At 45.5% G+C, this 69,698-nt stretch overlaps 3 protein-coding genes across 3 annotated transcripts; 1 reads left to right on the top strand and 2 right to left on the bottom strand.

Moving 5' to 3' along the window:
• The first annotated feature begins 10,168 nt into the window (after positions 1 to 10,168).
• On the top strand, positions 10,169 to 25,046 carry TMPRSS9 (transmembrane serine protease 9). The gene is made up of 17 exons (XM_066205402.1): positions 10,169 to 10,292; positions 12,001 to 12,128; positions 12,403 to 12,470; positions 12,899 to 13,077; positions 14,219 to 14,260; positions 15,231 to 15,402; positions 15,619 to 15,893; positions 16,070 to 16,206; positions 17,419 to 17,734; positions 18,448 to 18,619; positions 20,055 to 20,326; positions 21,031 to 21,167; positions 21,664 to 21,978; positions 22,804 to 23,048; positions 23,360 to 23,625; positions 24,137 to 24,273; positions 24,743 to 25,046. The coding sequence occupies exons 1-17, from the start codon at positions 10,169 to 10,171 to the stop codon at positions 24,902 to 24,904; spliced, it is 3,147 nt and encodes a 1,048-aa protein (XP_066061499.1). The 3' UTR covers positions 24,905 to 25,046.
• A 2,059-nt stretch (positions 25,047 to 27,105) lies between these two features.
• TIMM13 (translocase of inner mitochondrial membrane 13) lies at positions 27,106 to 27,820 on the bottom strand. The gene is made up of 3 exons (XM_066205789.1): positions 27,624 to 27,820; positions 27,416 to 27,484; positions 27,106 to 27,340 (listed from the first exon to the last, which is right to left on the bottom strand). Exons 1-3 carry the CDS (start codon positions 27,747 to 27,749, stop codon positions 27,242 to 27,244), a joined length of 294 nt encoding a protein of 97 aa, XP_066061886.1. The 5' UTR covers positions 27,750 to 27,820; the 3' UTR covers positions 27,106 to 27,241.
• A 1,354-nt stretch (positions 27,821 to 29,174) lies between these two features.
• On the bottom strand, positions 29,175 to 66,070 carry LMNB2 (lamin B2). The gene is made up of 12 exons (XM_066205788.1): positions 65,825 to 66,070; positions 56,872 to 57,008; positions 46,480 to 46,636; positions 45,656 to 45,781; positions 43,115 to 43,285; positions 39,849 to 39,974; positions 39,430 to 39,650; positions 38,569 to 38,857; positions 37,976 to 38,083; positions 37,055 to 37,174; positions 35,541 to 35,642; positions 29,175 to 34,430 (listed from the first exon to the last, which is right to left on the bottom strand). Exons 1-12 carry the CDS (start codon positions 66,023 to 66,025, stop codon positions 34,389 to 34,391), a joined length of 1,800 nt encoding a protein of 599 aa, XP_066061885.1. The 5' UTR covers positions 66,026 to 66,070; the 3' UTR covers positions 29,175 to 34,388.
• Between the last annotated feature and the right edge of the window lie 3,628 nt (positions 66,071 to 69,698).

Below are 69,698 nucleotides of genomic sequence, written 5' to 3'. Positions count from 1 at the left end.
TGTTCCTAATTTCTTACTAATTTGACCACTGATAGATTGTGTTGGTTTTATTGCAATCCTGTTGCAGTCCTCCTGCCCTTATTACTTTTGGGCTTTGATTATGCAGTTTTGCGTCTTCATGCACACAAAGATAGGTGCAGATCCTCTTTATCTGATGAACCATTAGAAGGATGTCAATTCCTCGCTCAGCTCTTTCACAGTTTGTCTGAAAGAACAGGAACTGCTTGTGGTGTTCACTGACACAGCCAAACATTCAGGTTCAGAGATTGCAGCATTTTTCTAGTTTTTAGCTTGGTGCTAACAAGATCAAAGTTCTGGATTTGATCCTTAACTTAAGAGTTGGACTCGATGATCCTTCTGGGTCCCTTCCAACTCAGACCAGTGTGTGATTCTGTAACCAGCCAAGTCTTCATTACTGATGCTCAGCAGGAGACCTAAAACAGGTTTCAGTCATTGTTACTCAATCTGGAGATATCCATGGCCCAGCAGATGTTAGGAATTAAAGGATACACTCTAAACAAAATCAGCTTAAGAGAAATCTCTATGATAATTTTATAATTTTAGAATCCTATGCTCTTCCATTGCTTTGCCATCAAACACATGAACTGCCGAAGCTTGGTGTTAATGTTGAAGCTACTTAGGGACAGAAGTGGTGGTTGGATGAGAAATGACTGTGTCAAGCAGCAGACCAAAATTCAGACTAAAGTGAAACTAATTCTCAGGTTTTAATGTATTTTTTGTCCTTTCAAGATGGCAAAAGGGTCGCTTGTGGGCTTAAATAAGAACTTCAGCCCAAGGAACTCTGTCCAGCTTTGGCCTCTGCTGTGGGTGTGTTGGATAATCCCTGCCTGTTCCTGTGCAGCAGTTAGGATGTTCTAACACAGAGATTGTCAGGATGATAAACACAGTATGAACTGGAAGGGCCGTGGATGTCTGACTGAGGAAATTAGTAGGATTTTTTTGGGAATACTGCTCCCTTTACGGTTTCTGTGTGCATGGGCCAGTGCTGGTTAACAGATCATTCCCGTGGCTTCAGTGTGGTGGCTGCCAGGTTCTGGTGACGGGGGGAAATTCAGTGTTGTGGGTATGAACTTACCCCACTTCAGGGAGCTATTTTTCTCTATGTCCTGCTGCTGGAGGGATAGCGAACTGCAGGAAAGTCTCATGACTGGGGAGAGCAGGAGCTGGGGCATCACTGGTCCAGTTCCCAACGCAGGCAGCTGGGGAGTGGCCCGGGGGGGCGGGGGGGGGGGGGGCTGGGGTTGAAAAGTTCTTAATTCCAAAGTTCGGTGAAATCAACAAACCAGCTCTTCAGGCTGAACAGTTCCTGTCTCTCGGTCTGTGCCTTTAAGCTCCGCCGAGAACTCCCCCAGTGCCTCCCACCGCCCCCGCCGGCGCCCCGCGGGCCCGGGCGGGTGAGCTGCTGGGGAAGGCACCTGGCGGCAACGGGAAAAGCAAAGCAGGTGAGTCCCTGCTCCTTCTTAGGAGCCCTTTTTACTTCCTTCAGGGTGTCGGGCTTTCTTGGCTCGGATGGAAGAAGAAAACCCTGCACCTTTCCCGACAGCTGCACCCACCCCTGGACGCTCCCTCGCGTCCCACCGTCCAGCCCGATCCCTCCTTCCGCGCTGGGGCTCGGGCAGCCCTCCTCCTCCTCCTCCTCCTCCTCCTCCTCCTGCTCTTTTTTCACCTCCTCCTCTTTCTTCACCATCTCATTCTGTTCTTCCTCCTTGCTTCTCCATCAGGGTCAGACAGGTTTGCTGCCTGCACCCGCAGATTTACAGACGAACAGGAGTTTGAAACTGCTTCTCCACGCTGGATTTTCCCCCATGCTTGGGGAAATTCCTCGTGCTTTGCTGGCTCTGAGGAAACGGCCTGTTTCTGAATATATTGCCTGTGGGGAAAACAGCTCAACTCACCTTTTATTGAAAGTAATAGATGAAAAAAACTTCCGTGCTTCCTTTCGGTCACTGATTGTTAAGTCGTTTTCCTTATGTAATGCTGGATTGCTTTTTAGTGCTTTTCAATTCCATGTAACTAAAATGATTCAGGGGCGTTTGGGAGCACTTTGCATAAACGGGTGGGATGGTGCTGTAGGGGATCCGTTCTGGACCAAAGGAACCCACTGGCTACAGAAATGGGCTCCCCACCGAATGCCTGTGGATATTTGACCCTTCTGCCAGTTGTGCCCTGCACTTGTATTTCTGTTGCACATTTCATCTTTTGCCTGATAACTAATGCATGTTCAGCCTCAACATGTGTGACATAATAGATGAGCCTTGATTAAAAGTGACCTCTAGACCCTCTTCTCTGAAAGTACTGGTTAAGAGAAACATCTTAGTTTCTTAAACAATTTGGAAAACAAATGCAGAGAATAGTCTATATTATTTGAAAGCTATAATAAATTAGGAAATGTTCTAGAAAGAAAACCCAAGGTACTTAATGGAAAACAAAAAGTTTTAAAACAAAAAATAACAGACAGTAATGCAGACCTAAATGCTGAAAAAAGCAATTTTATCAATGTAGGAAATACAAGAGTGAAACAGCCGTGGCAGTGAGCAGCTTCGACCTAGGCACGGGACAAACTCTTATAAACAACCTCTATGGGCTTAAAATACCACCATCATTTGAGCTTAAATAAATGTTTCTGTAGCTGGATGGTTCTTTATTCCCATGGTTGAAGGGGAGGGCTTGAGAATCACACTGCTTCACACCCACTTGTCCTCCAGCCCTGAGGCTGCTCTGCCAAGAGCTCCGGCACAGACCCTTACCCTGCTTAAGGGAGGTCCCTCTAAGGAGATGTCAAACAAGGCAAAACCGCCCAATGCAGGACTTGAGCAGGTCGTGTGTGCCAGCATCCTGGGGCTTCTGCTCAGGGAGAGTCTCCTCAGGCAGGAGGGATGGCCATAGTTTTGCATGGTCACACAGCTTCAGTGCTGGAGTTTAGCATGTGGCACTACCCAGTATCGATACACGTAGAGTTTCACTTTGTGGCCTCTTATTGACTCTGCTGCTGTGAGTTCACTGCTTGACTGATATCTTTCATCAGTGGCTGGTTTCTCTGTGTGAATTTTTCCTTTGAGGGAGCATGCATTTCCGGGTAGCTTGGGGGTTTTGTATCTATGGACACTAAGGCCTACCTGACAATCTGTAACAGCTGAAGCTAGGTAAAAATGTAATTTACACGTTGCTTCTAATGTATGTAAGCTGGTAAGAAAGAATAAAATGTGATTATTTGCAAAATGAAGACCTCTACTTTAGCCCCTGTTCCTCCAAGAACCTCTGGTCCCAGTATGTCCATCAGCTTCGCTGAGACCAAGATTTCTCCCACAAACTCTGCACTGGGCCAGGCAATGTTCAAGGGAAGTGAGTGAATGTCAGTGAAGGAAATGCCATTAATTAACCATGTGAGTTTTTCTTGGCCATTCATGACCTGAAAAGTATCAAATTATATAGTGCTTCTATTGTAGAAAGTAACCAGAAAAACATGGACTTCCTGGCTTACTGGATACTCCCTATGTGCATTCAGTATTTACTATCTGTACTGAGTTTTCAAGCCAGCACAGTTGGGGGGGCAAGGGGGGGCAAGTCTGCCTTTATTTTATTGTGTAATCCATGGCTACAAGTTTAAGAAGTAATTGCAGGTACAAATCTGCCCAGTACTTTGTTACCAGAGAACGAGCTTGGGGCTGAGTGTCTCCAAGGTGGAAGTGATGTTAGAGCCTTTGTTACCTGTGATAATGCGAGCACTGGGGAGCTCAGCTTGTCTGTCATGCCCCAGCTGAGACTGCTGAGCTGGCAGGCAGGGTGAGGATCTTCTTACTTGTAAATTGAGAGACATTTGTAGACCAAGAGGGACAATAAACAAGGCCGACACAGTGTCATTTGGCTTGCTGGGAGCAGGACTACAGCTGAACCAGATGCATCTCCATGATGAATGCTGCAGGTGAGCAGGGACTTGGGATCCTCATTGATCTGAGTGGCAGGGGTTTTCAGATTTTCACTTGAAGGTCTGGGAGCTTGCAGTGTCAGGGCTTTTCACTCACCTTAATAACAAGAGGTGTCCAGCTCAATCTGCATTCTCTTAGGTGGCAAGAGTTTCTTCCTGCTTGAAAGTAGGGTTTAGCCTTTTAAGTGCAGCACAACCGCTTCTAAATGTTAACGTACAGAGAGATGGGGACATGGACTCGCTCTATACATCCATTACAGAAGCTGGAGATGGGTTAAAGCAAAAGGATTAGAGAAATACAGTGTTGGCTGGTCCAGGGAACCAGTGTTGTGGTAGGCGAAGGTCATGTCACACAAAAGACCATGTAGCCAAACCCGAGTCTGCTGGTCATAGGAAGATTTGCCTTTGATGTTGAGAGCTCTGTTCTCTATCTGTTCGACAAGCTGCTGCTGTCTCTCTAGGCTTTTTTTTTCCTGACATAAAATCATCTCATCAGAAGGTTTAAGGGGAAACATATGGGCTCACCAGGAAGCAACAGTGTTGGGATAAATTCCAACACTCCCTTCTCTGGAGCCCCCATTCAGAGGGAGTGAGCCATAAGGAGGAACTGGCACATAGTTCTTGGCCACTCCAGACTGACATGTCCTCACACTGCAACACTACCTAATAGATACAACTGGTTATAAATCCACTCCCCTATGAAAGTATTCTACCCTTCTCAGTAGCTGCTGCCACAACTTCTGAGCTTCATTTCAATACAACTAAATTCCCAACTGGAAGGAGAAATCACTAGGCTTGACCCCATTTTAACAGAGATATTTGAGGTTGGCTATTTCCACCACATTGCTCTGCCAGCAGATCTGTTTGCACACCCACATCTCTTATCTCCTGTGGTCATGCTTCTCATTTCACCTACAGCACATAAGTGTCTTCTCTCTCCTGCTCAGGCTCATGGTTTTGTGACAGATATATCACCAAAGGTTTGCAGTTTTGGTGGCTGTGATTTTGAATAGTGAACCTACCAAATAAGGCATATTGGAGTCTACTTTCTGATTTTGGGCTACCTCCCTCTGGAGAAATATTCTGCTTCTGCTGTACTCCCCCTCTGAAGTGCAACAAGTCTTATCTTGGTGAAAAAATCAATAGTCCTTCACTTGCCTTTGGCCACAGGCTCATTACTCATTACTCAGCTGCAGGCAGATCTGCTGCTGAGTTTGTGGTCTGGCTTGAGCAAGTGGCATGTTTTTCATACCTGTGCCATCATTTTGCAAAGGCTCTGTCTGGGTGAGGATTTACAGGTCACAATGAGACAGTTTTACAACGCCTGTGTCTGACGACTCAGTAGACACCGTATTGCTGTGCTAAGAGCCACACTACCCCACTATGGGATGAAGCAAATATTCTATTAACACTCGGTTATTCAAATGGTTGCAGCATACTGACTGCCCTTTATCATCACAGTGTGGGAGAAACCAAGCATGCTAGAATACAGAAATGCAGCACAAAGACCCCAGAGCAGCCCAGACTCACAATCAGGGGAGTCGTGTGGGGGTGCGGGAATGGTTTCTTGCACTGTCCCTTGGGAGAGATCAGAGTTTCCTCATATTTGTTATCTGTAAATGAAGTTGGCTTTTGAAAACATGGATACCAGTGTTTCTTTCCTGTCTTTCTTTCCTCTGGCCAACAGTTCAGAGCAGGGTATGTCAGCTTACATGCCCTTGGTAGAGAGCTGCTGGTAGGGGCTGAAAGGCTGGGAGTGGGAGAAGCTGGAGAAGAGCAGGAGGAAGCCTGGGGCAGTGCAGTGCAAGGCAGGAGTGTAAACACTCCTGTTCTCAAGGGAGAGAGACTGGAGAAGACTAGGAAGGCAGAAAAAAAAGGCCTCAGGAGGTGGAAACATGAAAACCTCATGGTGAGGTGAAGGAAGAGAAGTACCAAGCAGTGGAAGAAAGAAGGCCAGGGTATGTGAAGGTGAATGAAGAAAACCAGCCCTTTTGCTGGGCAGCCACCAGCACAGTACTGGGCGGTCACCATTGTGCTTCAGATTCAGGAGCTGTGGCATTTAGCAAGAACACAGTTTCTACCTGAAAACAGGAACCAGCAGAATTTGTGCCAATCCTGCAGGTGTGTATGTCATGGGATCACCTAAGCTGGAGAGACACCTGCCACGGTGAGGCTGGGTCTGTGGCAGGTGCACGGACAGACAACCAGGGTTCCTCTCTCAGGGCCCTGCCTTGTCCCTCTGTTGGTCCTGCAGGTGATATACCCCCAGCATGCTGCACATGCATCTTCTCACACACAAATCTGTGGGCATACACACACGTGAGATCACACACGAGATCACACACGTGAGATCACACACACACACATGAGATCACACACGAGATCACACATACACACACGTGAGATTACACACGTGAGATCACACACATGTGAGATCATACACACACACTTGTGACGTCACACACACACTAGATCACACACACACATGCCACTTGTCCTCTTTGACAAGAAGAGTGGGTGTGAGTGACAGTTTGGCTAACTGGGTAAAGGAATATTTTTACTATATCACTTTATAGTTTACAATTTCTCTATTTGAACCAGCTGAGAAATAAAATCCATCCTCCAAGGAAATCCTGTGGAATGACTCAAAGCTGCCCTAGAGCAAAATTCGGATTTCTGTGGAGAAAACAAACCCTGAGCTGCCAAGCAGCAGCAGAGCAGGGGTGTGGCCACCTCCCAGCACGATGGCAGATCCCCAGGGACAACCAGATATGATGATAGTCTGCAGGATAGCTCTTGCCGACTCTGTACTGCGCATCAGACATGCCTTCTCTACTAAAATGTAACAGTGAAAAGACACCCCACTGGTGTGGGGACTCTCTTAGATTCAGAGTTCCCTACACCCTGCTGTCAGAGGCATCATATTTTATAACCACTTACAATTATAAGCTGACAAAAAACCATAAATGTGCTTTTACTTATCAATATTCCCATTGGAAACTCCTGACTGGTAATACTCTCCTAATTTCTGCCCCGCTAACAAAATTTACTTTTCACTCATCTGATTTTATGCCACAATATTTTTGACTGTGTAGAGATTCTTGCCACCAATCTCCCCTATGCATTTATAGATTATCCTTATTCTCTTTCAGCAAAAAAAAAATTGCAGTCTCTATTTTGGTCTTGCAAAATGGGCTTTCCATTTACATGTCCTTTTAATTCTTTATTAACTCACACAACTGACGCCAAAAGAAAACATGCTTTCCTTAAAAGGGACAGCAAAGATGAGTTTTGATTGTTTTGGAAAGTAGAAAGGTTTTTTCTCTCTCTAAATAGTCTGGTTTTTTCCAGTTAAAATGCCTCTGCAATCACTAATACAAACTTCTTTCTAGAGTTCCAAGTACCTTTTACTGTTGTATGACTTTTACATGCAACTAAGATTGTATTGTCAAAAAAACAAAAAGTCAGAGCCAATTTTGTCTGCAATGGTTTTTGGTTTTGTGGGTTGGGTTTTTTTGTTGTTATTGTGGGGTTTTTTTGTGGTTTGTTTTGTTTTGTTTTGTTTTTTTCTCTCAGATGCATTTGTCCAACCTTTGAGGTCCATTGAAGTCCAATGTTGCACTGGTCAGCACACCTGAACTAGATTTCTGAGTGCCCACATTCAACACACTGAAAGAGGGACAGTAACTCCAAAACCTACCAAAAGAGGGAAAGAGAGATTCCTCATCTGTATGTATTCAGGCCACAAGGACCACTGGAAAACAGGTTCCCTACTTGTCTCCCCTTAGCCAGAGCTGAATTGTCAAACAGAGATATTGTTAGCAGAACCCAGAGGCCACAGTGCTGATCTGTGCCAAGCTCAGTTACAGCTGAAAAAGAATATTTGGATGTCTGCTAGAAAAAAGAGGCAACTTGAACAGACTCTCCCTTCCTCTCCCCTTTCTCTCTGTCTGTTGCCTCACAAAGAAGTGACCTTCTAAAATCTCTTATCTAGAAGCTTCGGTTTAAAGAGCTGCTGACGCCTCTTGGAAAACACTGAAAAGCTCTTCTGAAACAGGGAGCTGCTTCTCCCTGTGTCCCTTTCCTCCTCTCTTCCTTTCATTGCTGGATGCATTTACATTAGAAAAGGCTGTTCCTCTGCAGCTTCTCTGAAGTCACAGTCTGATTTACAGCAGTAGGGAATCGGTGCTGTGGCACCCCAACCTTTCACAGCACCGTCTGAGTGGATAGGAAATGACCAGGTTAGATGTGCCTCGGCAGGACAGACTTTGGAACTGAGGAAGGAAGAGATGTCTGGGTTTTATACTCTTGACACTGTCAATATCAAGCAGAGTATGTTTGAGGGGTGACTGTGCCTTGCCAAGGCTGTTCTGGTGTCTCCTGTAAATCTGAGTTTCCCAACAGCTAGAGGCTGAGTCCTCAAAAATCTCACTCTGAAGCTGAGGAGCCTTTGAACTTTAGCCAAAAAGGTTGGACATCTGTGGATTTCCACTCTGACCACACAAATTGTCTGAGACAAATTCAGCCTGCTAGTTTGAACAGGACTGTGTGTCTTCTTCCTGCCTATGAGGGAGAAATGTTAATACAGTAATTTAATACATTTTAGGGCCACAGGAAATCAGTGTCCCTTGTTGTTCATCAGGCTTGTTGCAGATACTAACTTGTCTGAATGATGTAATAACTGGATATAACAGGCTGGTTTTCATCCTAGTGATACCCAGTTGTTAATGATGTGCAAATAAAGGCCAAATACAGTCTGGCTTGTACTAGCAAGACTGCAGAGGAAAAACAAACAAACAAAAAACAACCAACCCCAAGACAGATATTCCTTCTATTTCTGGCATTTTTGAATCAACACTCGGAGCACTATATCCCATCTGGGCATCCTCAGTGCCTGAAAAGCCCTGACACACTGAAACCAGTCTAGCAAAGGCCAGGAAAAGGTGGAGGCAGGAAAGGTGACATGAAGGGGCTCTGCTTCTGGTGCAGGACCACTTGCGGTAAAATACTGGAGGCACCAGTGCCAATGCTAGCCACAGGGAAGGAGAATCTGCTCATCAGGGTAGCTGTAATCAAAGCTCTAATCAAAGGGCATATTAATTGCTCTCCATTACTAGGCATTGGGAGCTCTCAGCTAAATGCCGTAGTGGGCTTTGCCACCCACTGTGATTTTATAATTCCTCCAGAATTCCTGCAAAAAATGTAGAATAGTATTGGGCTATATGAAACCTCATCCTGAAATCTGCCTCATAAACAACTACAGGATGAGGTTTATTACTTATGGAATTTTAATCCATATAACATGCACCTTGGGGATGTAAGTAACCTAATGCCATGACTTCCATAGCCAGGTCAGAATGGTCCAGCCGGAGCAAACAATGATTTCTGAAGAATTCAGTGCCAATTAGCTCTGGTCCATTCATGAGCCAGAGTCCCAGGCAGGTCTCTCTCCACAGCTGTCTATTCAGACTGCAGTTTCATGTTTAAGGATGTGACTACAGTATCGTCATGTTTGCAGACCTATAAGATTACTCTGAGATAAATGTTGAATTTTACAGCTCAACTGTTCTACCTGTTACTGCAGCTCCATGACTCCTGAGCAGCACCAAAGCATCCCCTAGTGACACTAGCTGCGTTTAGGATCTTTATAAGGGATGATGTCTAAGACAGAAGGAACAAGCCAAGATGTCAAGCCCCTTGCTAAGAGCTGAGGTACCTGTTCACCCTGGCAGTGTGGGCAGTAGGACCTTGAAATCCTGCTGCTAAGCTGGCCTGGGGTACTGCCTGCTGAAGAGCAGGTACAGGGTGCTGCCGAGCAGGTTCTGTGCTGCTGGGACACTGGCTCAACATTCATCCAAAGCCTGCACAGAACATGGAGATGGAGGCATCAGGCTGGTTCATGCTCACACTGGCCATGGCCATTGAGAGCACAAACACAACAGCCACCACCAGTCAGTGGTGGCCTCCTAGGAAGACAGAGAAGGGGAACCAGGCAGGGAGGAGCCACTATGGTTGATGAATTCAGGTCCTACAACTTGCATCTCCTGTCTGCAGCCTGAGGCACATTCAGGGGACACATCTGCCCTTTTACTTCTTGTGGCAATGCAATGTTTGGAGCTCCTGGGGTAACCTTGGCTGGCATGACAGATTTCATCCCAGTCTTGTCATTTTCCTTCTCTTCTTTTTAATCACAGAGCCCATCTGTAGAGCTGCTCAGAAAGCATGGACCAGATTAAGCCAGGGCAAGGCACCGAGAGAAGGAGACAGGGGGCCTGCTGCTGGAAGGTAACCGCTGCTGCTGCTGTGGTGGGCAGCGCAACAGCCCTCTGCCTGGGGATCCTGCTGGGTGAGTGTGCAGCCAGGTATATTCTTTCAGTTTTTCAGCTCCAAAAGAGAAGTGGCCTACACTGCTTATAGCAAAAATCCTCAAAATCCTCCTGCAGAGGACAAAATGCAGACAGCTTTCTCCATGATGCACAAAAACTACAAGGGCTGTAGTCAGCTCATGTTCTCAATATATGACTTCGGAGCACTCTATCTTCAGTGTTTCATGATACATATGCTCTATTCCTTTCCTGCTTGACAAACCAGATGTCCTTCTATGACAAGATGACCTGCCTAATGGATGAGGGAAAGGGTCTGAATCTGGTCTACCTCAGATTCAGTAAAGCCTTTGACTCCGTTTCCCATTAACATTTTCTTGGAGAAGCTGGCTGCTAATGGCTTGGATGAGTGTGCTCTTCAATGGGTAAAAACTAGTTGGATGACCAGGCCCAGAGAGTGGTGGTGAATGGAGTCACATCCAGCTGGAGACTGTTCCTCAGGGTCACTTTGGGGGCAGCCATGTTTAATATCTTTATCAATGGTCTGGATGAGGAGATCGGGGGCACCCTCGGTCAGTTCACAGACAACCCAAGCTGGGTGGGATGTTGATCTGCTATGGTAATAGTGTGGCCACCAGGATAAGGGCAGTGACTGTCCCCCTGTGCTGGGCCCTGTGAAGTATCACCTCAAATCCAGGGTTCAATTTTTTCATGACAAGAAAGACATTGAGGGGCTGGAGCATGTCCAGAGAAGGGAACAGAGTTAGGGAAGGGGCTGAAGCACCAGAGGCAACTGAGGGAGCTGGGAGGGCTCAACCTGGAGAAAAGGAGGCTCAGGGGGGACCTTCTGGCTCTCCACAACTCCCTGAGGAGGGGGCAGCCAGGTGGGAGTTGGGCTCTGCTCCCAGGGCACAGAGCACAGAGACAGGAAAGACGAAAAGGCCTCAAGGTGATCCAGGGGAGTTTAAGATTGGATATTGGGAAGATTTCTTCACTGAAAGGGCTCTCTAGCCCTGACACAGATTGCCCAGAGCAGTGGTAGAATCCCCATCCCATCAGCAATTTAAGAAACATGTAGCTGCGGCATTAACCCTACATCATGGGTTAGTGGTGGCCTTGGCAGCACTGGTGGAATGATTGGACTCAATGATTTCAGAGGTCTTTTCCAACCTAAACAATTCCACAATTCTATGATTCTGTCCTGTAATCTCTCTCTGTGACTTTGAAATTTCTTGTCACTTTACTTTGCTGCCTCTGCCATTTCCTATTATAATCACTTGCAGCCACTGAGCACTACCTGTTTTACTGTCCCACTCCAGAGCATGTCCTTCCTCTTCCACCTCCCTCCTGCTGCTTCTGCTGCCCCATGGCCAGATGCCACCTCAGACCAGCACACCGGTGAGGACCCCAGCATGACATGACTGACAGATCCCACCTGTACAGACACAGTTTCTGAGCTGGCTTCAGTACCCAGCAGAACTTTCCTGAGGCTGTTCCTGCAAGGATTGACAAAAATCCAGTATTTTCAAGTTCAAACAAGTTCAGTGCAAAACACTGTTACTGCACATGTGCAGGGTATCCCAGTCCTGTTATGGGGCACCCTTGGGGCAGCTGGGATGGTCAGGGACAGTCAAATTGCTAAGAACAGGGTGTTTGAAGGACATGATGATATCCATTGTTGCAAAGCCGTGAGGAAAGCTGCCTCTGACAGACACCTTCCCTTTCTGGCAGCCTGCCATTCCATGGGAGAGGCCAGCTTTGAGCACACAGTGGAGCTGCAAGGAATCACGTTCAACAGCAGCTTACAGATGGAGAACTCGGACTACTATAGGGTGCTGACACCTGCTCTTGAGAGGCTGGTGAGTTGATCTGTCAGGACCCTGAGAGACATTCATGGGATGGGAAATGTGTGTTCAGGCCTATTCCTTGCAAACAAGATAAGGATGTACTACCTCATACCTTAAAAGCCAGTGTGGGGAAAAGGTTGCATATGAGCTGGACATGGATGCTTCTGCTTACAGAGACAAAAGACCATGCATCACCAGCTCCACATTCCAGCAAAAGCCCAGACATCATCTATTCCCACCTCCTTGGAGTCCAGTAAGTGTGTGACCATCACTCTTTGCTTTGCAGTTTCTGTCCAGTCTCCAGGACTCCCAGCTGAACTGGAGTTGCACTGGTTGCACCATCCTGGGCTACAGGTGAGTGTAGGCAGCTATCTCTGCAGACTTTGCAGCTCATGTTTCAGGGCATTCTGACAAGCCTCACCAAGAAGGTGAACTCACACCTGTGCTCTTGTTCAAAGCTAGTACAAAGAAAAAATGGCTTTTGGTCAAGGCTGGATTTTCATCTGGGATTGCAACAATATTCTGTATTCTTACATTTTGAAACGCAGTCAGAAAGGCAGAGGAAAACTATTTTGTTCAAACACAGCTTTGAGCCAAAGGGAAAAAAATTCAAATGACCACTTCAACCCAGAGCACATCTCCAGAGAAACCTTACATTATTAAGAATCAAAATATTAAGAATAAGATTTGTTTCCTTTGAGTTCCCTGTAGACAGCTAGCACAGGAACCTTCCCATGTACTGATCATGAAGCCAAGGTCCCCATTAATTCTCTGTTTCCCAGTAGGAATGGGAACTCCAGTGTGATCGTCCATTTCCGCCTCCTCTTCACCCCCCAGGATTCCCAGCCCCTGAGCTCTACCTTGGAGGAGGAAGCTCTCAGGCATGGGCTGGCAGCTGCCCTCCACAAGCAAGGTTTCTCCCTGGCTGCCTATGGAACCATCTCCTCAGCTTCTCTCACAGGTATGGCCCTCCTGCCACTGCCAAGCAGGCAGAGCAGGGTGCCCTGTGCTGGGGCTGCTGGCACCCAAGGTCACACAGCTGAGTCACCATTAGTCTCAGCCAAACTGCTGCAGGGCTTTAGCTCTGGATGTCCAGTCAAGGCTTTGTTCCCAGCAGCAGTGCTAGAAATGGGGGTGCTGCCAGGCACCCAGCAAATCAATAAAATGATCTGCCTGGCTCCCAGCGGCTCCATCTTCACCTGACAGCAGCAGAGACCAGGCTGTATCTTGGCTGCTGCTTAACAGACATTTGTGGGGTTCCCAAATATCCATCCAACACTAATGCTGACCTGCTGCTCTGCACTGCAAGAGCAGCCTGAGGGGCCCACAGCAACGACAGAACCTAAAGCATAAATTGTAATTGCTTTGGCTTTCTTGCAGCCATTCTTCCTGGAATCAGTCTGAGGGACAGGGAATGAAGCTCCAGGAGGTTAATGGCTGGGTTGTCTGTACCTTACCTGTGCACAGCAGCCCTTAGGCAGACTTCAGAGTTGTAGCAATAACTACAGCTCAGGTTACTGTTTCTCATACTTGAGTTACTCTCTGAAACCACCTGACAAGAAATTCTCTTTTCCTTCTGTGACTGGAGTTGTGTGTGACTGTCCAACTCCAGGTCCAGCCAATTTAAAAAATAACATGAGCCTGGGAAACGAGAAGGTATGGGCTCCTCTGCAGCTTCCTCTGCACCCTCTGCCACAATGGGCAGGATCCCTAGATCTTTGGGAGCCTTGTGCCGCCAAAATGGAAGGTGCTGAGAGTCCCCTTGGCTTTAGGCAAACAGCTTTGCATAGCTTCAGCCCCAGTCTGCTCCTGAGAGGCAGCTCACTCTCACAGCTTTTGGAATTTCTCTCTGCATGTGCAGTCAACCCAAAACCTGCAGGGCAGTAGGGAGCTGCTCCTCCCCTGCCCTGTGGCAGAGGAGGGGTCTACAGCAGGGACCTGGGCTCTGCCTCACACTTGCCACGGGTGGGCAAAGAGATCACCAGGCAGGAGACGAAGATGCAGCAAAGCCTGTGGCAGCCCCAACCCACTAACGCAGCCCCAGGAACCGAGGCTGGGCTGCCCTGCCCTTGTTGATCCTGATTCCTTCCTCTTTTGCCCAGGTCCCAACAAGGTTTCTTCCCATGGACCAGGACTGAAATCAGGTAAGAGCCAGGCAGCAGGAAGAACCACCTGCACTCTGCAGCCTCTTCCTCCTCTTCCTCACCAGCAGCCTGGATACAGATACAAAAGGTGCTTGGGCTCTCCTTGTTCATAGCCTGGTGGCCCAGGGGCCTGCAAGCTCAAAACAGCTCTGGTCCCAGCACCATCCTGCAGGGACTCTGGGGTAGCCAGGGAGCAGAGGGTCAAGGATACAGTGGTGTTTCCCCCTGGGGAAGCCGGGGGAGAGTTGCTGTGTGGACTGCAGAAGACATGAGTGACTCAAGCCTTGCTGTCCCCAGGAGGCTACCCTTGAGATATAGGCAGTCGCTTCCTCCAACATCCAGTATGTGAAAAGAAAGCCCTGAATGTGACAGCCAAACAGGCTGTGCTGATGCTTCTGATGGAAGGGGCAGTGCTGAGTCTCCCACAGCAGGTCTCCTGCACATAGAGGCCAGCCACAACCACTGCTGGCAGACCTTGAGAGGTGGGACACCACTGGCTCTCAGGCACTGAAAAGTGCCAAGGATATGACATGACTTTTCAAGGCAATAGTAAATGGCTGCATCACAATGAGGGAAACTGTGTCTTGGAAACACCTTGGTCCCATCAACTGTGATGGGTTGTGACAAAGTCCACCTTCCTTGGCACAATGGACAAGAGCCACATGCCTGTGAGCTGCTGGAAGCAGATCACGAGGCAGTAGCTGAGCTTGCCAAACTAGTCAGGATGCTGTTCTACAGTTTCTTGCTCTAGAAGAGTTTCAGGGATGGTGCTCTAACGGCCCAGTGCTTTGCAGAGCTCTTCCCAAACCTGCAGGTTAAAGGCTGCCCTGTGACATCCCAAGTACCATCCTGCTGCCTGAGCCTATGCCAGCAGCACACATGAAGCTGAAGCAGCTTTTCCCGCTTGCCCCCAAGAGCGTGTTGCTGGGTGCAGTGGCACTGATGCACTGGCCTGATGCCTCCCTTTCAGACTGTGGGAGTCGCCCTGCCATGCAGACTGCCAGCAGGATAGTCGGAGGCTCAGATGCATCCAGAGGAGAGTTCCCGTGGCAAGTCAGCCTTCGAGAGAACAATGAGCACTTCTGCGGCGCTGCAATCCTCACAGAGAAGTGGCTGGTGTCTGCCGCTCACTGCTTTACTGAGTAAGTTTTAGTCACACCACCTTCCACCCTCCATCCCTGTTCCAAAAGCTGCCGTATCTGCTCAAGCTCCCACTGCACCACTCTGCCCCATCACGGGGAGAATGAGGAGTTTCCATCACTCCTGGAGTGCATGGCAGGATGGGCAGGAGACAGCTTGGGTTTGCAGGACAATGTTGTGGCTGCAGACTCCCATGGCCCCCACTGTCTCTCCTCTAGGTTTCAGGACCCAGCCATGTGGGCAGCCTACACAGGGACCACCTCTCTCAGGGGGTCTGATGGCAGTGCAGTGAAAATGGACATTTCACAGATCATCCCACACCCCTCTTACAATGCTGACACAGCTGACTATGATGTGGCCGTGCTGGAGCTGAAGAGACCTGTGACTTTCACTAAGTACATCCAGCCCGTATGCCTGCCAGATGCTGGCCATCACTTCCCCACCAGCAAGAAGTGCCTTATCTCTGGCTGGGGCTACCTCAAGGAGGATTTCTGTAAGCAAAGCATGGCAGGCAGCAGAGAAGACATGGTGGGGTGTGAGCAGGGCAGACGGCATCGGGGAAGGGAACTTGGACCTTGCTCTGGCCAGCTGTGGTGGGCTGTACCCAGAGCTGTTGATCCTGTGCAGGGCTCCCTGCACTGAGCTCACAATTGTGTCTTTCTCATTCAGTGGTGAAACCCGAGTTCCTGCAGAAAGCAACAGTGGAACTCCTAGACCAGAACCTATGTTCTAGTCTCTACAGCCATGTCCTCACAGATAGGATGATGTGTGCTGGCTACCTGGAGGGGAAAGTTGACTCCTGCCAGGTAAGCTTTGCCCAGAGAAGACGGCACACCTGCCCGCATAAGGCTTTTCCCTCCCAGTATGCACCAAGTGACACTTCAAGAAGCAGAACTGACACTATGGTCACTGTTTCCCATTGAGGTTTGAGGCCCTGCCTTGGACCCAAGCACAGATCAGTAAATACAGAAGACACAAATGAGAATATGTTCTCTACTGTTTAGAGAGGGCACTGTTGTTTAGGGGCTTTTTCAGCTGATTTGTCTTCTTTCTGAGCCGTCATCAGGGCTGGGCCTACCAATATTCCACACAGGTCTTCAGATCAAAATCCAGATAGGCAAAGGGCAGCAGTGGAAACTAAAACATACACAACAGTTTTTTGGTGAACAGAGTGGTTTTTTAGTTAGCCTTTATCCATCCTTCCTGGGACTGCAAGTGGTCAGCTGGAGACAGGCCTGCCTTTCATAGTATGGAGACAGGAGAACTGTGATATGGGAGTAGGACTGTGATTTCCAGGTCTATCTCTGTAGTTTGGCAGGACCATTCAAACCAACAGAAACCAGTTAAACAAATGTGCACTTTTCTGGTGGAAGCGCTTTGTATTTCTGCACCAAATACAGCACAAACACCAGAGAAGGGGCCAAGAATTGAAGATCCAAGTTCGGGTGATGAATGTGACCCATCTGTTTTTTCATTACTGATCTAGGGCAATCTCATCCTCAGAAGGAATTACCAGCTTTATCGACACCACATGTCCATCAGTGATAGTCACAGGGCCCCACAATAACCAAGAACTGACCAGGGAACCATAGACCAAATCAAGAAAATCTGTTGCAAACATAAACGTGGTCTCCCTGGGTTGTGTATCAGGCAATGAACACCCATCATCTGGCTGTGTATGGGCTGCTAGGATTAACCATTATGAGGTTTAACAAATTATGAAAGCTGAAGAAATGCTTAGAAATGCTAAATCCTAAATTTTACAGATGGTGTCCTTTGTTCTTCTGTCAAGTAAAGGGCACAAGGCTTCTGTGTAATAGCAGGACAGTGTGCCCACACAGAGGTACACCCAAAGGCCAGCACAGAGACGCTCCACTCATCACTAGGTTGGAGCAATTATGAAATGAGTTAGGACACACATGGACAGAGAGACCCCAGATAGTAGAGGGATGCCGAGGGTGGCCAGGACAAGCTCAGTGCATACCCAGGGAGAGCTCACCATCTGGCTTCTCTTGCAGGGTGACTCTGGTGGGCCCCTGGTTTGCCAAGAACCATCTGGCAGGTTCTTCCTGGCAGGAATTGTGAGTTGGGGTATTGGATGTGCTGAAGCCAGACGGCCTGGGGTTTACACACGTGTTACGAAACTCAGAGACTGGATCTTGGATGCTATTTCTGCCTTCCCTACCTCCGTAGTCCATACTGTTCCTCCAGTACACTTCAGGACTAACAGTAACATGGTCAGCACTGAAGAGGTCAACACCACCACCAGAGCAACCTCTACCACCTCACCAGCCCCAACTGCCAGCAGGCCAGTGACTGCAGCAAGACCACAAGGTATAAGCACCCACAGCAGGTGCAACTTGGCAGGCAGAGTGGCAGGTACAGGTCCAAACAGGCCCTGGCTCAGTCCAGAGCAGCCTGGCAAAGTCACTCAGTACCTCAGCAGTTCCATGCACTCCTTTGCTTCTGTGTAATCTTGCTGTGTAACTAGTCTGCTCTGGCAGGCCCAGAACAGGTCATTAAGGCACAGCAGCATCTGACAGTGGTTGATCACCTACTTTTGCTTGCCACCTAAGGAGCTCCCAGCAGTTCAAAACTGACGGCTGCCCCTTCACAGCAGACATGAATCTCTCCCTGAAGGGAAGGAGGGCAGGTGTCTACAGGATGACCTGTCCACTCCAAGGAGCTCTCCAAGCAGTTTTGCAAGGAGATACAGATGAAGGGTATTTTTCTAAATCTAGAATAAACTTTTTATCTGGAATGGCAAAGCTAAAAGGCACAGAGCTGTTGATTACTCTGCCTTCAAGAAAGGCCCAGGAGTCACGACTTGCCAAGAACAAGATGCAGAACAGCAGTTTGTGTGAAAGTCCAGCTGTATATGGCCACCATCAGGCAGTGCCGCTATCAGCTGGCAGGGCATGGGTAGATGTCTCACACCTCAGCCCTAACCTGTCCCTGTTAAGGCTTATTGATTAGAGAGAGCAAAGTCTCTCCTTGCTTGTCTTCTGCTAGGAGTACTCACAAGTCATGCTTTGACTTTTGTTCAGAGTGTGGAGGACGGCCCGGACTCTCTAAACCCAGCAAGATTGTGGGAGGAACAGATGCTTCCAGAGGAGAGATCCCTTGGCAAGTTAGCCTGAAAGAAGACTCAAGACATTTCTGTGGAGCCACCATCATTGGGGACCGCTGGCTGCTGTCAGCAGCTCACTGCTTCAATGAGTAAGAGCCCATCCCTTCCCCTGCTCCAGCTCACCTGCCCACCAGCACAGAGCTGCACAGCCAAACCCACAGTGTGGCACTGGAGTCAAGAAATGGAAATCAAGAATACACATTGGTCATCATTTTCTGCTATAATTACACATTTATAGTAAAAAGGAGTTGGTGGGGAGGTTGGAATGAGGCAGAGAAAGGTTAAAGCAGCCTGAGCAGGGAGCAAGGACAACACACCTAAGAGGAGTGGAAGAAGGTGCCACAAGAGAGTTTCTTTAATAAACTTAACCTTAAAAATTGTCCGTAATATATGAAATAGAGACGCATGGTCAGCTGGTAAAGGGAAAACGGTCAATTCAATCCTGCATAGTTCTATTAAACTACAAAAACCCAAGCCCGTATTTATAAGTAGCCTAGGTAAAGAAATGAGTAGCAAGAAGATAATGCTTCTCAAGAATAAATTCCTGAAGGCAGAAAAGGTGGGTTACTAACTCTGAAGAATTTTAAGACAATCGCATGCATTGAACAGCTGGGCAATAAAGGAGCAAGTGAAATGCAAGGTAAGCAAGTGTGAAATGCGAGCACACATCAAAACCGGCAATGCTGTCTGTCTGTGAATGAGGATGTGTCTCCATCAGCTCTTGCAATTCAAAACAAGAGGTCAGAAACATGTGGATATTGCCCTGAGAGCAGCAGTCCTGTGGCAGGGGCAGTTAACGAGCACAGGAATGCAGTAAGAAAACAAGGGAGATGAGCGGGATGTTGCTGGTAATGCACAGCACACCGACTGCTCCAACATCACAGGGAGAGCAGGAGTAACACTGTGTGAATGTGTACACAAGGCTCAGGGATGAGCTGGGTGTGGAATACATAACAAGCACAACAAAACAGACCCGACTAGACCTGGGGAAAAAAAAAAAACAACTAATGGGAAGGCAGTGTTTGATAGGACTGTACAATAATGAAGGATACAAAGTGTTTAGGGACTGCCTTTTGACTGTCTTTTTAAGATACCAAATAATCACCAAGAGGAGGTGGAAAACAATAAAAAGGAAGCAATTTTTAAAATAATTGCATTAAACTGAATATTAAAAATTCACCTGGGCTTAAAAAAAAAAAGAATAAAACTCAACTTCAGAAAAATCCAAATAAAACCCAAAAAATCCAGCAAGACCTACTGAATACAGAGACACAATCTGTGTGCCAGAAAACTCCTGAAATCACAAATTTCTGGAGGTGAAGAGAGGATTATTATTATAACATGTTTATTTGCTCTTCAGGTAATATCCAACAGGTGCCACTGCTGGAAACAGTTCTTTGGGCCTGACTTAGCTGGGCTGCCCTGCTGCATGCTGATCATGTAAAGTTGTCTGCAATCTCAATGTCAGAATTCATGCCAGGCATAAGTGTGTGAGTATGCACATTTAGGTTTATGTATTTGCAGGACAATGACAGAAGAGATCGAAGCCTATGTGGGAACAATATCACTAAATGGAACAGATGAGAATGCAGTGAAAGTCAATGTAACAAGAGTGATCCCACATCCCCTCTTCAACCCCATGATTCTGGACTTTGATGTGGCCGTTCTTGAACTGGCGAGACCTCTGGTCTTCAACAAATACATACAGCCTGTGTGCCTCCCACTTGCCATGCAGAAGTTTCCTGTTGGCAAGAAATGCCTCATTTCTGGATGGGGTGACCTCTGGGAAGGGAACGGTAAGCATTAATGAATTACCTGCTGATTTGCCTTAGAGCAGTGATACCCTGAGCAGCAAAGCTTGTGCCACTGTGACCCACAGTCCTGGGAACGTATAGGACAGGGGTCAGTAACAGGGACAGTCAGGAACTGACAAAAACACAAGAATAAGCAAGAATTAAGGTACACAGAGCACTACCTTAAGCCAGTTACCTAGGAGTCACCAGCAAAGAAGAAAATGGAGAGAGCAGCTTGGGTGGGAACCAGGAGAAACCTGCTGGACTACCTCAAATAGCTCCACCATGCTAAGCAAGTGTCAGGTACTTGCCTCAGGGCCTCCTGCAGTTCTGGCAGGATGGTACGTCAGCCACAGCAGCCACTCTCAGTCACAGAGGTGTTCCAAGCAATGAGCACAAGCAAAGATCCCACTATAAGGAGAAGGTCTGACAGTGGCACATGTGCTACCAAAGAAGTCCAACTGACAAGAAGCCCACAAACTCTCAGGGGCATGGGACACAAACTGTGTGCAGAATCCTTAGCACAGACATGAAACTGCACCCTGGGGTGAGACACAAGGTTCAGGGCGGCAGAGAAAACAGGTTATATAGGACTTAATTCCCATGTGAGATTAGAGCCTGTTTTCCCAAAAGATGTGTTGAATCAGTATAAAAGCCATAAGTTCCTTCCCTCTGTTGCACTTACTAATTCTGTGATTTTCATGCAGACACTAAGCCTGAGATCCTGCAGAAAGCATCTGTGGGCATCATAGAACAGAACACGTGCAACTTCCTCTACAACTTCTCTCTCACTGACCAAATGATCTGTGCTGGCTTCATGGAAGGGATGGTTGATTCATGCCAGGTATAAGTGTGGGATTTCTCTACTGTGTGGATTGTTCTAGAAAGCTGGGCTAACTCTGCCTTCAGCAGATCCTTGTGAAATATTTACTGAGCTGCTGTAATCCAGCTGTGTAATTCACATGTACTTGAGCACAAAAAACCCCAGCCCACTACTTTGGAGATTTAGAAAAGTAAAGCTCCACCAAGTTGAGAATGACTTAAATCAACATCCCACCACTCTGTCTGGCCAGACAAATCCTGGATGAAGCAGGTGTCCTCCTGTGGTAGTGAGTCAGTGGCAGTTGGTGGCAGCTGTGGAAAGGCACTGACAGAAGTCAGGTTGAGCTACTGACCCTAGCTTCAACTTCTGCACACTCATGCCCTGCATACACACTGCATGAAAGCAGACAGACCTGCAAGGCTGGAGAAAGAAGAGTTGGAGGTGGTTAAGTCCTTCTGGTATGTCTGAGGGGTAGACCTGATTGGACTAAGCAGCTGTTGCCTTGTTTCTTCCACAGGGAGATTCAGGTGGGCCCTTGGCCTGTGAGGTGACCCCAGGAGTGTTTTACCTTGCTGGCGTCGTGAGCTGGGGATTTGGTTGTGCCCAGGCTATGAGACCTGGTGTGTACTCCAGAATTACCAAACTCACAGACTGGATCCGGGACACCATCTCCCAGTTGCCCAGTGGTGGCACAAGCATCCCTTCCAGTTCAGTCATTCCTAGAACTTCTACCACAGCCATTTTTATCCAGCCCAGCACAATGGCTGCAAATCCAGCCAGCAGAACCACCCTGGGGACAAAGATGAGCACAAACATGAGTGAGACCTCCACAGCTCTAAGAATGACCAAGACTGCCAAGCCTACCCAAACCCCAGGTAAAACTGATAACTGATTCATTGACGTGTTGGCAGGAGGCCTCCAGCATAGAGGGCACTGAGCAAGCCATGGGTTATTGCCTTCCAGTGGTGCCTTGTACCAGCCTCACTTTCAAGTGTTCCAGCAAGGTGTGTATCGGAAAAGAAAATCCTGAATGTGATGGTGTTGTGGACTGCAGCAATGGCTTTGATGAGCACAACTGTGGTGAGTTCTCCTCTGTAGCCCATGGCTGCTGCCAGCTGTACTCTACATGACCTGGACTCCACAGTGGCACCCACCATATACACACTGGCTGTCTTGGGCCCAGACACTGGGGGCCTAGGCCAGCCCACTGTGGTACAGATTGTACTTGCTCTGCCAGAGCCTAAAACAAGATAAAGCTGGATGAGCCAGATCCAAATTTACTGCCAGAAAGTGCGGCCTCGTCTACTCTGCTAGATGTTAGGTTTCCCAGCACACAGGACTTTTGCCCAGTCAGTCTGGTAGCACACAGTGGCAAGACAGCTGTGCACAACACAGCAGCCCAGAAAGTGTCTTGTCATCCCTGGGACTGCACTTTGGGCTGCACATTCCTTGCTGTGTGATAGCCCAGACAGTCCATCCAAATATCCGCTTCACGCATACCACATCCCTGGAAGGTGTTTACTTGATTTACTTGACCTGTGATAACAAGTCTGCAAAATATACCTGTCTGTCAAGCCTTGCCTCAGCTGGGTGAACTGAATTCATCACATCCTACTGCTCTGTACACACCCCCCCAGAAGGCTGTCCCACAGCACAGGTTATGGAAGGCAGGCAGTCATTCCTTTCATTTATGGCTACTCAAAATCACAGTGCTTCTTCCTCTGTTCCAGACTGTGGCTTAACAACTGCTCTGGGCTTCAGCAAGATCGTGGGTGGCAGCAGTGCAGCTCGAGGAGAATGGCCCTGGCAAGTCAGTCTCTGGCTTCAGCGGAAGGAGCACAAGTGTGGGGCTGTCCTCATTGCTGACCAGTGGCTGCTCTCTGCAGCTCACTGCTTTGACATGTAAGTCTGAGATGAACTAGTTAAGTCAGCTGGCTCTTGCCTCAGTTCCATCAGCTGACCTGCCCTTCCCCTCCCTTGTGGTCCAGCACCCTGGCTGGGATGCTGTGCCCCACAGGAAGCACACACCCCTATCAGAGAAATGCCCCTACAGGTAAGTGTGAAGAGGAATGGGTGGAGCAAAGCCTGAGTACACCCACTGTTCTGGAGACAGGGGTCCTGACCTCCAAAGGTGTGGCCAGCCCCACAAGTGGAGGGATGGCCCTCCTTGTGAGGCTTCGCTCCTAACAGCCAGGTTTACTGTCTTTCTGCAGTTACAGTGACCCCAAAATGTGGGTGGCCTTTCTAGGAACACCATTCCTGAGTGGCATCGATGGCAAAATGGAAAAAATATTCCGTATCTACAAACACCCTTTTTACAACGTCTACAGCCTAGACTACGATGTGGCACTACTGGAACTGAGCACACCTGTCATGTTCAGCAGGACCATCAGACCTATATGTCTCCCAGACAATTCTCACATCTTCCATGAAGGGGCCAGATGCTTCATCACAGGCTGGGGCTCCACAAAGGAAGGAGGTACTGAGTGGGCCCTCCCATACTCATGATGGCTAAGCTCAGTGCCATCTACACTGCAACCCCAAACATCTACAATTCCCACACCACCACCCCAAGCACTCCCATCCCAGGCCATACACTGCAGAGGATACTGGTGTCACCATCATCTCCTCCACCGCTACCATGCACACTACTCCTCCATTTTATCACACCTCTGCCCTCTTGGAGCCTTCCCAAGCTTTCTACCTGCCAGCCACTGTGTTCTCCACCCCCACAGCAGCTCCTCCAGCTGTGCTCCTGCAGTACAAGGACAACCCCAATACCATTTGTGTCTGGTCAGCCAAGCTGCCTGACAAACTACACACGCAAGGGACCTTCCTGTGTTTGCTCTGCTGAACCAGGCGTGACTCACTTTCCCAGAGCAGGTCTCTCCCTCTGGCAAGCAAGTAAGGCTGCACAGACCCCACTTCTTCACATTCTGCTGCTTCTCATGTGCTCTTCACCCCGCTAACAGCAATACTTATCTCCTCAGGTCTCATGTCAAAGCATTTGCAAAAAGCTGCAGTGAACATGATTGGAGACCAGGCCTGCAAAAAGTTCTACCCCGTCCAGATCAGCAGCAGGATGCTGTGTGCTGGTTTCCCACAGGGCACCGTCGACAGCTGTTCAGTGAGTGCAAGAGCAGCGAATGCTGTGGCTGGGACAGAGCACGCTCGTGCCAAGTCCCTAAACCATATTCTCTCAGAAGGGCCCTGCCCTGCCTCCCCTAGCTCAGCTATCTGTCCATCCATCAACTGGCTGCTGCTTTTATCCATGTCCATCCTACACATGCTGCTTGCCCCACTGACCTGTGACAGGCCAGGGAAATACAGAGAGGTAATGCTAAGCAAGAGACCACATGGAGCTTATTCCATGACCCTACTGTAATTCCAAACACACTCTTCTATGTTCCAGAACCCCAGCCTCAGATTGTTCATGCAGGTACATCACTGAGCAGTCCTCCAGCTTGGAATGGGCCTCCTGGGGAAGTGGGGAACAGGACAGCAAATGCCCATGCCCCAGAGACAAAGAACATTTCATAGCTGAGGGAGCTGCACTGCCTATGGCTTGATACTGGATCCTTTTCCTCTCTCTGCAGGGTGATGCAGGTGGACCCCTGGCATGTAAAGAACCTTCAGGGAAGTGGTTTCTAGCAGGAATCACAAGCTGGGGCTATGGCTGTGCCAGGCCATACTTCCCTGGTGTCTACACCAAAGTCACAGCTGTCCAGGGCTGGATTGTGCAGAACCTCAAGCTCTGAAACTGCATTTCGCCACTCAGGGAAGGCAACCAACCCGAGGAACAACTGCCAGAGGATACACTAACCCCTCAGCTACTGTACATTTTTCTGATGTTGCAAAGGGGTGAAGATGGCCTTGCAGGTATTAAGCAAATGCCACTGTTGGGTGCTGGTTGTTACACCAAGGCATTTGATAACTCCTTTGCATAGAAAAGTACAAATTCTAGACCTTTTCTACAATAAATGAAGCCTGTCCCATCTTAAGACCTGGCCAAATATACTGCCCATTAAAACATGACCTTTCTAGTTGGATTGGTGTCGGAAACATCTGCCAAAGATTCATGGAGTTTGGCTGACCTCTGCCTACGAGCTGTCATCCCAAAGCCAAGCCAGCAGATCTTTGTGACCTTTGCCCCAGCCCAAAGTTACGCCCTTGCAGAAGCTTTAGACCTCACTGACTTGATGGAGCTGTTGGGCTGTGCAGTAGCTTTTGGGAAGGATGTGATGCTGTTTCCAATTAGCGTGTGCTACTAGAGAGCTCAGTGATGACCTCCTGGCGCACCATTTGATCCCAAGAGAATTCAGGACTAGAACACTTGTGAGTTCAGACTGCACAGGCTCTCAGCTATAGCAGAGTATTAGGAGGGGCTTCTCACACACCCCCCTGCAGCTCCTTTTGCATTAGGTAACAGGTGATTAAACCAGCAAAGATTAAGGCATGGCCACACAGACCACTGTCTGGCTAAGCTAGGTAGGAAAAATTTAAAGTGCTGAGATAGTGATGCAAAGTATACTTGTCAGGTCCTACCAGCCAGCATAAGACACATAGACAACTTTGTTCACAAGCAAAGAACTGCAGCAGAGCTCATGTGCCGAGTCTTGCGCAGAGCAGACTTAGACATGTCCCCATTGATTCAGCCACCAAAACTGAACTGCTGCTCGTACCTCAAACCCCTTCCTCATTTTTGGTGCTTTAAGCTCTGCATCTGGGCACAGAAAGAGGTTTCTTCCATCCCAACCCAGCTGGCAGCAAGATCCACAACTTTCCCAGACAGAGCACCAGCTAGGTAGGAGATCTGGCTTCCAGGCATGGCTCAGCTCCAGATGCGTTCAGATTCATGGCTGGAACACCTGTGGGATCCTCCCATGAACAAAATGGGACTGCTGCAGAGCCAGTGCCACAAAATTCATACAGCCATAAAGAAAAGTAAAAAGCTCCCTAAGCAAATATGTCTGAAAATACTTTATTTTCAAATAGTCATTCTGACAGTCTGGAAACTCCAGTTTTATTAAGTCCAAATACCCAAATAACTCCTCATAGTTTACCTTGTGTGAGAACACTTCAGGTGCTATCACATCCCTCTGAATGTCCTAGCAGGTATGGAGATGCCATTCTTCCAGTCTGTCTCTGTGTCCAGCAAACCAAGAAATCTTTTATAAAATACAGAAGAGCTTCAAAAGAAAGGATTTAAAAAACTCATTGCACGGGCACTGTTAATCTCTGATACTCCTCTTCCAGCTGTTGTATCCACTGCTGACGACACAGCATGAACCCACCATTCCAGGAGCATTGTGTAAGCAGAAAACAACAGAGTTGTGCCCCAAAGCAGACCCACATCCCCTGCTGCAGACATGCTCCTCCATCAAAAAATTATGCTTAGGATGTAGGCCCCAAGATGGAACATCTGTGCCAGAGCCAAATCAGAAACTAGTTTATCGCACCCACATAATACACTTTATTCTATAAAGAACCTAAGTACTTCCCAATCTGTTCATTCCTAGCTGTGCTCATACAACTATTTGAGAGGCTGTCCTGCTCCCCAACACTGCTTGAGCTGAGTCAAAGCCTACAAGCCCAAAGAGCCCCACATAGCACTATACAGATATAAGGGATGAAAGAGCCAAGGTGGCATGTGGACAATCTTCAGGCAGCTTTTCCACTAATGAAAAGGGACTGGGTAACTACCTTATGGATGGGTCCACACTGGAATCCCAAGCAAAGGTACTGTGTTGCTGGCTTGGCTTGGCCGATTTTCATTGCCTGTCGCAGCCCCTTCAGCAGGGATTTATCCATTGATAAATTGTCCAGACTGCCTTGGGCCAGTCTGGACAATTGGGAAGGGCAAGAAGTAAACCAAACAGCTCATGGCAAAAAAAAAAAAAAAAAAAAAAAAAAAAAAAATCACTCTCTCCTGGCGCTGGTGCTAATAAAAGCCAATGGATGCAAAAGGTTCAGCGAGGCTTTATTGCTCTGCCATGACAGGGGCTGAGAAGGCAGCAGGATTCACCCCTAACCACCTGGACTGGCCGCTCGTCCCTTCCCCACATGGTCCCCCTCGGCCCGGAGGCCGGCAGGCGTCACATGTTGGCTCTCTCCCGCTGCAGCCGAGAATTGTAGGCTCGCGAAACTGTATTCCAGGAGTCCATGTACCGGTCCATGCACATGGCGATGCACTTCTGCGGGACACAGAGCCTCAGCGGCAGCCCCGAACTACAGGACCGCGGGTCCCCACTTCTCCCGCCCGTCCTCACCTGCTCGGAGTTGTCCAGGGCGCCGCCGGGCTTCCCAATGCACTTCCGAAAGCACTTGTCTGTCATCCGCTGCGGAGAGAGCCCGTGAGCAGGACCGCGGCCCGCAGGCGCCGCCCCTGCTGCAAAGGGAGCGGGGCGGCCTGGCCGTCCCCTGCGACCCGCACCGGGACCGAGCCAGCCCCCACCCGGCCCTGCCGCCCCTTCTGACCTGCAAGAGCTCCTGTGCGTTGGCCACGGCAATCTGCACCTTCACCTGCTCCATGATGAGCCCCGGGTCCAGCTTCCCCCCGCCGCCTCCTCCGGAGCCGAAGTCGGAGCCGAAGCCGCTCTCCATGCCGAGAGTCACCGCTGCCGGGGCCGCTGCGCTGCCGGACGAGAAATGGCGGCGCCCGGGACTGCGGTTCCCGGCGGCCCCTGCGCCGCCTCCGCCTCCGCGCCGGGCGGGACTGAGCGCTCCGCTCCGCTCCGCTCCGCTCCGGGGGCCGTCGGGGCCGCCTCGGCGGGGCTGCTCCGCAATCCGCCCCGCCTGGGGACGCCAGTCCCGCCGTGGCCCGTGGCCCTGAGCCGGCCGCGGAGGAGGCGGCACCGAGCGAGCTCCCAAGGGACTCCCCGGGGCCGAGCCAGGCCCGGGTCAGACGGCAGCGTTCGAGTACCAGGGTTCAGCGCAGCCCCACCAACTGAGGCAACGGGAAGGGGCTTTAAACCGGCACCACTAGAGACACTCACGCTGCCCAGCTGCACTCCATGGTGAAACACCATCTCTGCTGGGATCCCCGCAGAAACTCCCCTTTGGGATCGCTCTTGAGTTCATCCTTCTGTTCTTCGAGGCTTCCCTCTGCCTTACGTGACTCGGGTGAGAGGCCTATGCCCTTAAACTCTGCCTCAACTCCATTACATTTCCCCCCAGTAGGAATGCTGTGGGACGAGGTAGAAGCAAATGGGAGAGGACAAGGCTACGGAGCTCTTTTCCAAGGATGTGCAGGTAGGAGATGGCATGAGAGGAGGGGACTGAGTATGACAGCAGAGCTAAAGCCAAAACTGTGCTCATCTTCACTAGCCTGAGCCCACAGAGTATTGAAAACCCTATCATCCCATCTTTGGATCTGCCCACTTCAAAAAGAAGCCATTCCTACAACCCCGCAGAAGCATCATCAGCTAGTGCTAACGATGGGGCAGCTGCGTAAGGGACAATTTTAAAAAGACTACGGACTCAAAAGCGGGCTACAAGCTGAGCCAGGCTGGCAAATGCATCAGCTCATGGCAATGCTTCTGTCCATCCCTAGGAATCCATCCCTGCCAGGGATACGTATCTGCTCTTAGTGTCAAGTAGGTTAAATTGAAAAACCCTTTCAGTGCAGCGGTGATGAGAAAGCATGGGCAGGGTTATCTGCTCCAGCTCCTGATACTCTCCCCCCTGCTTCTGTTGGTACTGAGCAGAGAGGACAGCACGTTCCACCAGCACTTGGTCACGTTTAATGAAAGTGTTCATTTGCTTCTGGAGTGCATCCCACAATCCCTGCTGGAACACGATCCCTGCTGGAAGACGTCCTGCAATCCCTACTGGAACACACCTCACTATCCCTGTTGGAATACATCCCGCGATCCCTGCTGGGACACCCTGTGATTCAGCTGATCACTGTTAGAAGCACAGACAGCAGCACTTTGTGTCCTCTCTCTACACTTAAAAGACTTCCTTGGATGAATCATCTTTAACAGCCCACATGACCTGTGTGTTGGGTAATAGACAGAAGGAAACCAATAAAATGCAAAACATTTATTTGAGTGTGTTGTACAAAAAGTTTCCAGTCATAAAATGTATATTACAAATCATTGAAAAAGACAAGACATTTGGCATGCATATTCTAAAAAGAAAAAAAAAACCAAACCACTTTGAAATGATAAAGTCTAGATCATGATGTAGATTTTTTAAGTTTCAAGTGAATATTTTAATTGTTTTGTCTTTGTGTTCCTGTTAACAACCTTTTTCATAATTCCCTATTTAAAAAACCTGAACCTTCCAAAAACTCATCTGCAACAGCTGACTGGAGGTGGTTACTGCAGTGCCCTCAAGCCAGACCTATCTAAATCAAAATTTTGTTAAAAAAATTTTTAAAAAATCACAATTCAAGTCACAAGGCATCACTGCTATGAACATGAGAAATCAACTGCATTTTGTGTCCAAATGGAAAGCATTTTGGCTTAAACTTGCTCAAAATAGATTATTGCTTGTCATTTTAGTGTAATGATCTGGGTAGCTGAATATACAGTAACATCTGCCTTACCAAGATGGACACGTGACTTCAGTAATAGCGAACTAGAAAATCTGGAAGTTCAATATACAACATCTTATTTTCTGGAACTCCAAGTCAATTTACCACTTGTGCTATTCTGAATGGAGGCTTTTGCATGTTTTTCACTCTAGACCTTAGCATTTCAAAAAAGGCATTATTTTTACAAATAATAATTGCATGTAAATATGGTCTTGTATAAAAAAGACAACAGACACCTTTAAATAATTTTAAACTGGTTTAAAGCTAAGCATATTGAAGGGCAAATAAAAATTCTGTTTCCCAGGCCATTTTAAATGAGTAAACAATCTCTCCAATATAATTTGTCCTGACATTCAGCTAAAACAGTGCTTTGAAAAATGCAATCATTATCTCACCTTCCGCTCACTGGTTTACAAGGCCTTGCTCACACAGAGTTTGGACCCAACAGTATCAATAAAATGCAGGATCAAATATGGATATGCCTTTGTTTAGAGATAAGACTTTCAAAAGAAGATACAGAAAGAAGAGATAGAATGGTTTAACAATGAAGACATGAGTGAAGTGGCTACAAGAGATCTAGAACATACAGCATGCATGTTTTCCTGAAGCATCAAAACCTTTCTGATGTGCATAAAACTAACAGATTCTCCAAGGACCTGGGGTGTAGAGAGGATTTTTACAGGTCTCTTCTAATCTGCAACCTCTGTTGAGGTTGCAGTTAAAGGGCCTTTATACAGGATGAGCATTAAAAAAGAAAAAAAAAAATCCAGTAAGATCCCTGAACCGAAGTGTCCCATTGCTCGAGGCCAGACACCACACATTAGTGATCTTTCATGCTGCAGTCTGCTTCACACTGCAGTACAACTCCCACACTACTGCCAGCTTGCACACCTGGTCAGCTGGCCTTTACATCACAGGAAGAAGATATTTATATTCTTCCTGAGACTTTTGGTTCCTGCTACAAACACATGGAACCAACTGCCCATCTAATGGCAACACAGAGCTGAAGACAACATGTGAGCGACATGCCAGTGATGGGTTCTGTAAGAGCCAAGCTAGAGCTCAGTGTAGGTATAAGGAGACCTGCTGGGAAACAGAGCTATGAAGCAACAAGGGGAACAGGAAATACAGCTGTGCGGCAGCAAAGGAATTACAGGAAATACGGATGTGCAGGAACAAAGGAGTCCCAGCCACTCCACTCCTTAGAGTATGTCATTGCAATGCAACAGTTAAAGGAACAAATGCAGAAGCAATGGAGAAAAAAGTGGCATGAAATGCCAGGGACTCTGAGGCCACACCTCACTCCAGAAGGCACCACATTTCTCAAAGGTCTGCAGATGGATGGATTTGTTCTGAGACACACATTTTCACATGGCATGAGCTTAGGAGGAGGCAGGGATGTGTTAATTGTATTTTATGTAATATTCTGTTTTGAGATACACACAGGGAAAACTATTTACTATTTCATCCAGAATGAGGTTGTATTTCTGGAATAAGAACATCCATATGGATAGTTATGCTCAAGTAACTACTCTGATAAAAGCTTCATTTCCCTCATCAGAGATACCTTAAAATCATTTTTCTCCAGATAAGTCAAATGTATTTCTTCTTCAAGCTTTATGCCAGGTACCAGCACTGGAGCAGAACTGCTGTCCATGGTCTAATTTCATCAAGATTGGTTCATATACAGGATCAAAGAGAAAAAGTGGGCAAGCAGACACTGGATTTTATTTGAACAAAAAGATTTAAATACCCTGAAAATGGAAAGAAATCTTGGAAGGAGAAAAAAACAAAAACAAAAACAAAACAAAAAAAAAAACCCACAAAAACAAACAAACAAACCAAAACCAAAACCACCCCAAACCCAATGCTTTTTGGGCTGGTAAAGCCAGTCTGGCTGGAACAGTGCCATTAGACTGAAGCTCAGCATCAAAAGCATGAGGGCAAGATGGTGGCTGGAAAAGGTGACACAAAAAAGAAAGTACACGGAATACAGTAGTTCTTCTGTGTCTTGTAATTTACAGCCAGGAGTTATTTATCATATTTCCAGTAGCCTATTAAAAAGCACTGTGGTAACAGAATCATCCACTTTCAGACTTGGCTTTTCCCACAGTGTCAGTCACAGGTTTATTTGACCTGTGTACACCTAAACATGGTCCAGAAGAATCAAATAAACTGTTTCCAAAGTAAAAGGACACAGTTCCAATTCTAAGGACAAATTCTGCAGACTGTTACTCAAGGACACAGTGCTCATCACAAGAGATCTGCAAGCACCAGTTCTTAAGGCTACAAGAAGACACATTACCCATACAGTAGCTGTTTAGAAAACTATGGCTCAGGTAGCAAGAGGTTTTTCTTCATTTGAGCTGCCTTTCTGAGGCCATTCTTTACAAGAAATAAACAAACCAAAAACCACAGAAAAAAAATGTAAATTAACTACAAATTCATTGCTTTAGTATTTAAGATCACAAAATAATCTTAAATTTGCAGGACAATCTTAAAGGAATAAGCAGTCTGAAAACTAGCCTATGTAAAAAAAATAAATAGAGATCTTTAGGAAAAAAGCAAAAAGCCTTCGAACACTATGTCTGTGTATTATAGAAGCTGTGGGTCAGAAAGGGAAATGGTGTCCAGTGGTTGGAAGGTGTGTTGCAAAAATAACTTTACATTGATTGCATTCATTTGCAAAACAACAAATTTAGAAAAGGTAATTGTAACAGTATGTCTGAGAAACATAATTTCACTAGATACATCTTAAAGAGAGACATGATTAACTACATATTTAACCTTCTACTCAAGCAGAGTGGGAAAATTACATTAGAAAGATGGCCAAGTACATCAATGCAGTTATCCATCAGCCCAAACAGCCAAATCTTCAACCTGTTTTTTTGTAATGGTCTTCTGATAATGGATTAAAACATAATTTTAAATGTCTATTATCTGAACTTCAGCAACTCAGTCATCCCACTCAAAAAGAGAAAAGTAGCATCTTTGATTTATTTTTAAACGGCAAAATAAATTGTGAAGCTTAAAGCCCCTTTCGTTCCCACCCTGCTTGCATAACAAAGCCATCAGTCAGAGCCACTAAACCGACTTTCTAGGTCACACCTGTCAGTCACGATACTGTTCAGAGAACATAATGTCCAAAAGCCACCGAAAACATCCAAACCTTGTCACTTGTCTGATGAATCTTAAGTATTTGAACGACAAGATCAGAGTTCAAGAGTGCAGGTAAAAACAGGATTCTATGCTGGAATCAAATGGTATCCAAATTTTGTATCCAAACTACTAAGTTTGTTTTTCAACAAGTAGTTGAAAAAACATTTGCATTCTTTGAATCAGTCAAGTATTTTCCCTCGTGCTTAAAGATGAACACTAACCCTTATGGGACTCAGAGTTATTTCCAGAGAAATGCAGCAGCAGAAACCTTAAGCTAAATGGACACTGTCAGATAAAAAATGCATCCTATTAAAATAAAAATCACCTGCTACCCATACAATACATTTTTTATAAAAAACATTATTCTCCTTTCACTCCTTGTTAGACTTTGCCTTGAGCACTTGAATGCCGCATCACTTGCGTCCTTAACAGAAGCAGTTCCTTTGAACTGTTTAAAAGTCAAACTATTTCTGCTCTATTTTGCAAATATTGCTCCTTCGGATACCTCACAATGCCCCGTTGAACCTAAGAGAAGTATGAACAAGCTATATCTAGCTCTGACTAAAAAGGTCAACATTTACATGGGAAAACCTTTAAACCCCCCAATATTTATCACTGCCAAAAGTAAAAATATGTTTTACTTCTAAAATCTTAATCAAATATTTTTAAAGCTGAGTATGTCAAAAGGATTAAATCATAAATACTGAATATCACAATTTGTGTCCATGATTTAACTTGTGACAATAGCAAAATCCCCTAAAAATCAAACAGTTTGAACTCTGGGTTTGACACTTCCAACTTAGGATGGTATATATATTCAGGAAGCAGAACCCACCATTCTCCATCTTTTGAATTGATGACACGGAGCTCAGGTGTGACAGACACAGATGTTTTACCATTAGGCTGCCAACCTTGGAGAAAGACACAATGTCAAGGTCCTGAGTCAAAAATGCCTAAAATGGAAGCTTCCCTGTGTCATTGCAATTGTGGAGCAGCACTTGGAATGAATCTGTGGTCTAATTTTCCTAAGCTGGGAATTGCTGAGGATACCAAGCAAAATATTAGCATTTCTACAACTGTGGAGGAAACACTCTGTGAATCTCTCCCAGGGCCCTGTAGATGAACACACTTCATAAAACTTTTTTTTTTTTTTTTTCTGGGGAATATTATACTGGTTATATATGTAATTATAGATTTACCATACACTCAAGGAGTCTCATCTCATTTTAGCTAAAAATCTCTTTTCTGCTTTAGGTTTCTATGCAAGACTTTAAATTCTGTATGGGGAAAAATATTGTATTCCAATATTATGTTTCAACAAAGAGGGAAAAATAAAGAAATCTATTAAAAATCTTGTCAGTTTTGTTCAGTAAAGTTTTTTTAAAATTTTTTTTTTATAAAAATGTACCAAGGAGTAAACTTCAAAGAAATCAGGCGATGCATATAAAAATAGTTTTCAGTGGCTCTGGAAGGAAAAAATAGCAAAAATAAAAGGAAATAAATGAAGGGGGAAAAGCACAAATAATAGTTTCTTTCTTCTTTTTTCACATCACTGAGCATCCTCTAGAGGTTGTTCTGGGATCCCCCTAAAATAAGATAGACAGAGTTGAATTCAGTTCTTACCAGCTATTCAGACTGCAAGCCTAGACTCTGGTTCTCATCTCAGTTGACAAAAGCACTTTTTTAGTAGTTACGTTACATTAAGGGAACATCACTGCATAAGAGGAAGTAGAGCACATGCCCCTGTCTGCTGCCAGGACTGACACACTGCTCCTCTGGTTGTGGTTTCCTGTGATGGGTTGACTGGTTCATCTCCATATTTCCAACAGCGATAGAGATGACAAATCAAAATTGTGATGTCATTAGCTTGAGACAGCAAGTTCCTTTATTTCAAATGCTGATTCCATATGAGAGATCTCTCTGCTGTACAGTTGCTTTTTTGGGTAAGAAAAAGCAGTTGTTTTATACTACAAATACACTGCTCAATCTTTGGGCCCAAAAAAGCTTTGAGAACTAACCTGCAAACCTGCACAGAATGGGCTACTTGTGAAAAGAGCTACCAACGGCCATTGATCAGAAGAACAAATCCCTTGAGTTTCAAATTTAAAATATTTTCTGGTATCACCTATATATCTTTCTCCTTTTTTTGCTCTGTCAACTGCTGGTCGCTTATTTTACGTTATTAAGCTAAAGGTTATCAAAACGTACAGGTGGTATTATTGAGAAAAAACAAGTTATTTCAGGTGTAGAAGGTATATTGTATCAGAAAATAAACCAATAAGCTGAAGCTTGCAGGAAGAGAACCACCCTCATTCCTGGTTTTCAGTGGTTATCTGGTAATATTCTGCTTCCAGCAAGAATGCCCCAGCTCTGTTGCACAGAGCAGTAGGTACTTGGAGGAACACTGTCTGCTAATGCTGCAAATGTGTGATCTGAAGCACAGATACCCTGGGCTGGCATCAGCCACTGCCTGAGCTGTACCAGGATGCATCCCAGCAGTAATTCCTGGCAGCACCGCTCACACTGTCCTCTCTTGGTGCACTGCAATGTTGCAAGAAACCATTGGAAGAAAGGAAGAAAGGACCAGGAAGCTCAGAGCTGACAAAAGTTGAAGGGGGAACCCTCCCCTAAATCTTATTCCCTGACTGATCCAACTAATGAGGCACAAGTTAAACATCTCGTCTGCATCTGATTACCTGTTGGTTGAAAAGGTCTTCCTCTCCATATTCTGCTTCATCTTCTTCCTCTTCATTTTCTCGCATGACTATTGATTTAGTAACACTTCTCACTGCAACTTCCTACACAAAATGACAGATAAGGAGATGGCCAGGAGTATTTACCTATCTGTTAAGTTTTTGCTATACCATCCTTAATAATACCCTTATTAAATTTTGGAGAGTTTAAAGCTGCTTGGCCTAGATTTAACACTAGCTATGCAAGCAAATACTGGCATTATCCTGCAAATCACAACATCATTCCTATTTCTGTGAACTAAAAGGCATGGTAGTGTAATTCAGCCACTTGAATTTTCTTTGGTTACCCTGGGATTTAAGAGGAAGCAGACATGTTTCAGGTGATAGGTAGTCAATTTTACACAAGGTCACAGCAGACACAGGTAGGAGCTGTCTGAGATACAGGGTCATGTGAGAAACTAAACTTTCTCAGTATCATTACCCAATGTAAAGAATATTCCCAATTTCTAATAAATATTCAGTGTCAATTGCATATGTTGGTTATCAGCGTGGTTTTACCAACCAGGCACTAAAGAAAATTCTAAAACCCAAGGAAGCTTTCTATATTACTAAATTATTTTTAACACTTCTAAATAGTAAGAAATTCTTCTGCCTACTTGAACCATGGAAATCACAGGTGAAAATCTCTAGTTGTGGCAAAAGTTGCCCTTAACATACACTCCTAAGCAGGGATACTAAAGGTAACCATAGTGAAAACAAACATGGATTTGAAATTTTTTCAGATACTAGTTTGACCGCTCAGTTTGATTACTGAGAGTGTTAGTTTTCTATTTGTACAAATTACCCCCCTCCTACCTCATCTTGCCCACAAAGTTCTTCCAGAAAACTGACAGCAAGAAAGGCAACACAAAAACTGATACAACTGCGGTCTGTTTCCTTTTCCTACTGCTATCAGATTGCTGGGATAATGGCATGCTTATGAGTAACAGTCAAGGCACAATTCTCCCTTGCAAAAGTCATCTGCAGGGATAGTTTTAAAAAAATTAACTGCAGGCAGATGTAGGACAATGCAGAATACTCAGGAACCTCTGCCAAATGAGAACTTATCATATGCGTCTAAAATGGAAAGGACAGCTATCTTCCTACTGGAATATTTACATTGCACTTCAGAACATCATAGGAACTATATAATGGAATTATGAATTGCCAGAAATGCTTCTTTTCTTTGTCTCTTCTAAAAGTACATACTCAAATTCCAAACAAATTCTCTACTAGCAGGGTATTCTTCTAAAATAGGAAAAAAGTGTCTATGGGCATAATCATGATGATCGCAGTTTTCAAAAGTATCCCCAAAACGTCAGAGATGTGTACAGACACCTTATTATTTCAGTGTTACAAACTGCCATTTTAGAAGACAACAGCGGAGATCTGACAATCAGGATTTTGTTATTGTGTCACGTCACCCCACCCTCAAATTAAGAGTTTGGGAGATAACCCAGCCCATGGACACAGCTTACCTCTCCTTCAGAGTTTACAAGGCAAGTGCGGATATTTCCACCAGTTCCCCAGCTGCCTTGATTCTTCCACACGAGAACAGAAGGAGGACTGTGAGATATGCCCGCATCGGCACCCCAGATCTAGAGAGAAGAACAATCTGTAATTAGCCGTTTATCCAATTTTCTCTTTTAAATACACATATCCCCCTAATTCTCCTCCTTCTCTCTACATACTAGGTTTCTTTTCTGAATTCCAGCAGCAGTTTTACCCTTCTTTTAACTACACTATTACTTGTGGTAAGGTATTAAAAAAATCTAATATTGCAGTCATTAATTCTTTTCTGAACAAGTTTCTCCCCCACTTTCTCAATAACCACACTGTATGGAGCCAAGGGAAAAAGCAGCATGTAGTGCATCAGTCTTTTATATGTATCTGACCAATTGATACTTAAGTAGAAATAGGTGCAAGTGATAATTTGTTTCTTCCTAAAAAAATCTGTTGCAGACTGAAAATAAAATGCATAATTGTTGCCAAGCAACTGTTCTACTACCATTAATACTGAGAATGTCCAGTCTTAACTACAGTCTACTAGTCTGGATGAATGCTCTGAACTGTTCCCAATTCTTTAAGAGGTTGAGCAGGATTAGGGTTCTAAACCTGGGCAAAGGTGTTTGGAAACAAATAGTCCATGACTAATGCCCCAAAATACCTTTCCCTTCAACTTTCTCTGTGCCCAAAATAATGGTCTTAAATACTGAAGTACTAATATGGAAATTCACTTTTTGTTTTGCATTTTTATAACTGAAATCCTGCTCCTCTAGAGTGAGATCCATGACCCCAAATGTTATACACCAAATCAGGCTGTACCAGACGTCAAGATTTCCAATTGCCACGGCATCGACAGGAGAATATGTTGTTAACATACTGTAAAAACAACTTACTGTAACAGTCTGCCCAGCTCTGAGGACATACTTAGGAGTAAATTTGTAAGCAATTTCATCTCCATCTCCAATTTGTCTTTTCAGTCTCCAGTTACCCAAAGACTGATCCTAATGGAGAGAGTCAGAAAGTTATTCAGAGTGGACAAAACAGAACAAACAGGCATCAGTCTAGGTCTTTGTTATTAAAATAATGGGAATATAAATTTATATGGTTGTTAGACATTTGCATTCTACCTTGAAAGTATTTGCGTATATCCAGTCAGAGTCTAAAGTGTAAATCACAAAAGGTCATTCAGCAAAATTTTAAAAGACATTCATTTGACACAACAAAGTTCTGCTGGACAGCAGGGTGTTTCTGTGAGCAATGTCCCAGCACACATTTACACATTTGGGACAAAAATTGTACTCTCTTCCTGCAGCATGTTAGCCCACCATTATGTTCAACTTTTCAAAGCCCCCATTAATTCCTGCAGGATGCTGCACCTTGAGATACTCTCCTGCTCTCCACACGGCCGCACCTACTCATGCTGCAAAGGGCTGTGTATCATCTCAATTTAGCTTCTTTGTTTTCTATGAGTTCTGCTGATGCTCACCTTCTCAGAGTTGTTCTTAAGCTGAACATATTTGCCCTCCAGGTCTATCTCTTCTATGCTGATACTTCCTGTAGCTGAAGCCTGCTGGGACATTTGAAAGCTACTGCTACTGCTGCTGCCACTGATACTTCCAGTGCCGATCCCACTTGTTCCACTGCCAGAAAGCTCCTCTGCCTCAATACGTTTTCTCTTGCCTCGGGAAGAACGAACAAGTGAAGCGCTGCTGCTGCTGCTGGAGGTAGCCCGAGAGACTGTGACACGGGAGGAGGGACTTGGAGAGAGCTTCAACCTTAACACAACCAAGAAAGCATTTTAATTAACTTGCTCAGAGAACCACTGACAAAGCCACAATATCCTCAAGTAACCAGACTGTAATGTGCTTGGAGGCTGACAGCAACCTCACTCTGTATGTCAAGAGGACTGCACACATGGGGAGGAGGGGGCTACCCATCCCTGAGGAATGTTCTGGCAGTATGACCATGTGACATGGAAAGCAGTGCTATTGTGAGCAACACAGATCTCTTAACCCCTCCCTCCAGTACAGCTACTACTAAGCATACTATTCTTGGGCCCCATGATTTAAAACCACAGAAGTACAAGCACTTAAGTAAAAAGATGACAGGAAGACCAAGCACAGAATTATGTATTTCACTGTACTCCAAGACCATTACAAAAATCCAAAATAAGGACAGAGTTCAGTTGAGAACAAGTGTTCCATGCAACAACATTGTGGTATGAGGCCAATATAACTTCAGTGAAATGAAACCTGGTCATTCCTACTCAAGTGGTAAAAAAACTAAGCGTAAGAAATGAAAATAACACTTGTGAGTCCTTAGAAAAGAAAGTGGAATCTTTACGCACCTTTCCTCTTCTCCTTCCAGAAGTTTTCGGTAAGCGCTAATCTCCATGTCCAGTGCTAATTTAACATCAAGCAGTTCTTGGTACTCCGTAAGCTGAAGCTGCATCTGATCCCTCATGTCTGTCATTTCCCTCTCCTTTGCATCCAGCATTTTCCTAAACTTCTCCCGCTCACCAGCCATCATTTCCTCCAGTTCTCGAATGCGATCTTCTGCTGCACTGGCCTAGGCACACAGCACAAGAAAAAGCCCACCTGGCATCCATGCAGGTCCACTCAAAAAGTTAACACCCTCCTCCCTCCCAAATGAACGTAATAAAGATTTCTCTGTGTAAAATTCAGAAAACATGAAAGCTCAGAAATGTTAATATATTCACACAAAACAGCTATGTGTTTGAGATGAAAGCCAATTTAGTCCCTTTACCTGTTTCTGAAGACCAGAAAGCTGGTAGCTGAGAGCTTCTATCCTCATGCGAGCCTCCTTCAGCTCCTCTCGAGCTGCGCCAGCAGCTTTGTCATTTTGGTCAGAGGACAATTTGGCATTCTCCAGCTGGAAAGAAAGTTTTATACAGCTCACTTGTACTGAGTTAGAAATCCTGCAATATCCTTTTGGTAAAAAAATAGCAACTATTTATTTTAAAAAAATTTAAATGGTCTGGTAAGTTTAGGATAAGAACTGCATAACATTAAGGAATGCCCTAAGGACTGAAGGAAAATTTATTTCAGATCTGTTCCTATAAGATTTGCTTATGCTGTTAAAAAAATACTCTATTAGCCCTTCCATTACACAAGCAACCTCAGTTTCCAAAAAACTGACCATGTGCTCTGCTTGTTTGTCCTAAGGCAAATCACACTGGGCGGCAGCAAAGGCTGCCTACCTAATTCATGTCCTGGTCCAACCGATCCCTGGATGCCCAGAGACTAATTCAATAAAATATTCCACGGGTATTATGTCTCTGTTGGCTATTTGCAACTCAGAGGCTTCCTCAGTCAGAGACAATATTTTGCTGCTTACTATCTCTCAGTGGATTTCTCAGCAGGAATTTGTCTCTGCTTTCTGAATTTTTGGGGCAATGAGTTTAGCTCTATATTAAAGAATAATACTTTTTGTTTCTTCTCAATCTGGACATTTCTCACTGGACATTCACTGTCCCTGCTCCTACTGAAAAAATAATAAACAATCACTCCTCATTCACCTTCCCCCATGCTATTTATCCTTTTACAGGCATCCACTGTATCTTTCACTTCTCTTAATCCATCTCTTTTCCAGGTGAAGTTTTATTTAAAATTTTCTCACGCACGACTTGTTTCCCACCCTAAATTGTTTCTGTCAGTCTGCTCTGTATTACTCTGTAGTACCTTTACAAGAAGCAATAAAACTACCAGCGGCAGTCCAGATGGCAGCCTGTCCCAGAGACAAAACAATGGGTTTGGTTTTATTCTCTTTCCCTAATAGTTGCCAATATATGATTTGTTTTTAATTTTTTGTTAAATTTACCTAGTGAACAAGCTTAATTTCTAGTGGTTAATTTTAACCAAAACAGAGAGAGCAAAACCAGAACTCTTACATGGTAAGTTTCATGAAAGCAGCGAGCTAGAAAAAGCATCCTTTGCATGCCTTAGAGCTGGACTTCAATGATTTTGCCACATCATGGAATCCACTCAAAAACTAAACCGATCCAATTCTAAGAACAGTTACAAGCAGAAGACATTTAGCCCTTTAAAAAAAAGGTTTATAAAATCTATAGAAGAGCTAATCTTCATTAGCTCTGCTGTTCATTAGGTTCTGAGCAGCACATACAGAGACATCTTTATGCTACAGATTTTGAAGGAATTTCAACTACATACTCCATTACCTCTTGTAAAGTTTAAAATTCAAAAGTATTTGAAGTCTGACAACCACTCACTATGTTACAGTCATGCAAGCATAGTGCCAAATACTCAGAATTTCTATTGCGTATTATCACAGATCATATTGATCTTTCTTAGAAGCCTTTTTAAGTATTCAAAAGTCACAATAAAGTCTCCCTGGAGAATTCTCTTGCCCAGCCAGAACACCCCAGCTCTCTCCCATAAGAGGTGCTCCAGACCTCAGATCACTTTTATGGCCTCCTCTGGACTTTCTCCAGCTGCTCCACATCTGTCCCACGCAAGAAATGAGCTTTTACCCAAAATCATCTCATCCTGGAGCTGCTCAGTAGCTAAACCTAATGATTTGCTTTGACATCGTATTCCTCCACAGATTCGGCTCTCTAACAGGACACATTTTGCTCAGAAATCATAGAATGAAGTTCACAGTTAAACCACTTTCCCTCCATATTCCAATCCATAGCAACCACCTTTATGCAGGGGAAAAGCGGTTTAATTTGTTCATTCCTCTGTTCAAAGCATGTCACTTTTTCATTCTCTAAGTCTGTATATTGCATCCTTCTTTAATTTTTTTTTCTACTAAGCATCTTCTATCCTGGATCCCCTGCAGACTGTGACAAGTTGATCCAAATAGATCCTTGTATAAAGTATTACATCTCCACAGCTTTGTGAATAATTCCAACACTGCCAACCATGTTGGGGGTTTTAATTTTAATTTTGGGGTTTTAGAATCTATTATTTATAGTGTTGCTGCCATAAGTAATAGTTAAATATTTGTAGACCAGCATTTCTCAAACCAAATCATCAACCCAAAGAATTCAAAGGGAGTCTCAGTGAAGGGTTGGGGAGAACAATGTTATCAGTACCATCATTCTTTCAGCACGAGAGAACAAGAAGTGGCTGTAACTTTGACAAGTATTTTCAACAGCCAGAATTGCCAGGATGGGGCTCTGAGCAACCTGGTAGAGTTTAAAGATGTTCCTGTTCAAGGCAAGGGACTGGACTAGATGGCTTTTAAAGGTCCCTTCCAGCCCAAACCATTCTACGATTCTATGATTTCCAAATTATGGACCATGGTTTTCATCACTGAAGCTGGTCAGGAAAGGTCTGATATCTTGCCTGAAGTTTCCCTGTCACCAAAGAAATCACAGCTGCATCTAGTAATTTTCCAGTCAAGAACTAACTTAGATCATTGAAATGTGGCCAGGCTTAGACATATTTAAAAGCGTATTGGAATGATTAAGAACACTGCAAAGACCACAGTAAGAGCAAAGGGACGATGCACCCTTAGATAAGAAGCCACTTCCAGTGTATCTGTATTAGTTTGCAAGCTCACTGCATTCAAGCAAAAGCCCATACTGAGACATACCCACTTCCAAGCTCTCCAATCCCCCCCTCCAGCTTCTTATGCACAACGCATTGCACATATTGCAAGTCTTCCCTACCCCCTCCATTTGTGAAGAAAAACTGGATCTACTGATGTAAGAAAAGAACCCTTAGAGCAGAAGACATTGTCTAATCGGCCACTGCATGACACCAACTATTCCCTCTGTGTCTTCTGAAGAGACCAACAACAGCTCCACATGTTTTCTCACTAACTGACCTCGCTTGGCTTAAGCTATTTCTTGCTATTACCTCTGGCTATAACCTCCCTGGAAATGCACCTGCACACAAGTCCCAGGGAAGGCATTTGAACATTGGGACAAAACTTCCTCGAATTATAGTTACTCATCTCCTTAAAAGCAGTAGAGCTGATAGAAGTGGTTTTTATCTCACAAACTGGGCTTCCAGTCTGGCAGTGCTGGGGACAGCAGTTGTTACCTTAGCCTGATAGGTCTGCTCCAGCTCCATCTTATACAGTTTGACTTGTTCATCATGTTGATTTCGCAGATCCTCCAGAGCTTGAGTCATTTTGGATTCATACTCCTGTTGGCGGCTTGTGTCCACCTCAATCAAACGATGTTCATGTCGTTTTCTTGTTTCCCTTATTTCCTTCACACACACAAAAGAAGAGGACAAATTCCCACACTAAGGTAAACAGTACAAGCAGTTACATTCAAACAACAATTACCTACTGCATCACTAACTATTTAGCATAATGGAGCTACAGTACCACAGGCATTTAAGCCTAAGAATTGCTGCATGCATTAACAGATTCAAGTCACTGTTCTCATTTGTCAGGATGTAATTCTTAAAAGTGATCCAACTTAAAACCAGCTTCAAAAATAGCCATATACTGTCTAAGTAAAGAGTAGTTTTATGGTACAGAAGTCAAAATGGGGGGAAGGGAGTGAAAAAACCATCAATTTTTACATAGCAAAGAGATTCCATATGCTGCACTGGAAACAGTCCAGACCCTGTCCTTCTCAATATACATCCTGACATTATAATAGCAGTCTACAAGGAATCAGATGAAAATGAAGACCTTGTGTGAACATTATACATATTAAAAAAATCGTTATAGAGAAAAACTGCATCTTCAAATTTCACTCTTATGCACATGCGGATCTCATCTATGTTCTATATACTTGATGACCCCTTCTCACTAGATTTTGAATAGAGTATTAATAAAGCAGTAAGCCAAGCAATCCTGAAGACATAATTTTTTATGATCAGAGTTTGTAATACAAAATTTTCATTTTTAGAAATGTACGAGTTTTCTGCGCTTAGGAACACTGGTTACAAACTAGTAAGATAAGGCTTATTCATGCACTTATTCATGCAGAGGCCTGGCCAGGTTTGAATGTGTGGTATGAGAAAAACAATTTCTTCCTTCAGGGGAGAACAAACAACCAAGGAGTGGTTTTGAGTACTGGGAAGAGGCCTGAAGCTGGCAGCAGGGCCATGAGGAACATAGCAAGTGAAGTAAGGCTCAATTTTGCTAGACTGGAGTCATAGCAGGCTAACACATATTCAAAGCAACTTTACTAGTTGTTTTGCAGAAATGCTCTACATCTAAAAATAGATCCCCAGAAACATGTCCTTTTACTAGCAGCAATGTGCCCAGAAGTGATATGGAAGAAGCTTTTCTTTCTCTGGTTAATTTTTACACTAAAAACTAGCAAGCAGCAGTCTCTTAGTAACTGTAGGCAATGACAGCTCAGAAGCTGAAGGAATGTTGTGGGGAACTACAAAGGATCAGGTGAAGGGCTGAGCTGATCCAGCAGTTCAACACCACTAGAATAACCAGGCCTCACTTGCCATACTCCCAATCACTATGTCTCAGTTTTGGACCCTTCAGTGAACCAAATCAATTCACTAACATAAAGGAAATTGATTTCTTTATTGCTTCATGTGTTGAATTAGTGCATACAAGAATCAAAGAGCTTCAGGGATGGCTAAAGAACACAACCTTGAGCACAGCAAGCTTTAGGATTAGCTTCTGCTGTCTCATTTAGCTTCACCTTCAGTCAATAGCAACACATTCTCCCCAAGAAGTGTTATTTTAAGGTCCTACAACCAGACAAGGATCTGTCACTGCAGACAATGTACCAATCCAACCACTCCAGGGCACGGAAGTGAGACAATACATCTAAGGGTGATCTCTTTGGTTGGTTTCTTTGCCTTGCTCCAGCCCCTGTCGCCTGTCCTTAGCCACACAGCCCTGTCCCATCCCTAAAACCAGTCTGACAACTCATTTGGATTCTGTGGTAAAACAACTCAGCCCCAAAGCAGTCAAAAATTAAACTTAACCAAAAAGACATTAGTATCCTTCTAGTTAAACTGTTAGGTGAACAGTGAGCCAAGCACCACACCTAGAGTAGGTGAGATGAACAGTGGAAACATGTCGCAACTGCTCAGCAGTCACTCATTGAATGAGCTTGCAGAACCAACAGATATAGAATAAACAGACATAACACTTTGCATCTGGTACAGAGAGAAAGTCATGCTTTTCTTTTTCAATTTACACTATCACAAAAATGCTGGTCTTCACTAGAACCATTCAGGTTCAACGGGCAGAAAACTACCTCTGCAATAAGCAAGGCAGTTGCATACTGTTCTAGTCAATAAAAACAGGTTATAATCAGGTCCAGCAACCAAAGCTGGTGTAAGTAAAGAGCAAGGCCATGCAACGAGGTCCAGAGAGAGGGAACAAGATTTTCCCTTTCCCACAGCAGTCAGCTGACTCCTTGAGTTCATCCGCCCATGGAACAATACTCTTGTCACCTGGCTCTCATACTGACTCCACCACTGATTTACCATGTAAAAAGGTGTAAAACCTTTACCTGTTTTATTATTCAATACATTTATAGGAAGGATAATACTGATTTTCTCTACCTGGACTAGTTAGTTCCTCATAGTCAATTTAATTAAAAGCTACATTAGCTCTGGACAGCAGCAAGATTACTAGATTGATAATACCTCCTCAAATACATTCTTCCTGAAATCCAGATCCTCTTGCAAACTCTGGCACCGATTTTCCAGGTCCACACGCATTAGGGTCTCCTTCTCCAGCTGCTTCTTTGCCACAGCATGACCATCTTCAGCCTAGTAAAGGATTTTAAAGATAATTCTGTCTGAATTCCTATCTTCCATCCAAAAACGTTTATGGTCTTCATCTGATGTCTTTGGACCAGTTACTCACAATAACAAATCTAATGTCAAGCCATTGATTTAAAGAAAACCAACCCACACCACCACCAGAATGAAATACAGTAAATAAACAAAAGTCCCACCAAAAAAAAAACTGTCTGTGTGTGTATGGGTATGCTAAATGATATTTAAATCAAGCTTATATGTTTGCATGCCAGCTATCTAAAATGTAGGATTAGTTCAATACATTCAGCTACAGGAGCCGAGAATTATTAATTCCTCAAGCACAATATGTTGCACTTTCTTTTTCTTGCTAGCATGGTCCCATTCAGTACTCCAACACAAGTGCAAAATTATGCAGGACCTTACTAAGGGCAACATTTAATAACCCAACATCCCACGAATATAGAAACATCAGAATTTTTCAAATAAAAGCTTCTGATGAGCAAAATGTCTAGAACACTGTGTTGCTTTGGCCATTTTACATAGATTTCTTACAATTTAGTTTAGTATCCAAGAGGGTCAGCCAAAGGTTCAGCAGTAAGCAAGGTGGATCATTGATGTTCAGTCTATAAACTAACTGCAAAGAAAAAAGGGAATTTACGCTACACAGCCTGTCCTGTGCTGAAGCAAGAGAGCATTCCCTATCATACCTTAGCAAGCTGGGCACGCAGATCAGCCACCTCTGCTTCCAGACTGCGTTTCTCGTTCAGGACAGTATTGAGTTCTGCTTCACTTCTATGGAAGAGAACTTCCAGATCCTTGATGCGACCCTGAGCCACAGACAAATCTGCATCTTTCTTCTTGTAACTGGAAAAACAAAAGTACGTTATAATTATACATGTGTGCATGCCCATCCTGAGCACGTCCTGGTTACAGACACCTTTTATCAAGCCCAGCTCATCACTGTGTATGGCTCCTGCAGTAACCTGCAAATGCTGCTGATCATTGCCCTGGAATATCCCCAAAAAGTGGGGCCAATATCATGTTCTGTAAATGCATGGCACGGTAAAAAACATGTCATGGACAGACAAGAGAAAAACAAGAAGAAAAACAAGAAGGCAACTCTGGCACAAGGTGTAAAAAGTACTTTTTCATCTGGCACACAGAGCTGATATCTCTTACTTTGGAGTACAGCCCATGAAGCAAACTATATGCAATGGCCAAAGACTCCTGAGCATCTCCAGGGTTTTATATCTAATGTGGTCAAGCCTCTTCCTCATGATGTATTCCCAGCAAAATAAAATAATCCACTACGGAAATGTGGTCATCTTTCAGGAATAAACCAGTATTTCTTCAGCAGTATTCATTATGGGCAAAGCACATCCGAGTGCTTTAAATATCATTATTTGAGCTGTTTAATCCAACTTGCAGATATGATCAAGGTAATCTTCCTTCTGCCCACCAAATAATTTATCAGTCTTTTCATCTAACAGAGTGACTTTCTGCAGCTTTTCTCAGCATGTATCATTATGTTATTGGGAAACTGTAATGTGCTGTAATCCTTCCTTTTTGTTGCTTAAGCTCACTGTTTTAGCCTCACACCACATGGGATGGAGGGAACAGTTTTTTTATTTTCTTCTCTTAAGTCATCACAGACAATTTTTCTTGTTTCCTTTCCTCAAACTTCTAATCCATAGATTTGTAGTTTGCACCTGTGGTCCGTGAGCTGCTTTTATGGCCCCACAGAAATAACTTTGAAGTGAATTCCTACTACATATAGTAGGCTTTTAAAAGCTCTGCATTCAATCCACAAGTCCAAACATGGAAAAAAACCCATTATATTTGCAAAGAGAAAAAAAAAAGCTGAAAACCACTGTTCTAAATTATACAAACCTTCCTGCCCAACCCAGATCCTGAAACTTGATTCCCAAACTCCCCATCATTTGTACTGTCTTCTTGAATTTCTGATTTGCCTGAATTATTCTACAAAGATCCTCCATTATGGGGTAGTGGTGTGCCCTACATATATTTCTTTACATGGTTCAGCATGATGTGCATCTTTTTTTAAGTTGACATCTTTATTTTATGACACATTCAGCTTGTGTTTTCTCTCTGTATTTCATATTGTAGATCTTGGAATTTGTTTTCATTTACCTATAACGAATTTTTCTTATCATCGGTCCAATTTGTTACTGTGAATTTTCTTCTGCAACATATGTGCAGTGCCTTCAAACGCAGCAGCTTGCAGGAGGCACAGACAAAACAAGGCCTCTACTTCAAAGACAGTTATTTAGCAGTAATCAGAAGGTCACAAGCGCTGTGTTACATGCATTGTAAAACAAGCCACTCTGCCTGTGTCACAACCAATCAGACCTGGGAGCCTTCCACCTGTGCAGGATCCAAAGAGCAAATGCTGCTTCACTCTGAGCATGAACAGCAGTATGTGCTCACACGGGCTCCTACTTCTTCCCACCTGCAGAAGACGGGCAGCAAGTGACTGCTTCCAGGGATGGGAACAAATAGAACTGTTTGATGTACAGCTTGACAAAGAACCACAGAGAATTCTTGACAGCGGTAAGTAACTTCGGCCCCCTCAAGGACACTTACAACATTGCAAGCCATTTTAATTTTTATTATCATTTATAATTTCAGCCTGGTTTATTGCCTTCATGCAAAAATGTGACAGAAGTTTTACAAAGGTACAAATCCTTGTGGGGGTCTCTGAGATTTTAAAAAGTTCCCACAAGCAGTCAGTGCACCTGGTATCAATGCTTCAAGGAACACCAAGTTAGGGTAACTCTTGAGAGCTCATTTTTTCCAGAAAGAGTCAAGTTTGCTCAAGGGAAATGTTTCAGTGACCACAGAATCACAGCACTGTTTGGGTTGGAAGGGACCTTAAAGCCCATCTCATTCACCCCCATCATGCTCTAAGCCTCATCCAACCTGGCCTTGAACACTTCCAGGGATGGGGCAGCCACAACTGCTCTGGGCAACCCCTGCCGTGCCTTCACCACCGTCACAGGAAAGAATTTGTTCCTAACATCGAATCTAAACCTACTGCCTTTCAGTCTGCAGCAACACCCTGTTGTCCTGTCCCTACATGTGGGGTAGATAGCAGGCAGAAGAAACCACAGCATGACATTCACCCCTCTCAGAGCGGCGACTGTGCGGCTCCAGAAGGAGACTGTTAAAGCAAGCAGAATGATGGCAGCTGACAGATACTGACCTTCAGACCTGGCTTGACCTGGGGAAACGTGATACTGGTAAAAATATGAACAGACACTTCATGAAGACCAGGACAGGAGACTTTCCTTAACCATGCCATCAAAGTTACCTCTTCTGTCTATGAATGGATCTTATTCACTTCACCAGGTCTGGTTCAACAGTCTGACGGGATGATGGTGTTCAACCCAAGCAGAAGTGTTGTGCACCTCACCAGTAAATTAATTGTTCCCATCCCTACCTCCTCCATGTATCCCTTCCCTCCAGTAGTCAAAAGTTTTGTCAAACAGCAGAAGATGAAAACACAAACCCTGGAAGCCATTACACAGCAAAAAGGATAGAACTATACATGCTACAGAATGATATGAGAATGACTATTTTTACAACATATTTTAATTCTAGAGTTAAAAACATGTCCCTACTCCTGATACAAAAAACTTTAAACGAAAAGTTAAGTTGTTCCTTACATCACATAAATGGTGTTCAAACATCCTGAAGATACTTAATTTTTTATAAAGTGAAACTACCCAACTGCTTTATGAACCTAGTTGTGAACTTGGTTCAAAGGAAAAAAATTTACATTCATGAGCTGCATTCAAGGTACAAACAGTACATTCATGTATGTATGTGTTGTAGATGTTGTAAAATACACAGAATCACAGAATGGGTTGGGTTGGAAGGAACCTTAAATCTCATCTTGTTTCACCCCTCCCATGGGCAGGGACACCTTCCATTAGACCATGTTGGCTCCAAGCCCCATCCAGCCTGGCCTTGAACACTTCCACACAGATGGGGCACCCACAGCTTCTCTCAGGACAACCTGTTCCAGTGGTTGGATATTATGTTCTTCCCCCAGAGGGTGGCTGGGGCATTGAACAGGCTCCCCAAGGAATGATCACAGCCCCAAGGCTACCAGAGCTCAAGGAAGAGTTTGGACAAGACTCTCAGGCATACAGTGAGATTTTGGGGTGTCTGTGCAGGGCCAGGAGTTGACTTGATGGTTTTTGTGGATCCATTCCAGCTCAGGATATTCCATGATTCTATGATTCAGTGCTTTACCACCCTCACATGGAAGAATTTCTTTCCACTGTCCCACCTAATGCTGCCCTATGTCAGTATGAGGCCATTTACCCTTGTCCTACTACTACTACATTGTATAAAGCTCCCTCCCTCTCTTGGAGCCTCTTTAGGCACTGGAAGGGGCTCTGAGGTTTCCCGGGAGCTTTCTCTTCTCCAGGTGAATGCCCCCAGCTCTCCCGTATTGGCTCCAGAGGAGAACGGCTTCAGTCCTCAGCACACCAGAACACATGGCCTCCTCTGGACTCACTCCAGCAGCTCCAGATTCTTCTGATGTTGGGTCCGCAGAACAGAACACAGTACTCCAGGTGGGCTTGAGGGGGCAAATGACCTCCCTTGATCTGCTGGCCACACTTCTTTTGATGCAGCACAGGATAGGATCAGCTTTCAGGGCTGCAAGTGCACATTGTTAGCTCAAATTCAGTTTTTCATCCATTGATACTTAGTTCTCCTCAGGGCTGCTCTTGATCCATTCTCCACTCAGCCTGTGTCTGTGATGGGAATGTGTAGGAGATGAGTTGTACTTGAATCATCCAGACTGAGCAATATGCTAGGCCTCTAGGCCGTGGCACTGAGGCCTGTGAGGTTGTGGCGCAGATAGAAATTAGTGCGAAGTGTGTGTCGCAGTTAATAAATTCACTTAAGGTGTTGCAAGGGTCAAAGGGTTTCATAGTAGTTAACGAGTATAGTAATCGGTGTGGACATAGTAGCTACCTTAAACAGTTTATAAAACAATAGGTGTTCGCATTCTTTCCTGTTCCATGTACCAATGAGAATGTATCTAGAAGTGTAAACTATATAGAGTGTATAAAACCTGCCATTTTACATAGAATAAGGGAGAAACGTAGTAGCAATCATATTGGTTGGACCTGCGTTTGCTCTGCCGGCTCCTTTTCTTATTTTGGGGTTTCCCCTGCGACTTCGGGAATGACCTAACATATATGCAGAACCTTACACTTGGCCTTGTTGAAATTCGTAAGGTTCACACAGGCCCATTTGTCCAGCCTATCCTGATCTCTTTAGATGGCATCCCTTCCCCTCAGTGCATCAACTGCACCACACGTTTTGGTTGGCTGTTCTTTCTCGTTAGAAGGAAGTGCTTCCTGCCCCCTGCACCCCAGTTTCACATTCAGTTTCCAGTGGGTACTCTGGAAGTTTAAAGGAGATGATAAGCTGGTGGCTCCTGAGATAATAGGAGCCAACAGGGAAACACGTGAAATACCTCCAGGAAATGAAGGGGCATTCATCTAAGAACATGATAGAGCCAACAGTCCAGCTGTTTCTCTACACCAATCCATGCAGGGTGGGCAATAAATAGGAGCAGCTGGAAGCCACTGTGCTGCTGGAAAGCTGTGACGTAGTTGCTGGTGAAACTTGGTGGGATTAATCTCATGACTGCACTTCAAATATCAACAGTTACAGGCTGTCAAGAAGGGACAGGTGAGGAAGGAGGGGTGGAGGGGCTACCCTCCCCAAGAAGTGCATTGAATGTGAAGGGCTGTATCTAAAGAACAGCCATAAGCATTTTGAAAGCCTATTGATAAGAATCAGAGACAGAGGCAACAATGGGAACCCTTGTGGTTGGCATCTATTCCTGGCTGACTGATCAAGTGGAGCCTTTTTGCTCCAGCTACAGGAGGCATTGCACTTGTAGACTCATCCTGGTGCAGGACCACAACCATTCCAGCATCTGCTGGAATAGTAGCAGGGCAAGCTGTGGGCACTTAAGGAGGCTGTCAGAGAGCACTGAGGACAGCCTGTCAAGCCAGGTAATAAACAGCTCTACCAGATGGGATGAGATACTGGACCTGATGGTCACACATACAAGTGAGGCAATCGGTGATGTCAAGACAGGAGGCAGCCTGGGCTGCAGCAGTCATGCAGTCCTGCCAGACATGGGCCAAGTGAAGAGTAGTAAAAAATCAATTTTAGGAAAGAAAGCAAACTGCCTACTGTTCAAGGAGTTGGTCAATAGCACCCCCTGGGAAACTGCCCTCAGGAACAAGGGAGAAGATCTTTTAGAAATTTTTCTAGAGCACAAGAGCTCTTGATCCTCAGGACTGGAAGGCAAGAGACCAGCATGGATGAGTTGAGACCAACAGGTGAAACTAAAAGGTAAGAGGATAATGAAGAGGCAGTATTAGCACAGGCTGGTATCCTGGCAAGAGTGTGGAGACATTGCCTGGTTGTATAGGGATAGGGTCAGTCAGGCCAAGGTGCAGCTGAAGTTGAACTTGCAAAGGGACACCAAGAATAACAAGAAGAGCTTCTGCAGGTATGTTAGACAGAAAACGAAGGTCAAAGCAAGGGTACTTCTTTGACAAACAAGACTGGAGAAGTGGTAGTAAGAGACAAGAAGAAGGTTGATGTACTCAACAACTATTTTGCCTCAGCCTTCAAAGGCAACCTCTCCAGTAGACGGACCACAAAACAGGAACTGGAAGGCAAAATAGCTTACACTGTAAGAGAAGGTTAGGTTTGTGACCACCTGACAAACCTGAATATATCCAAGTCTATGGGACCTGACAAGATGCACCCCAGAGCCCTGAGGAATTGGCTAGTGTAGCTGCCAAGCCACTCTCCATGACATTTGAAAACCTATGGCAGTCAGATGAAGGCCCAGATAACAGGAAAAAAGAGAAACATTGCACTCGTTTTTCAAAAGAGTGGGAAGGAAGACTTCAGGAGTTACTGACCTGCCAGCCACACCTCTGTCCCTGGGAACATCAGGGAACAGATTCCTCCTAGAAGCTCTGCTAAGGCACACAGAGCACAGGGAAGTGATTCAAGACATCCAGTACAGCTTCTACAGCGTCTACTGACTGAGTCACTTTGGAAGGGCTATGAGTATTGTCTGCCTCAACTTCCGTAAGGCCTTTGATAAAGTCCACCCACAACATGCATCTCTGATAATTGCACAGCTAAAATTAGACAAAGGCATCAATGAAGAAAAGTGGTGAGCATATGCATAAACAAAATAGAATTTGAAAATTCAGAGTCAATCTGGCTTTTGTAAAGGAAGGCAGGGAGCATAAGCAGGGGTAGGAGCCCTGCTTACAGGGCTCTGAGAGGGCCTTACTTCACCTCTGCCCAAACAGGCCACAGCAAATCCGGTTACCACAAAACACGTCTGAGTTCTGTAGCAGTCCTGCCACTCACCGGCGTCTTGGGAGACATCTCCGAGTCTGATGTGAAATACTATCTGGAGCTTACCCTTCTCCGCACATCAGAAGCACTCAAAATGCAACTGTGTTTAAGAAATTACTCATAAATAAAATACAGAACAAGACATTGAACACTGTTATGCTAAAATAGCATCTTGAATACTGGCTGAAGTTCCAATTCTGCAGATTTTCTTCCCAAGAGGATACACTAAAACAGGAAAAATGAGGATAAAATGTTGACTGAAAGCACAAAGCAGCTTGAGGAATAGAAGCAACTAAGCAGTAAGATGTTTCCACTTGAAAAAAGAGATCATTAAAGAGAAAAATCTTGAATGATATTAAGGAGAATACAAAAATAAAGGGATAAATGAACAAATGAAACTGGGCAGGCAGATGGAACAACATGTTCATACAATACATAGGTAAGCTCAGAATCCCCTTGCTGTGTCTTAAGAACTCCACAAACAGCTGGTGTCAGAATACTGGTCACACTATGAAATGCAAACCCATGATGGCTAATATACAGATAGACATCAGGAAGTCCTTTAGCTGAAGGGAATTGCTGAAGACTGGAAGAGTATTCCAGATAACTGTTGCTATGCATGTTACATTCCTGTCTTCTCTAGACAAATGGCTTTTAACAGAGAGCGATTAAGAGGCTAAGTAGACCTTTGGTCCAGTCAAATAAAAAACTACTCTAGAAAAAGCCTTGGGATGCTTCTTGTTGACTTATTAGGCAAAATTATATCCAAATTTCTCAAACACTAAAAATCCCCCAGAAAATGTTACAACACTGGTAAGACAGTAAGAAAAAAAAAAATCTAAACTAAACAAAACATGTGCCCCAGAATCCAAACCCTGTGAGTTGAATTTGCACTCACGTGGAACCATGGGGTAGCGTTACCTGTCTGTATCTGAACAGGATACAGAAAGAATAAGCAGAAGTGCTTCCTCTGAAGTCCATTACACTGACAGAAAAACCTTGTTCTCTCCTAGACCACAGGCCCTATCCCAAATCCTTGTGTCCCATTCAAGGCTCTAGATGCAGGTCGGTCAGTTGCTTCAGAAATTGATATTGTGAGAGTTGATAGCCCCAGGAAGGAACTAAAAGCAGCATAAACCTCAGGCTCCATTGGACACAAACTAGGCCTGATGTTACAGTATCCAACCATACCCTGTGGCTTCTCTGGAGTATCTTCAGTGCCTTCAGGGCTTTCAATGCTCACAAACCCAGGCTTTGGGAGTAAAAAAGAAAGGGGGAATCTGCTCATAAAGCAGTAGGTTGATTGTGATCCTATGTCTCGGGGGAAGTCTACTATCTCCTGTCCCAGCAACCCAACCTATTCCAAACAAACAACAGAATGGCAGTGTTTGGGAGCCCTCCTGGCCAGATTGTGCTGGCATCCTGAAATCCCTCCTCTGTCATGAGGTCGAAAGAGAGATAGAGGTAATAGTAGTGAAAAAAATTATAAAATTATGCAATAACCTACTCTTCCACTACACACAGTTCTCAAAGCAAGTTTGATCTGAGAGAAGCACCACCTGACTGTCAGCATAGACAGAGAAGCTGCAGTAATAAGCTAGATGTCAGGTGAACACTGCAAATTGGACAAAAAATTGAAAGTTGCACTTGCAAGAGTCACATTTAAAATCTGGCCACATCACAAGCTAGGCAGCCCACAAATACTCCAAGTACATTACAAGAATCTCAATGGCCTGGCAGGAATTTGGTAGAAGAAACTCTGAAGCTGAAGAAGAATTCAACTCTACTGCTATGAACTGTAAACACAGAGAGAAACACAGAAAACCAGGTATTTTTTCCCTCATCTATCACAGAAGACAAACAAACAGTTGAAATTAGTTTGGTAGAATGGGTAATTGAAGTGACTGGTAAGGAGCAAATCAAGTTGTCCAGACAATGGATGAGGGAGGTGATCCAAGGGAAAACACCATCTCCACCACTTTACACACACAATTTTCTGCAAGGTATTTCTAAAATCTCTTAGCAGTATCAAAAGTCTAAATAACAGGAATCAACTGTCAAGTGATTACTGTCAAGTGAAGATACTTCTTACAAGGATACCTTAATCAAAACAGAGAAATATCATCTTGCAGAACACAAGAGGTACACCAAATTCACAGTTACTATTGTTGCTCTCTTCTGGAGTTTGCCTTAAAAGCCAAGCAAGAAGAGTACCTGCTATCATGAGATGAGAGAGACAACCTTAAAGTTCACATGATGCCAACTGCCATGCAAAATATACCATCCAAAAAAAAATGCCAAGACTGCTGGCCTGAGGCTTTGAAGAGAAAAACCAGACCCAACAGAACATCCCAGTAGGGCTGGGTGGGATTCACCTCACTGCACTTCAAGGGTTTTATGGCTGACCTAGTCACCAGAGGGGCTTTTCATGGTTAACAAAAGCTGAGCTAATTGAGTCCACAAATACCAATGCGCAGGTTGCCTAACCACATGCGGGCCTATGGTATTGGCTGTGCTTCAATAGGTTTTACACTGATTCCCTCAAATGCAGATGCTAACACTATCCCTATTTCATATTTGGACAGTTGTTCTAGGCCAGATTCCAAAAATATCTTCAATGGCTGACTTTAAAACGTGGGCCCAGCATAGAAAATGAGTATCCAGTGATATAGCATAATTTACAGAGAAAACACGAAATACTTTATCATAAATCAACTCGCTAGTCAGAAAAAAAAAAGACAAGGGAGGGAAACACTTAAGTCCTTTCATAACCACTTAGCTGCAAAAGAATCAAGATGAGAGACCTACAGCAGGCCTTAGTGGAACCGCCAGATTAAAACCGATTTTATAGCCAACAACACTGATAAAAAGGTGATATACATAATGACCTCCTCAGAAAAATCTGCATTTCCCAAATCTTATATATTAAAATAGGTACCAAAATTCAATTTGATTGAATTCAAATTGATTTTTCCACCACATACATAAATTTTAAAATTAACTTTCTACTGCTAAACAGTATTTGATTACAAATAATTCCCATGAGAATTGAAATAATGGATTCTACTTGGCTTCAGGAACTAGTTTATTACACCAATTCTCTGTGATGCAAACTGAACAGCAGTTTTAAAAAATTAGTCAGTACAAGGTCTTTTCCCAGCACATTCACATTGAAGCTTCAGGTCTTTTCAAGGCAACACTGCTTCCATATTCCCAAACAGCTCAGAGCCAACCCTTTCCTTTTTCTTCCATTTACCCCATCAGTCATACAGTGAACCAGACAAATATCATGAATTAACCCTCCCTGGATGGATCAATTTATCCTAGATCTCTTTCTCAATCCAGTTTGCGAAGCAGCTGCACAGATGTGTGTTCACGTAAGGGGAGGTATGACAGGACAAAGCAGGCACAGGCACTAATTTAAGCCTCAAATCACATGACACTGATCTTACATTTACAAATACCCTTGTGTATATACTGCCGCAATTATGTGCTCTGACCAGCTGCACAAGCAAACTGAAGGATTTTCCCTCTGATAAGCCTGTATCTTCTTAGCATCTGCTTCCAAAATGCATTATAAAAAGCATCATTAGTATCATTTCCACAGCAAATATTGCCCACTCTAATTAAAAGAAAAAATCAAACAGTCTCCTCACCTTTTATTGAATTCCTCAAGTTCTGCTCTCAGTTTTCCTATTTCAATTTGTAATCTAGCCCTCTCTTTGGCAGTTTCATCCAGAACTCTTCGAGCATCAGCCAGTTCAGATTCATAGAGACTCTTGATTCCGCTTACCTAAGGGGAAAAAAAAGTATTTGGGTATGAGAACATCCCAATGACTACGAAAGAACTGAAACATAGGACCAGGTTACACACAAGTTTCTTTGAAAAAGGGTGTATGATATGATTTCTGCCATTTAAGAACTCTATATTGAACATTTTCGATTAACAAGCAACCAAAAGATTTAGTTTTTATTAACACTGCAACAAAACATACTATGTTTGAAACATGCAAACCTTCCCAAGAGATAAACTGAACTAGATCAGTGCACCCTAGAATCTTAGCTTCAATTATTTGCCCTTATTCCCAATACTGCTGCTTTGGGAGGTTTTTTTAAACATTTTAAGACATTTTGTGGAATTCAAGCCCAAGGGCCCATTTGGACTCTGCAGCTTTTCCACTACAAAGCAACAAAGAATCTGAAACCAGATGAACTACAGAAATGTGAAATGTTCAGAAATGAGCTCCCACTCTTATTCTCTACCTCAGAGGATAAAGAACTACAGACTTCTCCCTGACCCCAAAATAATATATCATATAATCAGTGATACAGGACTGGACGAGGCAACACAAAGTCTTCTATACCTTTATATTATTTAGAAGGCAAAGTTATTTGAAAGGTATATCAGATGGCTAAAAGGTACAGACCATGTAAAATTGCTGCTTTTGCTTCTGTGAAAGGGTACCAGAAAAACTTTCACACAGTCATAGAAAATGCTGAGTTAGACCTGTCAGGAGCATCAAGTCTAACTCCAGGCCCTGAACAGGGCACTGTGCCTGAGAGTGTTGCCCAAATGCTCCTTGAGCTCTGGCAGCCTTGGTGTTGTGCACACTTCCCAAGGGAGCCTGTCCAATGCCCAACCATCTCCTGGGAAAAAACCTTCTGATATCCAAGCTAAACTTCCCCTGACTCAGCTTCACGGTGTTTCCTCAAGCTCTATCATTAGCCACAAGACTGGTACCTACCCCTCATGAGGAGGTTTAAGACTCCCCTCATGAGGAGGCTGAAGACTGCATTGAGATCTCCCCTCAGTCTCCCCTTCTCTAGGCTGAACAAACCAAGTGCCCTCAGCAGCTCCTCATACAGCTTCCCCTCGATCCTTCCCCATCCTTGCGGTCCTTCTTTGGACACTCTCTATTAGCTTAATGTCTTTTTTATACTGTGGTGCCCAAAAGTGCCACGCTAACTCAAGGTGAGGCTGCCCCAGGGCAGAACAGAGAGACACAATCCCCTCCCTCGCCTGACTGTGCCTGATGTCCCCCCAGGACATGGTTGGCCCTCCTGGCTACAGGGCACTGCTGACTTGCTTGCTTGGCTCCGGACAACTTGCCAATGACCAGACCCCTCAAGCCCCTTTGTGTAACCCCTCTTCAGCTTCTGATTCCCCAGTCCATCCACACAACCACAGTTGCCCCATCCTAGGGGCAGCATCTTGCTCTTGTTAAACTTCATATGGTTGCTGATTTCCCATCTCTCTGTCAGGAATTCCCTGGAGGGCTTCTCTGCCGTTGCAGGTGTTGACAGCTCCTCCCAATTTACTGTCATTGGCAAACTTTCTGAGTATTCCTTTGAGTCCTGCATCCAAGGGTCATTGATGAAGATGGGCTTCATCATGATGGGCTGAGGTTGGAGACCCACCAAACTCCACTCGTGACAAATGTCAGCTTGATGTCCCCCCCATCACTACAACCCATTGTGCCCAACTTGTGAGCCAGTTACTCATCCATCACGTGACAGGGTTATCCAGCTATACGATGGACATTTAGTCAAGTGAATCCTGTCTCTCTGAAGCAGTTGTGAATCCTGAAAGACAGTTGCACCGTCACAGAATCACAGAATGGGCTGCACTGGAAAAAACTTTACAGCCCATCTTCTTCCACCCCCTGCCATGTGCAGGGTCACCTTCCACTATCCCAGGTTCTTCCAAGTTCCAGTCTGGCCGGAACATTTCCAGGGATGGGGCAGCCACACCTTCTCTGAACAGAGCAGAGGTACAGAATCCCCCCTCCACTGCTGCCCATGCTGCGGGCTCAGCCCAGCACAGAGGGGGTTTCTGGGGGCCAGTGCCTGTGGCCAGGGCAGGTTGAGCCTCTCTCCCACCAATACCCCCAAGTCTTTCTCCCCAGAGCTACTCTCAATCCATTCTCCACCCAGTTTAAATTTGAGCTTGGAGTTTGTTGTAGAATCCAAAACCCAAAGCAGCGGTTGTGCAATCCAGAGTTGCTCTGCAGGATCTGCCTAGCTATGCTTAAGCCTTTCACTCTCCCCATACCACCTGGTCTCCAATACCATTGACAGTCACTGTCTTGGTTTGAAAGACAGGTGTCTGCCAAGGAAGGCATGAACCTCCCTTGGAATGGAAAATGTGATCCCCTTCCCTCCAAGTTGTTATAACTTTGAAATTATGGAGATTTCAGGCAAAAATATGGGGAAAATGAATAACAGTTCTTTACCAGTATATATATGTGTATAACAAAGCAAACAACAACAGCAGCAGCACCAGCCAGAACCACCGACCCAGTCCCAGGCAGAACCACCCACCCAGCCCCAGGCAGAACCACCGACCCAGCCCCAGCCAGAACCACCGACCCAGCCCCAGCCAGAACCACCGACCCAGCCCCAGGCAGAACCACCGACCCAGCCCCAGCCAGAACCACCCACCCAGCCCCAGCCAGCACCACCGACCCAGCCCCAGCCAGAACCACCCACCCAGCCCCAGGCAGCACCACCCACCCAGCCCCAGGCAGAACCACCGACCCAGCCCCAGCCAGAACCACCCACCCAGCCCCAGGCAGCACCACCGACCCAGCCCCAGCCAGAACCACCGACCCAGCCCCAGCCAGAACCACCCACCCAGCCCCAGGCAGCACCACCCACCCAGCCCCAGCCAGAACCACCGACCCAGCCCCAGCCAGAACCACCGACCCAGCCCCAGCCAGAACCACCGACCCAGCCCCAGGCAGAAGCACCGACCCAGCCCCAGCCAGAACCACCGACCCAGCCCCAGGCAGAACCACCGACCCAGCCCCAGGCAGAACCACCGACCCAGCCTCAGCCAGAACCACTGACCCAGCCCCAGTCAGAACGACAGACCCAGCCCCAGGCAGCACCACCCACCCAGCCCCACCCAGAACCACCGACCCAGCCCCAGCCAGAACCACCGACCCAGCCCCAGGCAGAACCACCGACCCAGCCTCAGCCAGAACCACCGACCCAGCCCCAGGCAGAACCACCGACCCAGCCCCAGCCGTCTCTGCCGCGGGCACGTTCCCCTTTGGTGCAGTTCCGGGCACAGCCGGCAGGGGCGCTGGTGGCTCCCAGCCGGGCGGGGCGGGTGCGATGATTCCCCCGCGGCTGCAGGGGGCGCTGTAGCGCGAGTTCAGCTGCATCTCCACGGGGCAATTTTGCAAACCCCCAGCGGGCAGCCAGTCTCAGCACCACTTGGGAAGCTGAATGGACTGCAGCAGGAACCTCGGAGCAGCAAGCTGGAACAACAGAGGCAGGCACACCCAAGGTGGCAAACAAAGTATAGCAAAAGCTCAGGAGCTGTGCCAGGAGCCGCAGGGGTGGGGCAGATTCAGGGTGTCCTTAAGCAGCAGCAGAAAACAGCAGGACTGGGCAGTGGCAGCCCAGATGCTCCCCCGGACGGGCTCAGGGCCCCTCCCAGGTTTTCCCCTGGGGTATCCGAGTAGATGGTGAGGGTCCTTCCCAGTGAGGTCGGGTGTTGAAAAGGTCCCAGATCAACGGCCGCTCTTATGAGTAAAGGCTCACCCACGGTAGGAGAAGCAGTGCAGGACAGAACTCATCAGTGGCAGCAAATTCTCCTCCCACAATAGCAGCAGCCCAACCGTCTCCCCTCTGATTCCCAGAGGAAGCGAGGACCTGAGCCCAGACCTTCAAACCCCACCCAAAATCTCACTGTGTCTCTACACTTCTCAAGGGAAAGCCCCCCCAGCTTAGAGACTGCAGCCAGCTGTATCCCTTCCCTCCATTTTGCCCACATCCTTTGTCTTTTTCAAGTACCTATAGTTCCAGTCTCTTAGGCAACAAATGGGAGAAAAATTCTGTAACAGAAAGAAAAGAAAGAAACTCCTAACCTCCAACAATCACCCAGAGCCATGTAGTCATGTTTGATACTCTTCAGGTCCGTCTTGCCACTAGCACTGGTCCCTTTGTTGGAGAGCAGAAGGGAAAAAATTCATATGGCCATGTGAGCCTCAGCAGCCTCTCTACAATGTTTAGAACACAAGCCCTAGGAGGCAGAAACGAACCTTCCCAGACATGAGGTTAGGCCAGCAAATGGGTCCCTAAACTGTGAAAATGAAAACCCCATCTCAAGGCGACAGAAAAATAAAACTAAAACCTCAAAATGGAGTCCAGCAGAAAACAAAAGGACATGCTGCAGCCCAATCCACTTCATGTCCATGTGCGCCCAAGCATAAATCTTCCTGCACAGAGGCCAGCCTAGACACCCATACTACACTACAAATGTGCTTTCACTTTTTTCCCCCCCTCTTTTGCTGGCAAAAGAGCCTGCAAGATTGTAATTGGGCAACACAGGGAACAAGGAAATCAAAAAAGAAAACAGAGATCTTTCCATGGCAAACTCTGAAAGACACAACTGCTGGATGCTCTCACCTATCTGTGTTGGGAGCATTCAAAGCTCATTAAGCAGTGTGTCAAGGGCAGACACACCGACACCGACCCTCCCAAAGCAACCACTTGAGAAAAGCTGCAAGATGTCACTCAGTGAAGATTTGAAACATGTCAAGAAGGTGCAGAACCAACATGCTAGGCAAGAAACAGCCAATCACAAGTGACTCCAGACAAATGTGCTGATGAAACATTAATCTCATGAGCATAGATTATTTGTGCAAAACAAGTGTATCCCCACTAGGTGCTGCTCACTACATTCTTATTTAGCCAGTTATAGATTGACAAAGGACTGCCAGTCAGCTATGGCTCAGACTCGCCAAGAGTATCAGTCAAGTTCTCAAGAACAATGACGATGTGTGTCATGTCACCTCCCAGATGATGTCGACAGTGCCAGAAAACCATTTAACCCAATATTTTAGAGGATGCAGCTTGAGCGACCTAATGTCCATAGCAGCAACTGAGCATGCATTTTGCAGGTGGCAACTAGGCAACACCAGACCCTCATATCCTGGTCATGACAGTAGCTCTGGTCATCACACATGGTGCACAAAAAGGGCATGGTAACTCCAACACTGGCAGGTAAGAGGAAATCACGTGAGATCGCAGCCACCTGCACTCACACCCACAGAGATGGGAAGACACAGGTGAAGAGGGAACCCCCACAGACACTGCTTTTGTCACAAGGGCAATTGCTGTTAGCAGCTGAGGCTCCCAAGGATCTTATTTTTTCACTAATTCTCCTTTCAGAGGATGAACACAGTGGGATGTCCTCAGAACAGTGCAGTAATCCGTCCTGTCCCCATCAAAACATCTGTTCCAGAAGGTTTCAACCATAAGCACTGCAGGGGAGGGCATGGAGTTAGTAAAAGGGAATTGAGGAGAGCTCTAGGACTGTTCTCTACGCTCTTCCAGTATCTCCCCTCCCAGCCTCACAAATTAGGCTATTGCAACAGTGACCTCCAACACAGTGAGAACGGCATCAGTCATGTACTAAGGATATAGAAGAACAAGGGGATGAGCTCAATTTCTCTTCTGTCACAGGCTAACCTACACAAGGGCAGTGATGGAGGAAAGCAGAGAAGGAATGAGGACAGTTAGAGGTTCCTCCAGCGACATCTACAAACTTTTTTTTTTTATTTCTCTGAGGGCTTACTGTGTACACTTTTTATTTGTCTAGGCACCTACTACATACAAATGAAGGTAAAGCAGCACTGGAAGGGTTAGGAAAAAGGCTATAATTAATAAAGAACTAAAGATGATTCAACTGCAAAGCTCCTTTTCCCTGCTGTAAAGAGATGGCAGCCCTGTGTTTATCAAAAAGAACAACAGGAATGATACTGTTCTAAGGCCATGCTGAGATTGCCACATAGAACAGCGAAGGGCTGCTCCCTGCAATCTTGTTCAAATTGGTGATTAAAACAATGAGGAAAAAGAACATCCTGATCAGCTGATGATTAAAGAATCTCTGGCAGAACAGTGACTACACTCCTTGCCTGATCAGCATCAGTAGAACTTCTCTCATCCAGAAGACACTACCCTAAACCAGAACTTTGAGCACAAATCAAAACTGACCCCATACATGCAAGGTGGGGGCAGGGGGCGTCAGGAATGGTTATCCATTGCCCAGGACATGTCATGTCAGTAAATTAAGGTCTCACCCAGCTCAGGTATGGTCCTGGTGGGATACTGGAGTGACAAGGAAAGAACATCTCTCTCATAGTTCTGTCTACTGCTTGCCATAGCTATCCTCAACGTTGAGAAATTCACCTTTGATCATGGACCCCATCATCCGCTGTCTAGGCAAAAGTCTCAGGACTTACCAATAGCTCACCGGTGAGCAGTCCCTCCTGTCTGCTTCCTACAACATTCATGATACCACCTACCACAGTGGCAGGTGATGTTTTCTGCCATTACCAAAGAAAAGCCAAAAATAATAGAATATTCAGTCAGCTTTTATAAATAATAAATAAGATCAGACTCAAATTTACACACAGTTGAGGACAACCAATGAGAATTTTCATCTTGATCATTGTGGATAAAGAAAATAGTCTCCTATAAGCATGGAGAGCTTAGATGCTTACATATATAAAGACTTACTAGTGCAGAGAGAACAGTATGCGAATTTCACTGAACTATGTTTAACTGTGCTTCTACACAATAGTTAGGGCTGCTTTGGGGGGTTGTGGGATTTGGAGGGTTTATTTTTAATTAATATCTTATTTCACACTAAGCCTAATCATTTTATGAATGCAAATTCCAACGGTTAATAAGAAGACTGAATTGTCAGCAGAAAATCCAGTTTACTAGGTTGGTCCCAAAAGTGAAAGGACAAGATTCTCCCATTCCAGTAAATGGAAAATCTGACAACTATGCGAAATTTTACTGCTTCCACAGTCCTAAAACAATGTCCACAGTCCAGCACCAAAACAATAAAACTACTGTTTCCTTTTCTGGACATATGTAAAGAATAAACAGACCTTCCTAAAGGGATGGGGAAAGTATTTAACAAAGGTGATCCAGAGACAAGCCAAAGCATCAGTGCCAAAGAAGAACTTGATGAATCCTGATGAAATTTGTTATAATATGTCTAAGGATTAAGACCTTTTGAAGTCTGGATGAAAAAAAAATTGAGAAGGAAAGCTCAAGAGCAAAGTAACCAAAAGGTTCCTATCAATATTCTCAAGTTTACTTTCTGATTACTGCATCAGAATACTTTTCAGAATTGCTAGCACACAGAACTGCTGTTACAAGCTGCTTTACGCTCATGTTAAAAGCCTGATGAAATTATATCTACGTTGTCTGCCTGTCCTCTTATCCTTGCTGCAATGTGTGCTGTCAACAGAATACATTGTGCCTCTTGCATTTCATAGGGATACTCCTTCTAGCCTCCAGAGATCTACCGCTGAGAAGGTCCCCAAATTAGATGTGTTTATTTTGTTTACAGCATGATTCCACACGGCAAGTCAAGTTTCATGCTTAGAAATAGCTACTGATTTTGAATAGCTACAGATGGAAGTTACAATATATCATTAAGTGATACAAAGGGACTTTAAAGGTACTTCGGTTTTGGGCATACATGCACTGATTGCAAGTACTCCAAACAGCCCCCATATAAGACATTATCGTATCTGCTCTGCCTAAACTAAATTAAACCAAACTCTCCTCCCAAAAGCCCGCGCATCATCAAATCACCATCTTAAGGGGTGAAAAAAATTTTAAAGCTACACAGTGGCACAGTAATCCATCACATCCCAGAAGTTACAGTCCAAGCTGTTTATTAATTGGCTTTCCACAGCACTTTAACATCATCTCAGTGGTGGGATACTGCACTTTGCTGAGGGGGTTTGCGCTTCCACAGGACAGGACTGCCTCCAGGGTGTTAGTGACTACATCCTTCCGCCATAAGTGAAGGAGAGTCCCGGGGAAAGCAGACACCACGGAATAGGGAAAAGCGAGGGTTAGGGGAAAAAAATCCAGTTTTGCTTCCAAAATTCGAGGAAACAAATCAGAGTCGTTTACAAGGATTTCATTCCGAGCATTTACGGGGTCTGTAAAAGATTTCCTACGGCGAGAGGCAAAGTCAGTCTAAATCCTTTCAAATCTTCCATTCCATTGCATCAGCCGTCAAGACAGAGGCCGTAGGGTACACCCAACACCCAGGTAACAGAGCATGCCTGTGCTGCGAGCGCGGGGCATTGGAGGGCTCAGACCGCCCGCGGCCCCGGCCGAGGCCCGCCCGCGGCCAAGGGAGCCGCAGCGGTTCCGCGCTACAGCCCGGCCAGCCCGGGAGCCGCCAACACTGCCCGCAACGCCGCGTCCGCCCCGCTCCGCTCCCGCCACCAGCACGAGCTCCAGCCGGTGCCGAAACCCGGCCTGATCCTACTAAACGTGTCACCAGTAGCCCCTAAGCGAGACACCGCGGCCAAAGAGCCCCCGCCGCCCCGAGGGGCAGCGCGGGTTGGCGCTGGGTCTGCATAGCACCCGCTCCCCGCCCGGCGGACGCGCATGGCGCGGCGGCTACACGGAACCGCCACAGCGCGCCCCGCGCCGCGCAGGGAACGGGCGGGAACCGGCCGGGCGAGCACCGGGCCGAGACCCGCCCCGGGACGGAGGCGTGAGGAGGCGGGGGGCGCCGCACGGGCTGTCGCTGCTCGCCCCCCACTCCGGCCGTACCTCCCGGGTGGTGACCTCCTCCTTCTCCGAGATCTTCAGCAGCAGCCGGTCGTTCTCTAGCTCCAGCGCCCGCACACGGTCAATGTAAACGGCCAGGCGGTCATTGAGTTGCCGCAGTTCCTCCTTCTCCTGCAGCCGGGAGATGCGGGTCGGCGATAACGGGGTCCCGCCGGGGGTGCCGCGGCTCGGAGTACCTGACATGGCGCTAGGCTGGCGGGCGGGCGGGCGGGCAACGACTCATTCAATCCCGCCGCACCGGGGGAGGGAGCGCTAAGATGGCGGGCGGGCGGGCGGCCTCTCGCGCCGCGGTGCCGCCTGGGACATGAAGTCCCGGCGCCAAGATGGTCGCGGGGGTCAGTGTTGGCCGCCATTTTGCGCCTGATCCGGGGCCGCGGGTGTGGCTCGGGCCGCGCGTCAAGAACAGACCCGGGCGAGGGGCCGGTCCTGAGGCGAAGAGGCTTTGGTGGCACCAGCGGAAGGGACGGGAGTGACCTACAGGACTGACTCGTACCGTCACCGGCGGAGCAGCAGCCCGGATCCCCTGTGGGGCTCAGGTCTGAGGGGCGACGTGTTCCCTGACAGGGTGTGTTTTAACCGCAGTTCCCTAAAATACAGTCCAGAGCCGCCTGTGCGCTGTGTGATTTTGCCTTTCTTTGCTGTTGGCTCTTCACAGACCAGGGTCCAGCACTGTGCTGAAATGGAGAAAACGTGGATTGAATGTTCCCAAGGTTCATATTTTTAGGAGTGCCTAAAGAGTGGTGTTTTTTGGGTACATAGTCAGACTTTGTACAAACTAAAATCCACTGAGCAGTTTTCCTGAATATTTGGATTAATATTTTTCCCCAACCCCCCAAATTCTGTCACTTCTTGCACATTAACTAGTATAAATTGGATTACCACTCCCAAAGCTGTTCCTGGTCTTGTGCCTTTCACCTACAAGGGAGGGCTGAAAAAAAGGAGAAGTCAAAAAAGCAGACTGAAAAGTCTGTTATCTGTATGAAGAGCAAAGAGAAAAAGTAGCAAGACCATTATGCAAAGCTGGGAGTATAGGTCTGGATAGAGAAACAGGAAAGACTGCGAGAAAATACAGCATACAAGATAAAAACATAGGGATCCAGGGCGAAAAAGTAGGTAGTAGATATTTAGTTTCAAAACAGAACTCAATGAAATCCTAATATCAAGTACACCTCAAACTGGAAAGCCTTGGAATAAACGCAGGAATTCTGGATGCTCAAATCCGTGTGCACAAATAGCTGCAAGTTTCTCTAGCAATCATTGCACAAATCACAGGTTTTCACTTGAATGCATTTGCCTCAAAATGTGCATCTGATACTGTCCTGGCTGCTGTGAGACAGCAGTGCCTGTCCCATCTGCTCGGGCATCACCTCTCTTGGGACAGCGCTGAGTACTCGCCCCTTCAACACCATCTCCTACTGAGAGCCAAGGGTGGGAATTTCCACACAGGTCTGTGGAGCTGTGGGCATCAGTGGGTTCCCCGAGGGTATTTATGAGTGACAGCTGAAATGGAAGCAAGATCACTCCCCGTGCGCTTTCTGAAAGGCACAACCTCTCTACATAAAGGTCACTGCCGGCAGGGCGCTGCCAGTGAAGCCTGATGATGTGCGATTTAGCGTGAAACTCAGCTTTCTAGCTGAGTCTGGAAAGGAAGCAGAGAGCAGAGACTACAAATCCCAGGGTCCTGTGGTCGCTTCTCGCGGGGAGGTCGGATCCTGCCCCATCCGCCTGCTGCTCTTTGTTCCAGCCCCACTTGGGACTTGCAGTACAGTACAAGTGCGTGTTTTGAATTTTGGCGCCTCTCTCCAAACTGTAACCGCACTGCTTCTGGACCGAGTTCCAACCCCAGTCCCAGCCCCTTCTCCTGCCCCAGCTCCTGCACCACGCAGTCCGTGTCCTCTCTAACAGCACTGTCTTCCCCGGAGCAAACCAAAAAGACACCCCTTGAGCATCAAGCCGTGCACTTAGAGTGAACTTTGTCTCTCTTTAACATTCAGTTTCCAACACTAGCAAATTTGTGGAAGACCAGCTATAAACTCTGATCATATTAAGATGGAAAAAAATATTTTAAGAATGCTGAAAGCCTCTGTATAAGCATTTTTGGGATAGCTCACTTCTCTTGTGATTTGATGTGATCATCTGTGTGTCTGTCATATTTTAGAAATTCTTTTAAGCTTTTTGCCTAATTTTGATTGATAATGTAAACCAGATGTAAATCCCCTTTGTTCATGAAGTTGAGCTCTCAGATTTTTTTAGAAAATGGCTTAGAAACTTTGAATGTTTCAAGAGTTTGTGTGCTTGTTTGTTTGGGTTTTTGTTCGGTGGGGATTGTTTGCCTTCTAGTGTTACTAGGTATTTTCGTAGTGTTGCTATCAACTGTATTGCAGTAAAGTGTTGTTTTTTGTTTTTTTTTTTTTTTTTCAAAATACACTTCCTGAAATATGCATCAGTAATAATACCTGGTATTTTCTGCATTTTTCAAAAAGTCCCTTTCTTTAGCAGTAAGCCAGACAATTGCACACTTTCATCCCTGACACCAATCTCCCTTTGTTAACAGAATATGCATGTTCACTTTTCCTAGCTCTTCTAAAATGAAGAGAATGGTTTGGGGGTGAGATGAGGAGAGGAAGCAACAAAGAAGAAAGGGAAGTGCAAAAGCTGAGTGCCCACTCACCAGCTGTGTCTTCCAGGGAGTGCCACACATGTTTCAGTTGTGGTTTTGGTGTCTATTTAAATACTGGTTCTCTTGGATCCCTCCTATGACAGGGATTTAGTATGGAACCACAGTCAACATGGTGACTCATCTCTTAATACTTGGCAATTAGTTTTTCATTAGAGACCTTAACAGGTCTTTGTTACCCAAAACAATTTTACAATAAACTCCTTCTGTTTTGAGCAGGTAGAATGGATTTCTCAAGACAAAATAATTAAGTGTTTGACAAAGGGATGTATAGGGATGTGTCAGCCTTTACCTGGCTGGGAAGACAGAGAATCATGGCAATCCCTGGGGCTGCATTCCTGGGTATACAGTGTTCAGAGTACACTGCAGCTCCTGTCTTGTGCCATCTCCCAGGTTTTCCCTTTGTAGAAAGTGGAGCAGAGGAGGAAGCTGCTGCAGGTACAGGTCCCACCCTGATACAAGTCAGGAACCTGGAAGACCCCTGGGCTCAGTATTGAAGCTCTAGCTCAAAGACACTTGCAATATATCTGGCTGTCTGCATAGGATAAGAAAAAAATTTTGGGATGTCAGACACAGACAGTAGAGACAGGCTCTATTTAGCTCTGGAGTGTTTCTCCCACCAGATAAATGAAGGAATTGCTTCCAGTATGTATTTAGGACAAAGGAAAACCTTGTGTACCCATTGATACAGAGCACCTTCTCATTCATTGACCAGTTTCCTGTACATTTGGGTGTAACGAATTTTCTAATGCTATCTGGAATTTCATAATGTCTCTGACATTTTCATAAATCTGGAGATACAGGATTTCCACTGCTATTTCTTAACTGCTTTGGTTTCTTAGCAGCTGCTGCCATGCTCTCCCTTCTCTCATTTTACACTCTTTTATTTGAATGTCTTGAATAGAATTATTTCTATCTTTTCTGTAGTCGCTTAACTCCCCCTTTGCCTCATGTTCTTCACCTTCCTCAAACAGTCAATGTTTCATTGATTGTTTCAGATCTTGTCATTAATTTCAGGAAGGAGAAAGGATTGAACATATATTACATAACATTTTCCTATCAGTCCAAAGTCCATCTGGCTTCAGCATTACTGATTAAAAAAATTTCTAGCAATGGCTACAAATCTGGAAGAAGCACTCATACCTCACCACTGAGTTCTGCTCCTGAATTTCATCTTTC

The sequence above is a fragment of the Chamaea fasciata genome, unplaced genomic scaffold (genome assembly GCF_029207755.1).
Source record: "Chamaea fasciata isolate MVZ Bird 193981 ecotype frontalis unplaced genomic scaffold, bChaFas1.0.hap1 SCAF_28, whole genome shotgun sequence".
NCBI classification, from domain to species: Eukaryota; Metazoa; Chordata; class Aves; order Passeriformes; family Sylviidae; genus Chamaea; species Chamaea fasciata.
The sequence above is the reverse complement of the archived record's forward strand: the minus strand, read 5'-3'. Positions and strand labels throughout refer to the sequence as shown.

Excerpts from the sequence above, each read along its gene's own strand:
- TMPRSS9 (XM_066205402.1), top strand. The coding sequence starts at position 10,169 with ATGGACCAGATTAAGCCAGGGCAAGGCACCGAGAGAAGGAGACAGGGG. Across the intron at positions 12,471-12,898 it reads TGCACCATCCTGGGCTACAG|TAGGAATGGGAACTCCAGTG; the intron begins GTGAGTGTAGGC and ends TCTGTTTCCCAG. Across the intron at positions 16,207-17,418 it reads GGAAAGTTGACTCCTGCCAG|GGTGACTCTGGTGGGCCCCT; the intron begins GTAAGCTTTGCC and ends CTTCTCTTGCAG.
- LMNB2 (XM_066205788.1), bottom strand. The coding sequence starts at position 66,025 with ATGTCAGGTACTCCGAGCCGCGGCACCCCCGGCGGGACCCCGTTATCG. Across the intron at positions 35,643-37,054 it reads TTGTAAACTCTGAAGGAGAG|GAAGTTGCAGTGAGAAGTGT; the intron begins GTAAGCTGTGTC and ends CATTTTGTGTAG. Across the intron at positions 34,431-35,540 it reads AAGACCTTTTCAACCAACAG|GGGGATCCCAGAACAACCTC; the intron begins GTAATCAGATGC and ends ATCTTATTTTAG.
- TIMM13 (XM_066205789.1), bottom strand. The coding sequence starts at position 27,749 with ATGGAGAGCGGCTTCGGCTCCGACTTCGGCTCCGGAGGAGGCGGCGGG. Across the intron at positions 27,485-27,623 it reads ACGCACAGGAGCTCTTGCAG|CGGATGACAGACAAGTGCTT; the intron begins GTCAGAAGGGGC and ends CTCTCTCCGCAG. Across the intron at positions 27,341-27,415 it reads CCCTGGACAACTCCGAGCAG|AAGTGCATCGCCATGTGCAT; the intron begins GTGAGGACGGGC and ends TGTGTCCCGCAG.